Source organism: Ovis aries, chromosome 15 (genome assembly GCF_016772045.2).
Source record: "Ovis aries strain OAR_USU_Benz2616 breed Rambouillet chromosome 15, ARS-UI_Ramb_v3.0, whole genome shotgun sequence".
Classification (NCBI taxonomy): Eukaryota; Metazoa; Chordata; class Mammalia; order Artiodactyla; family Bovidae; genus Ovis; species Ovis aries.
The window spans coordinates 45853184-45913912 of NC_056068.1; the positions used below are offsets into that span (position 1 = coordinate 45853184).

General features: G+C 39.2%; 2 protein-coding genes across 2 annotated transcripts; both read left to right on the forward strand.

The window, feature by feature from the left end:
- Positions 1 to 10040: 10040 nt before the first annotated feature.
- LOC114118411 (interferon-induced very large GTPase 1-like) lies at positions 10041 to 59146 on the forward strand. Its single transcript, XM_060399975.1, is given in 5 exon segments — positions 10041 to 10161; positions 50989 to 51165; positions 51168 to 51341; positions 51344 to 54437; positions 54439 to 59146. Coding segments are annotated over 4 exon segments (6084 nt in total). The 5' UTR covers positions 10041 to 10161; positions 50989 to 50990; the 3' UTR covers positions 57080 to 59146.
- LOC132657899 (interferon-induced very large GTPase 1-like) lies at positions 57140 to 59146 on the forward strand (the record flags this gene model as incomplete). Its single annotated transcript, XM_060400197.1, is given in 3 exon segments — positions 57140 to 58013; positions 58016 to 58825; positions 58828 to 59146. Coding segments are annotated over 3 exon segments (1731 nt in total), but the record flags the coding sequence as incomplete, so codon positions are not given.
- Positions 59147 to 60729: the final 1583 nt, after the last annotated feature.

Sequence of the window (60729 nt, forward strand, 5' to 3'; positions counted from 1 at the left end):
TGATGGACAGGGAGGCCTGGCGTGCTGTGATTGATGGGGTCACAGAATTGGACACGACTGACCAACTGAACTGAATTGAATTATGGAAAAGCACTGTGCATAGAATCGTAAATAAAATCAAAATGTGAAAATCGTTTGATAGTCCATTATTTTGAAGATGGTAAGTAAAAAAACACTCTATCTCTTCAATAGGATTTAATGAGAAATTAAGAGAAATTAGACAACTCCTTGTACATCTACATAGAAAAATATGAACACACATTAAATAGACAATGCAAGGTACCAATAACTTTCTATAATATAATCCAATTTGGTAAAATAAAGAAATTATTACTATTACATATGTTCAACAATCTTTGAGCTACATTCTATGTTCTGGCTACTATTATAAAAATTAGTGACTCGAGTGTTAGAACAAAGAAAGAGATAAAGTCCTTATTTTTATAAACTTTCTAGTGGAAAGAGACAATAAATAAACACAGATATAAATAGGATGTTCAGTTCAGTTCAGCTGCCCAGTCATGTTCAACTCTTTGTGACCCCATGGACGGCAGCATGCCAGGCTTCCCAATCCATCCATCACCAACTCCCAGAACTTGCTCAAACTCATGTCCATCGAGTTGGTGATGCCATCCAACCATCTCAGCCTCTGTGGTCCCCTTCTCTTCCTGTCTTCAGTCTTTCCCAGCATCAAGGTCTTTTCAAATGAGTCAGTTCTTTGCATCAGGTGGCCAAATACTGGAGTTTCAGCTTCAGCATCACTACTTCCAATAAATATTCAGGACTGATTTCCTTTAGGATGGACTGGTTTGATCTCCCTGCAGTTCAAGGGACTCTCAAGAGTCTTCTCCAATACCACAGTTCAAAAGCATCAATTCTTTGGTGCTCAGCTTTCTTGAGCTGAGCTTGAGTCCAGCTCTCACATCCATGCATGACTACTGGACAAACCATAGCTTTGACTAGATGGACCTTTGTTGGCAAAGTAATGTCACTGCTTTTTAATGTGCTATCTGGGTTGGTCATAGGTTTTCTTCTAAGGAGCAAGCATCTTTTAATTTCATGGCTGCAGTCACCATCTGCAGTGATTTTGGAGCCCAAGAAAATAAAGTTTGTCACCGTTTTCATTTTTCCTCATCTATATCCATGAAGTGATGGGACCAGATGCTGTGATCTTAGTGTTTAGACTGTTGAGTTTTAAACCAGCTTTTTCACTCACCTCTTTCATTTTCATCAAGAGGCTCTTTAGTTCCTCTTTGTTTTCTACCATAAGGGTGGTGCGATCTGCATATCTGAGGCTATTGATATTTTCCCGACAATCTTGATTTCAGCTTGTGCTTCATCCAGCCCGTCTTTTCACATGATGTACTCTGCACATATGTTAAATAATCAGGATTACAACATACAGCCTTGACATACTCCTTTCCCAATTTGGAACCAGTTCGTTGTTTCACATCTGGTTATAACTGTTGCTTTTGACCTGCGTACAGATTTCTCAGGAGGCAGGTAAGGTGGTCTGGTATTCATATCTCTTAAAGAATTTTCCACAGTTTGTTGCCATCTACACAGTCAAATACCAGACCACCTGACCTGCTTCTTGAGAAATCTGTATGCAGGTCAGGAAGCAGCAGTTAGAACTGGACATGGAACAACAGACTGGTTCCAAATAGCAAAAGGAGTACGTCAAGGCTGTATATTCTCACCCTGCTTATTTAACTTATATGCAGAGTACATGAGAAATGCTAGGTTGGAAGAAACACTAGCTGGAATCAAGATTGCCGGGAGAAATATCAATCACCTCAGATATGCAGATGACGCCACCCTTATGGCAGAAAGTGAAGAGGAACTAAAAAGCCTCCTGATGAAAGTGAAAGAGGAGACTGAAAAAGTTGGCTTAAAGCTCAACATTCAGAAAACGAAGGTCATGGCATCTGGTCCCATCACTTCATGGGAAATAGATGGGGAAACAGTGGAAACAGCATCAGACTTTATTTTTGGGGGCTCCAAAATCACTGCAGATGGTGACTGCAGCCATAAAATTAAAAGATACTTACTTACTCCTTGGAAGAAAAGTTAGGACCAACCTAGATAGCATATTCAAAAGCAGAGACATTACTTTGCCGATTAAGGTCCGTCTAGTCAAGGCTATGGTTTTCCAGTAGTCATGTATGGATGTGAGAGTTTGGTCTGTGAAGAAGGCCTAGTGCCGAAGAATTGATGCATCTGAACTGTGGTGTTGGAGAAGACTCTTGAGAGTCCCTTGGACTGCAAGGAGATCCAACCAGTCCATTCTGAAGGAGATCAGCCCTGGGATTTCTTTGGAAGGAATGATGCTCAAGCTGAAACTCCAGTACTTTGGCCACCTCATGCAAAGAGTTGACTCATTGGAAAAGACTCTGATGCTGGGAGGGATTGGGGGGGGGGGCAGGAAGAGAAGGGGATGACCGAGGATAAGATGGCTGGATGGCATCACGGACTCGATGGACGTGAGTCTGAGTGAACTCCGGGAGTGGGTGATGGACAGGTAGACCTGGCGTGCTGCGATTCATGCGGTCGCAAAGAGTCGGACACGACTGAGCCACTGAACTGAACTGATCACAGTCAAAGGCTTTGGTGTAATCAATAAAGCAGAAGTAGATGTTTTTCTGGAATTCTCTTTCTTTTTCTTTGATTCAACCAATGTTGGCAATTTGATCTCTGGTTCCTCTGCCTTTAAATCCAGCTTGAACATCTGGAAGGTCTTGGTTCATATACTGTTGTAGCCTAGCTTGAAGAATTTTGCGCGTTACTTTGCTAGTGTGTCAGATGAGTGCAATTGTGCGGTAGCTTGAACATTCTTTGGCATTGCCTTTCTTTGGAATTGGAATGAAAACTGACCTTTTCCAGTCCTATGGGCACTGCTGAGTTTTCCAAATTTGCTGGCACATTGAGTGCAGCACTTCAATAGCACCATCTTTTAGGATTTGAAATGGCTCAATTGGAATTTCATCACATCCACTAGTTGTGTTCGTAGTGATGCTACCTAAGGCCTACTTGACTTCACACTCCAAGATGTCTAGCTCTAGGTGAGTGATCACAACATCACAGTTATCTGGGTAATGAAGATCTTTTTTGTATAGTTCTTCTGTGTATTCTTGTCACCTCTTCTCAATATCTTCAGCTTCTGTTAGGTCCATTCCATTTCTATCCTTTATTGTGCCTATCTTTGCATGACGTTTTCCCTTGGTATCTCTAATTTTCTTGAAGAGATCTCTAGTCTTTCCCATTCTATTGTTTTCCTCTATTTCTTTGCCCTGATCACTTAGGAAGGCTTTCTGATCTCTCCCTGCTATTCTTTGGAACTCTGCATTCAAATGGGTATATCTTTCCTTTTCTCCTCTACCTTTGGCTTCTCTTCTTTTCTCAGGTATTTGTATGGCCTCCTCGGGCAGCCATTTTGCCTTTTTGCATTTTTTTTCCTTTGGGATGGCCTTGATCACTGCCTTCTGTACAATGTCACAAACCTCTGTCCATAGTTCTCAGGCACCCTATCAGAGACAATCCCTTGAATCTATTTGTCACTTCCAGTGTATAATCATAAGGGATGTGATTTAGGTCATAAATGGTATGTCAGATGATGGCAAATGCTAAGAAGAAAAAATATAGAAAAATAAAGAAGATAATGAGTTCTGGGCATACAAGCCTGCTATTTAATATAGGGTCATCAGAAAATACTTTCCCAGGTACAGTGACATATGACCAGAATTCTGAAGAAAGGGATGGAAAGAAAAAAAAAATTTTTTATTTTTTTTTCAGACAGAGCAAGAGCAAAGACTCCAAAGATGGAAGAAGGTGAGGTCTAACAAAAAAGCCAGTATAGTTGTAGCACAAAAAAAACCCAGCATTTTTTGTGCTCGTCAGAGAGGAAACTGATATAAGGGCTTGTGGGACATTGTAGGACTTGGTACTTTTGCTAAGAGAGAGATGGGAAGCTCTTGGAGATTTCTAAGCGGAGGAATGACATCTTACTTTTGATTTAAAAGGTTAATTCTCCTATTAAAATGTTGATACTGTGTGAATAGACAGAAAAAATGAGGTAGAGTACAATGACAATGACAATTCAGGGGAATAAGTTAGAAGACTATTGCAACAATTCAGGAAAGAGATGATAGCAGCTTGTATTAGGATAGCGCTTAGTGCTACACATGGTCTGTGGCCTAATCCAGGATATATTTTAATAGTAGAACCAACAAGATTTGCTTGAATTGAATAAATATCCCAGATATCCCAACATGTCTGGGATAATTAGTTTGAGGGTTCAAAAATATTCCCCTAAAGTGGTATCCCAAATTATATCAACTCCAAGTCTGTATTTGACCAAATTAGCAAAAATCCTGGATCTGCTTCCCCCACATATCTGACCCCAAACCCGAGGGATACCTTTAGTAATTAGTAATCTCTTCTAAAGTTTTCAATATTCACGAGTAGTACCAGAATGCAACTGAATCCCTTTCAGAGCCAGCAAAAACCACGACTGCTCCCATATTACTGGGGGTTCTTCCCTAAATTCATTCTTACCACTTCCATGGTGGCCCCTCTGAATTAAGCTTCTGACTTAATTTCTCTTTGCATTCTTCCTGGTTATTCTTAAAATCCCTCAGATTCTTCTGAAAAGGGGGCCACCCTATGTCCCCGACCACTATAAATTTTCTACATATGCTCTTCTGGATTCACATTGATGAATATTTACCCTAGATTCTAAAGTACTCAATATCATCAATTATAAAATCTATCCAAATATCTAGAAAGGCATAGTAAGTTCCCCCCTTGGCTTGGGGGTGGAAGATTCCTTGAATTCCATCTTCTGTTTCACGGTGTGTGAAAGCGAAAGTTAGTTGCTCAGTCATGTCCAACTCTTTGCAACCCTATGGACTGTAGCCTGTCAGGCTCCTTTGTCCATGGAATTCTCCAGGTAGGATACCGGAGTAGGTAGCCTTTCCCTTCTCCAGGGATCTTCCTGACCTAGGAATCAAACCCAGGACTCTTGCCCTGCACGTGGATTCTTTACTGTCTGAGACACCTTCAGTTTTGCATAATCAGTTTCAGTATCTCCGTCTGAGACTGAGATGGAGTTTACACTGGAGATCCTTTAGGCAGAACTTGAATGGGAAGAAGAGATGGAAAGAATTAATATTCTGAGCCCCTACCTCAGGCTAAGCCCTGGAATTCTCATTTCATCAACACAATGAAAAGTAGCAAGAAGAAATGTTACTGAATGTTTATAAACTTGAGTCCACTAGCGCATGTAAAGCCAATCTACTGACAAAAGTTTTGATGAAGGAAAGTGAAAATGAAAGTCAATCAGTCCTATCCTACTCTTTGTGAATACACTCATGGACTATACAGTCCATAGAAATCTCTAGGCCAGAATACTGGAGTGGGTAGCTGTTCATTTCTCCAGGGGATCTTCCTGACCCATGAATCAAACCAGGGTCTCCCTACATTGCAGGCAGATTCCTCACCAGCTGAGCTACAGAATATGCTGCACTTATTACAGGGCCATACAAGGAGTCATATGGGCTCAAAAGGTCCAGATTTCCCAGTAGATTTCAGAAAGCATTTTTTTTTTAAGCCAAAGTGAGAGAATCACAGGTGTGTGATCAGCTTGTGCATAATTCTCTGATTGGTTGATGGTGGTATAACACGTTGATGTCATAGTGGTTAATACACTCAATCCTCAGACTACAATCAGTTTGGGGACCATGTTCTCGTAGTTCATGTGGTTAACTTTTTACATCTGGTGGAGGTTTTATAGTATTTGCAAAACTACTCAGGAAGTTGTATCAGACACCATTATCTATGTACTTAAGGAAGGAACTGAAGATCCTGTCGCTTTGTTATATCGCTGATCCATTGTTTAAATTGTTACCAGTTCTCCTGGGCCAGCTGCTATGTTTTGTTACTACAAATTCACAGTCTTTAAATCAAGCCTTGAGCCAGCCTTTTGTGACTCAGAGGTGACCTGGGAGATCAAAGCTTTTCTACAAAGAGGCAGATGGAGCACATGGGAGGGTGGGCAGTTTGGTTTTGGGAAAGCCCTATAGGATCCAACTCAGTTCAGTTCAGTCCAGTCACTTAGTTGTGTCTGACTCTTTGTGACCCCATGAATCGCAGCACGCCATGCCTCCCTGTCCATCACCAAGTCCCGGAGTTCACTCAGACTCACGGCCATCGAGTCCGTGATGCCATCCAGCCATCTCATCCTCTGTCGTCCCCTTCTCCTCCTGCCCCCAATCCCTCCCAGCATCAGAGTCTTTTCCAATGAGTCAACTCTTCGCATGAGGTGGCCAAAGTACCGGAGCTTCAGCTTTAGCATCATTCCTTCCAAAGAAATCCCAGGGTTGATCTCCTTCAGAATGGACTAAGTTACTGAAAAATGGAGAAAGATTAAATGAGTGACCAAAGATTGCATGATTAGAAAGTAACAACAATGGAGTTTGGGTCACACTTTCCATGTAAATACATCCCTTTGAGGAGACTAGTATTGATAGCCATTCCTAAACTTGACAAATCAGCCCCAATTTTTATATCCCTGTCATCTGCAAGGATAATGCCACCTAAATATTTGCTTAGAAATTCATGTTTTCTAAGATGCATAGTGTCAGAGTCAAGGTAAATTGTAGGACACCCCGATAGTGCTGCAGAATTGCTTGTTGTGGGGAAAGCCCCACACACATCTGGTATTGAAACAAAGGAAAACTGTTTTATTTTTTTCTAAAACGCCTAGGTTGTCTGATTTTTTTCTTCCTCTTCTTCCTCTCTTTTGATGGGATACAGTGCAGGTGACCCAACATGTGCCACTTGGGTGTGTAGATTATTTCAACCTGAAGGTAAGGAAGGTCCAAACTCAGAAAGAAACTTTAAACTTCTACCTAACTGCCTAAGAGAACAGATTATAGACCCTGTTCCAGGAGGGAGATACCACTAAAGATAACTATACAACACTATATATAACTATAGTATACAATGAACTAGGTGTGATAAACAGCAAGGATCTTAGCAAGGCCAGTTTGATCGAAGTCCTCTCTGTGTCCTATTCTCTCTAGACTGACCAGTGAACATTTGTTTAACAAACATTAAATCTCTATGTTTTCCTGTGAATTACTTTACTTCCCTTTGAAGTCCCAGACTCCTACCTCTTTCTCCTTAGTCCAGTATGATTTATAAATGTACATCACCTTGCCTTACTATCTTTCAAATTTCTCATGCCTATGTTAATTCTCCAGACATATATATTAAACTTGATTTTCTACTGTGAATGTCTTATGTCATTTTAATTATTTGACTAGCCAAAAGAAATAAAAGGGGAAAAAGAAAAATACCACCATCCCATTTTTGTTGACAAGTATCACCCACCTGATTTCAGAAGAGACCAACAGAGTCCTTTAATGGACATATTCTCTTAGTCAAAGAAGATCCAATTAGAAGGAAAGAATCAGGGGGAAATGTCAGACAAGAGAGACCCAGTGATCTCAGCTGCCCCTTTCTCTGTAATCAATGGGTTAGAGATGGATTGGTTCATGCCAGGATTTTTAGCAGAACCTGAAAGAAGGGCTGAAATTAGGGTGAAGCAAGTGAGGCACCCAGACTACAAAATTTAAATCTCTCTCAATCTCAAGTTCCCTTGTACCCTAAACTCTTCTCTTGCCTCACCCTAGTTCCAGCCCTGGATGCTTGGCTCTCTCTAGTATCACTGAGGAGGACTGGTTGACTTCCTTTTTCCTCAGTTTATTCAGAATAAGACTATTATTTTTCAAAGAGAAAACTGGCAATAAAAAACAAAAAAGCCCAGAGAAAACATCTTTCAAAAAACATTCACTAGTCATTTAACTGAAGTTCCTGTTAAAAACAAACATTTCCTGGAACTGAGAGAAAACTGAAAAAGAAAGCAAAAGTCTGTTTCCTGTATTGGGCGTTGACATGAAGTATTGGGAGTAAATATGTGGTGAAATAAACTTATTTCAAATCTGATATTATTTAAGGGAATGCTTTTACTCTTTCATTAATTAATACATTTACTGAAATCTTACCATACACAGAAAGTTTACTCACTCTGTGAGAGAATCTGAGGTGCCTCAGGCTCTGATCTCTAGACCCAAAGCATAGCAATAGAGAAGACACGGGCACTGACACAAAGCCCAGCACAAGAACGCAAAAACACGCACATACACAGAAACACTCAGAGGTGCAGGCTGAGCAGTGGAGGTGACTCTGCCGCTAAAGACGCCTCCATTGATATTTCTTGCTCTGACAGATTTGATCATCAAACAAATTGTGTGCTGGGGAAAAGAATTCATATGTGAACGTCTACTTCAGGCCAAGCACTGGGTGAGATTAACCTACCTCATTTTATCCTCATTAATATTCTGCGAGTGGATGGTGCTACTAACACAAATTCATTCCAGTCCTCGACTGCTCGTCATTACTTAGGTCCCCCTCTCCACACTCATAAGCAAATATAGCTAGGAACTGCTGGATCCTGGACTCAAACTGATGGCTGACATTTACACTCTGGCTTACTAGAAAACACCCATTCCTATTCTAAAAGCAGGAAAAGGGAAGTGTGATGGGAAGGGTACCGCTCCAGCCCTTCTTATACCTTCTGTGTGTTTCATGTCACTCACTGAAATGCCTGTTAATATTCTCACGAATTACTGAAGACACAGGCTCAAACAGACCAACCATTTTCTTATTCAATCATGATATTCTGTTCATATGGTTCATGCACTACGTTTGGGGTACAAAGATGAATAAGACAGATCCCCCACAACCGGGAGGAACAAAGGGAGGTGGGGTGTTTGAGGCTGGGGGATGGGAGAAATGAGGCAGACAGGCAGCAGCTACAGTGCACACACGGTGACGGGGCATCGCAGGTGGAGTCAGGGCTCTGAGAGCAGCACAGACAGCTCAGTCCAGGCCCGTGTAGGGGAGACAGACAGGGGCACTGGGAGTGGAAAGGGGAAATACGAGATGTCGTGGGTAGCATTTCTAGAGGTCCTGGGGAAAATGAGCATGAGGTTCTTCTCCAAGAAGACATGTACAGACATATACAGCTTGAAACAGAGGAACAATGGAGCAGGTGGTACTGTTTACAAGCAAAATTATAATGAATTAAATCATGGGGTAAGATAATAATCTATGAAACAAAATGCTTTACATGAGATGTGTAAGGGAAAACAGATTTTTAACATTACTCAAAAGCTCTGCTTCCCTTGTAGCTCAGTCAAAGAATCCATCTGCAATGCAGCAGACCTGGGTTCAATTCCAGGTTGGGAAGATCCCCTGGAGAAGGAAATGGCAACCCACTCCAGTATTCTTGCCTGGAGAATCCCACCGACAGAGGAGCCTGGCAGGCTATAGTCCATGGTGTTGCAAAAGTCAGACACAACTTAGTAACTAAACTACTACAAAAGCTCTAATATAAAATTCAGTTCAGTTCAGTTCAGTCACTCAGTCATTAGATAACAGTAAAATTCTCTTTCTCACTATAAACACACAATATGCTTTTAAGAATTTAGCTCATGTTAGTGTTGAAGCATCCACATCAGCTAATACAATTTTGAAACTTTGTTAATTTTCAAATCAATCACACAGCTAGAACAGTAAAGCAGTTAAAGCAAGTTCCCTGAGGAAGACATTCTAAGGTGCCCTTGTCTCTTTTCTGAAATTCTTTCCCTATCCTGCTTCTCCCATGTTCTTTATCTGGTGCTCATCCCAGGCCACCATAAATAAATGTGCACACACACCGCTCCCCTCCACATTAGTCTTCCATTTGCAATAACCTTAACACCCAGGAATCACCATGCAAACACAATTATAAATCACAATTATCTAATCGTAATTATATAAATAAATATAAATCACAATTATAAATGAATGAGTGAATGAATAAATAAATAAATGAGTAGGATTCCTTTAAATCAGCTGATTTTTAAAAAGAGATTAAAAAAAAATAAAACCCAAAGTAAAACCAATTTTTCACTTCCTGCTTGCCGTTTTACCACAGAAGGAGCTGAGGTCTAGGCTGGAGATACAACTGCCAGACTCAGGGAAGGAACCTGCTCTGCTTTCTCACTCATCTCTCTGGAGCAAACTGAAGACAGGAGCTTGGCCTCAAGGAGGCAGGTAAGTGAAGGAAAAGGAGGGAATTAGGTAGACAGAGAGATACAACAATATACTCAGAAACTAAAAAAAACAAACAAACAAAAATCGGGAATAGGGACAGTCAGAGATCAAGGCAGATTAAGGCACAATGAGAACACAAATATGAATCTAACATTCTCATTGTTCCAATAAACAGCTCCAAATCTGAGAGAAAGGGAGCACATTAATAAAAGAGACAAACAATTTGGTAACTTCTATTGTCAAATAAAAATAAATCTACACTGACATAAAAAGAGACTTCATTTGAAAGGATTATTGCAATCAAGGGAAAGAGACTATTGTAATTGAGAAAACAATTTAAACAGAACTGCAAGCATCTCAAAGGAAAGGTAGACAGCAATTTTCTTTTGTAGGGAAGGGTCAACAGGCTAGAATGAACACAGAATAGAGGGTGTGTATAAAAGGAAATATTTTTATTCTTACGAGGAATCATTAAGGAGGGGTTGTATGCTGGATCAGAACGAGGATGGGTCAACCTTAAGGGGGCTAAAAGGAAGAGAAGTTTAATTAATGTTTAGTTTCAAACACCAATTGATCAGGGGGACAAACAGCTCAGTGAAAGTTTCATGAGGCAAAGAATGGAATTTAAAGGGTCTTTGTCTAATTTCATATTTAAAACATGTAGCCAAGAAAGAACTGCTGTATAACAATAAAGAAAGAAAGAAAAGCAGTTAATTTTTAAAACTTGGGTTTGTGTCTGGCCTCCTTATAAGTAATAGGGGAACACACAAATGAGTCCTACCAAAGTCATATGCAAAACGGGGGCTCTTTGCAGTAAGTTAATTATCAGAACACAAAAGGTTGCATGGATTTCTTTTAACCATCACTGCTTTTCAAGAGCAAAGGACTCATGAAAAGTTTACTTTATTATGACTCATGTAAGTAAGAGGTGCTATAGCTAATACAGAGAAGAGGGGAACTAACTGGACCTGGAAGAATAAAGGAAGGTTTCACAAATAAGGCAAATTGGGTTAGCAGTATAGGATCCTGGGAAATGCTCATCTACTATAATATTTTGCTGATCTAATATTTGAATTGATATAAAACATTAACAGGACAACGTTAACTTTAATTACATACTTACAGAATCCCCACCAAGACTCAAAGATGGTCTGGCAATTGAGGCATATATACTATCTCAAGCTAAGGAGGAGGCAGTAGGGGTCTGGGGCTTCAAAGAGGAGGGGGGCAGTTAAGCAGATGGGAAGAGCAAATGATTGTTAAGCAAATGTTTACGATGCCATGCAAATATGTCTTTCTGATAAAAAAGCTGTCTCTGGTAATAGCTCTTTCTGGTACAGTGTTAGTCTCTCAGTCACTCTACTCTTTGCTACCCCACGGACTGTAGCCCACCAGGCTCCTCTGTCCATGGAGTTCTCCAGGCAAGAATACTGAAGTGGGTTGCCATTTCCTTCTCTAAGACTTTCTGGTACAAGCCCTCTATATAATTCTTTCAGGCAGTTCAAGGAGAGGTAAAAAATCTTTTCCTGAGTCTGCTGGGTCTTAAATGCCTTCTGTTCAGAACAATCCACATGTCAAAGTGGCAGATTTGGAGGTGGCATATTCTGCTGCACCTCAACATACAGGGTAAACAAAACTGTGAGATTGAGGCAAGATGACAGAGTACAGCTTTTATGGGAAGAAAGTGAACTAAAAGTTCAGAAAAGGAAAAAGAGTGGTTGTAAAAAGAATTAGGTTGGGACTTCCCTGGCAGTCCAGTGGTTAAGACTTCACTTTTTGAGGTTTGATCCCCAGTGGGGGAGCTAAGATGCCAACTGCTTTGCAGCCAGATAACCAAATCATAAGAGAGAAGTAATATTATAACAGAAGGCTCAGACGGTAAAGCGTCTGCCTACAATGCTGGAGACCGGGGTTCAATGCTTAGGTCGGGAAGATCCTTTGGAGAAGGAAATAGCAACCCACTCCAGTACTCTTGCCTGGATAATCCCATGGACAGAGGAGCCTGGAAGGCTACAGCCCCTGGAGTCACAAAGAGTCGGACACAATTGAGCAACTTCATTTCACATTTCAAAGAAGAAAAGGGGTGACTGGGTTGATTGTTGCCAGATTGTGAGGGGGATTGAATGCTAAGACCAACTAATTTGATCATATCATAAACCAATGAGGATTTTTGAGTTTTGTAAACAAGTTAATGACTTAGCTATGAGTTTCAGGATGCACTGTGAAAGGTGGACCATACAAGGAAAGATATACAGATTTGAGAGCTTCTTATACAGAACAGTCAAATAGCACAAACTAATGCCCAGCATTTAGTAGGTAACTAACAGGGACATAGTTTAGGTGAAGAAGTAGGAAACAATGGCTTGCAAGAAATAAAAGGTGCCCACATCACCATTTGCCCATCAAAATAGAAAAATACCCCCAAAAGGCCAGAGTTAGGAATTCAAAATAAGTTTCTAACTGGATAAGCCATTCAACACCATGAATCCAAGTCCATGGAGGAGCTACAGAAATAATAAAATCTACAGTAGGAGGTAGAGTTTAAGAGGCAAGCTAACATTTTGTTAGTTTTTTCTCTTTTATTGAGATATAATTCATATATAATATCAGTTAAGCTGTGCAACATGACTCCATATGTGTATATATTGCAAAATGATAACCCACAGCAAGCCTAGTAAAATCCATCACCACACAGTTATACTTTACTTTTCCTTATGATGAAAAAATGTTAAGGTCTTCTTAGAAACTTTCAAGTCACAATAGTGTACTATCAACTACAGTCATCATGCTGCACATAACATCCCCAGGACTCACTCCTTTATAACTGGAAATGTCAGCCTTTGTACCTCCTTCACCCGTTTTCCATTCTTCTCCCCCACCCTCTGGCAGCCACCCATCTGTTCTCTGTATCATTTAGTTCGTGTTTGGTTATGTTATGTTTTATCTTAGCTTCCATATGTAAGTGAGATCATATGGTATTTATCTTTGTCTGACATTTTACTTAACATAAAGCCCTCAAGGCAAACCATGTTGTCACAAATGGCAGGATTTATTTCTCTTTCTCTCTCTCTTTTTTTTTTTTTTTGCTGAATAATATTCCATTAGAAATGGACCAACTTTCTTTATCCATCCATCAATCAATGAACATTTATGTTGCTTTCCACTTTGGTTGTTGTAAATAATGCTGGAATGAACCTGGTCAGGGAAGGCGAGGATCTTTTCAAATTAGTATTTTCTTTTCCTTTAGATAAATACCCAGTGGTGTCATTGGTGGATCAAGATATTTGCTAGAAACTGGAAAAGGCTAGACACTGCATAAAGAGCCTAAAGCAGCTCACGATTAGCAGCAGACTCTAAACACATATTCTAACTACATGATCAAAAGCAGTCTCAGGTTACTCTCCATCCAATTATCTGATTGTTTCTTTGCTAACACTTAACCTGAAATTATTTTCCTTCTTCAAATATTTTGAAGTTTATGGTCTGCTTCCCTCAGGTAGAGGTAAACACTGCAGAGGCAGGGATCTAACCTGCCTTATTCATTAGTCAACACTAGTACCTAAAACATTTCCCAGCATGCTGAAAGCCCTCAATAAATATGTGTGAGATAAATGCTGACATTTAAAAAATATTTCCCAAAGTTCCAATCAGCAGTACTTGTATGATCTCATTCACTCAAAAGTACGTTATCATGATGGGTACAAGGGAGGAGAGATGGTCCACAAAGAGGAGCTCCCAGGTTTAACAGGATAGAAAGCTGGAAAGGCTCCCTGGACTGGATAACTAGAATGTGAATATCAGGCTTCTAGAGAACTTTTTCTAGAAAAAGGTGAGGGCAGAAGTGAAACTAAATAATAATAAATGGATAGGATGCATTCAGCTATTTATCTCATCAACAAACATTTACTGAGCCAGAAGTGCTAAATTTGAAATTCCTTTTAGAGACATCTGGCAATAAAGGAAATATAAAGAAAAGCTTATGGAGGAGGCAAGATCCACTCTATATTTAAACATAATGGGAAGATGCGGGTTTTCTTATCCAAAGTGAAGCAATCACAAAAGTAAAATATTCAAGATATTTGACACCCAAGAATAAGAAAAAGATAGAAAGAAAAAGCCCAAGGGAGGTGAGTAGCAGCAGGATTTAGAGGACAGAGTTAGTATTGCAAAGAGGTTAGGGATGCCTCTTCCTTAGGGACCAGAGGGAAGAACACAAGAATGGATAATAGAGTCTTAATTTGAAGGTGACAATATTTGAAGATGAGGAAGATCTGACCACATAGCTTCTACACTCTGTAAAAATGGAAAGGGACATCACCAAATGCGAAAAGAGCCTCAACTAATGCTCTCTTTGATGTAATCTTTCCTGCATTCATAGACCCCTCTCTATGGGGTCTCTTCTGGACTGTTGGTTCAAAGGACCTACTCAGCCTTTTTCATATTTATCTCTTTAGCCCCATTGTCTCAAAAAGTGCCTGGCACTTAGGAGTAGACCAGTAAGTGTAAATTATATGTAAACTTATGAAGATGAGTCATTTGATTGTGGGAAGTGAAGAAGAGAATGAAGAAGAATGAAACTAGACTCTTGGGGCCTGAGACACTGGGGAGATGGCAATAGAATGGATGCGCCGAGAAAACAAAAGGCAGAGAGAGGTTTAAACAAGTTACTGGGTGCAAGTGGGGATGCACTTATGTTCCACCTCAAGGGTCTCACTTGCTGGTAAGAAGTACAACTCTGCCCTAGGCTGTTCCCAAGCTGGTTTCACATTCCCTTGGGCCCCCAGGGATTCAACTTTTTTCTTCCGTCTCCTCAGTTATCTAAAAACATCCTCTACACACTTGGCTGCTCCTGGCTCAGGTCCCAGTTCAGTTTCTTTCTGTCCTCAAGACAATGCCTCAGGTTTCAACTGTAGCTAGGGCATTTGCTACTAATCGCTAGGTACATGAAGGCAAAAACGTAAAAACCAAGGAAAGGGAAAAGTTCTTCTCTTGTTTTGTGGTTTTACAATGCTCCCAGAAGCCTCACTAGTCTAAAAGCAAATTAGAATATAGGAATAAAATGGTCTCATGGAAGTCATGTCTAAGTGTAAGCATGTACTCCCACATAAATGAGCCTGTGTTCTTGCACTTGAAAGGTCTCACAGAAGATGGAAACATGTGGCTTCCTCTATCCTAGTTTAAAATTATATTCTTATTTTATGTCAATTTTATTGAGAAATGACCTATGCACAAACAAACGTATCCTTTTAAGGTAAATATTTTGATGAATTTTGCCAAGTTGAGACCACTAAACCCTTGAAACCATTCCCATGATCAAGACAGAAAATGTTTTCATGATCCCCCAAAATTTACAGTGCCCCTTTGCAGTCTATTCCTCCCTCTGCTCCAGGCCCGGGCAACCAGATATGCTTTGGCTTACTATAAATTAGTTTGCATTTTATACAAATGGAATAATACAATAAGTATTCTTTCATTGTTGCCTTCTTTCAGGCAGCATAATAAATTTTAAATTCAACCATGTTTTTGCTTGTATGAGTAGTTATCCATTTCTATTATTAAGCAGTATTTTATTGTATAGTGTATTTCGCTTAGCTATTAGATTGGCCAGGAAGTTCATTCAGGGCATGTTACACAAAACCCAAAAGATCTTTTTGGCCAACCCAGTATCTATCTATTTATGGACATTTTGAGTATTTTCAGTTTTTAACTATTATGCAAAAATCTACTAGGACATCTATACATGAATCATTGTGTGGACAAAAATTTTAATTCTCTTGGATAGATATCTAGAAGTGCAATGTCTGAGTCACATGGTGTGTGCATGTTCACAAGTGCCTAACAAGTTTCTGAAATGGTTACTACCAATAGTGAGGCTGTTCTAGCTGCTCTATATCCTCTCTGACACTTGATATTGTCAGTCTTCTTAATTGTAGCCTTTCTAATGAGTTTGTTCTGTTTTGTCATTGCAGTTTTAATTTGAATTTCCCTAATGACTAATGACATTGACCATCTTTTCATGCACCTACTGACCACTCAACATCTTCTTTAATGAAATCAGCTACTCAAACACTTCGCCCTATTCTTACTACATTCTCTTACATATTATTGAACTGTAAGAGTCTTTATATAATTTGGATACCAGTTTTTTGTCCGATATATTCATTGAAAATATCTCTTCCATTCTTTAGTTAGACCTTTAATTGACTTAATGTAATTTTCAGAGAGAGCCAAATTTTTCATTTTGATTCTCTAGTTGATCAGTTTTTTTATGGCTCATGATTTTAGTGTCCTAAGAAAGTTTTGCCTACTGCAAGGCCATGAATATTAATATTTTTCACTCTTCTTTCACTCAGAAGTTTAATAGGTTAATTTTCACATTTAAGTTTTGGTCTATTTTGAGTTATTTTGGGTGTGGTGTGATGAGCTATTTTGGGTGTGGTATAAAGCAGGGTCAATGATCAGATTTTTTCAACATGGATATCTAATTGTCCCAGCACCATTTGTTGAATAGATTTTCCACTCTTCTTTGCAAATCGCTGTAGTGTATACATATGAGTGTATTTCTAGATCCTCTGTACTCTTCCATTTCCATGGACTTATATCTGTCTTCATTAATACCATCTTGTTCTTGGTAGCTGTATGCAAGTCTTAAAATGGGACAATGTATTGACCTCTTTCTTTTTATATACACACCCAAACCACATATACATGTGCAATTTCCTTAGGACAAAAGAGTCAAAAAAATTCCTATTTCTGAGAGAAGACATCTTGAGTTTGAATAGCTTAAAGCTTCCTGACAATCTCAGCAAGTTGGAATTAATAGTATTCATGAACTTTAACAAGCTAGAGAGCAATATAGATTAGAAAAGTGAACAAATATCTGAACTTTTATAACATCTGTGTCATCAACTATATCCCTTCTACTGAATTTCTGCTAAATATGGCTAAGAGGCCTATTCTCCACAGTCTTCCTCTTTAGAATCTGAGGTGTAATAGAAAGGAACTTTGAGTTAGGGGGTGTCACAGATCTCTAAATACACGTTATCTGAATACAAGTTATTTTCCTATCACATAGATGTCCCCACAACTTTATCTGTGTTTTTCTTAGACAACAGGAAATTTTTTTTAAATTAAATTTTCATTTTTACTTTATTTTACTTTACAAGATTGTATTGGTTTTGCCATACATTGACATGAATCCACCACGGGTGTACATACAATCCCAAACATGAACCCCCCTCCCACCTCCCTCCCCATGACATCCCTCTGGATCATCCCCGTGCACCAGCCCCAAGCATACTGTATCCTGCATCGGACATAGACTGGCAATTCGATTCTTACATGATAGTATACATGTTTCAATGCCATTCTCCAGGAAATTAAACAAAGAATTATGCTCTCCTTTTTTACAGGGGCAAGTCATTTAATAATAAGCCTAAATTTACCTTCTAGTCTCTGAAAATCTCCATTTCCCAGTGGCCTGACTCTTATCCTAAAGAACTACAATTCTGCCTCTAATCCTGTCCAACTGTACCCTCAAATCTGTCTCAGACTGACCATGTTCAGGCTTTTTAGCTCAGGAAAACAAACAGGTTCTCAGGGGGTTTTCCATAGAAGGTCTGAGATTCTCTGCTTTCTGTTCATGTGACAATGAAGATTTGAGCCCAATAACCATAAAACATGTGCCTGTGACTTTACCCTAATTAGGAACAACACAGATTAACTTGACAGTCCTCCTGGCATGGAACAAAGACTGCTTTGGTCTTCTCACCTGGTCTCTTTGTTCCTTCTTCCACTGACCATGACTTCTCAAACCATATGGAAGATCATGAGATTAGAGTCTACCAGTATTTATAGTTTAATGAAGTATCCCAAATTGACCACATAACCATGCCCAGATGGAGTATTAGAACACTGTCCATATTCCAGAACAATCTCTCATACTCTTAGCTACTTCTTTTCATTAATCTCTCTACTTCCTAACAGTTTACACTAGTCATTACTCAGACTTGTGATATTACAAATTCGTTTGGCAGGTACTTATCTTTCTGTATATGAAACCATATTATATGTATTCTTTTGTATTTGGCTTGTTTCAAAACTTAAAATTGTGAGATTTACCCATATTGTTGCGTATCACCATGATATCATTTTTATTATTGTATCAATAAGTCACTTTTTATTTACCATGTGACTGTGAAAGGACATCAGGATGGTTTCCAGTTTTTTACTTTTATGAATAGTGGTGCTATGAACATTCTGGTGGATAAGTCTTGATGTGTGTTTACACACAGTTCTACTAGCATATACATAAGGGTGAAAATTTTGACTTATTCCTGTCACTTATTTACATGTACCCATAATTTCTTCTTTTGAAGCTTTTTTTGTCTACTTTTGTGATACCAATTGAGATTTCTTTATTTCATTTTATGATTTCATTAGTTAGGATGATGGACAGAAAAGCCTGCGGGACTACATTCCATGTGGTCACAAAAAGTTGGACATGACTGAGCATGCACACACAGAGAGAAAAAGTAATCACCCTGTAATGTCATTACTAACTTTCATTTTTATATGTCACATTCAAAAATAAATTTTTACCAGCTTGGTACATTTTTATTCTCATTACCATGAAACATAAACACACACAGAGTATCCTCACCTATACCACCTTGTGGTGTATTGAGCTAACTGGAATTTTTTAAGTTTTTATTAAGTATATTTGTTTCATAATATTGTGTTAGTTACTACTGTACAGCAAAGTGAATCAGCTATTCAAATACATATATCCTCTCTTTTTTTGGATTTCCTTCCCATTTAGGTTACCACAGAGCACTGCGTACAGTTTCCTGTGCTATACAGTAGGCTCTCATTTGTTATCTATTTTATACATAGTATGTATATGTCTGTCCCAACCTCCCAATTCATCCCGTCCTCCTTTCCCCCTTGATACCTATCTATGTATTTGTTCTCTACATCTGTGTCACTATTTCTGCTTTATAAATAAGATCATCTATGGCAATTCTTTCCAATTCCACAAATATGCATTAATATATGATATTTGTTTTTCTTTTTTTGACTTAATTCACTCTGTATAAAAGTCTCTAGGTCCATCCACATCTCTACAAATGACCCAATTTCATTCCTTTCTATGACTGAGTAATATTTCATTGTGTATATGTACCACTTCTTCTTTATCCATTTCTCTCTTGATGGACACTTAGGTTGTTTCCATATCCTGGTTATTGTAAATGGTGCTGCAATGAACATGTGTCTTTTTGAAATATGGTTTTCTTTGGGTAACTGCCCAGTAGTGGGATTGCTGGGTCACATTTTAGTTCTATTTTTAGTTTTTTAAGGATCATGGAAAAAGCAAGAGAGTTCCAGAAAAATATCTATTTCTGCTTTATTGACTATGCCAAAGCCTTTGACTGTGTGGATCACAATAAACTGTGGAAAATTCTGAGAGAGTTGGGAATACCAGACCACCTAACCTGCCTCTTGAGAAATCTGTATGCAGGTCAGGAAGCAACAGTTAGAACTAGACATGGAACAACAGACTAGTTCCAAATAGGAAAAGGATTGCGTCAAGGCTGTATATTGTCACCCTGCTTATTTAACTTCTATGCAGAGTACATCATGAGAAATGCTGGACTGGAAGAAATACAAGCTGGATTCAAGATTGCCGGGAGAAATATCAGTCACCTCAGATATGCAGATGACACCACCCTTATGGCAGAAAGTGAAGAGGAACTAAAAAGCCTCTTGATGAAAGTAAAAGAGGAGAGTGGAAAAGTTGGCTTAAAGCTCAACATTCAGAAAACAAAGATCATGGAATCCAGTCACATCACTTTGTGGGAAGTAGATGGGGAAACAGTGGAAACAGTGTCAGACTTCATTTTTGGGGGCTCCAAAATCACTGCAGATGGTGACTGCAGCCATGAAATTAAAAGATGCTTACTCCTTGGAAGAAAAGTTATGACCAACCTAGATAGCATATTCAAAAGCAGAGACATTACTTTGCCGACTAAGGTCCATCTAGTCAAGGCTATGGTTTTTCCAGTGGTCATGTATGGATGTGAGAGTTGGACTGAGAAGAAGGCTGAGCGCCGAAGAATTGATGCTTTTGAACTGTGGTGTTGGAGAAGACTGTCGAGAGTCCCTTGGACTGCAAGGAGATCCAACCAGTCTATTCTGAAGGAGATCGCCCTGGGATTTCTTTGGAAGGAATGATGCTAAAGCTGAAACTCCAGTACTTTGGCCACGTCATGCAAAGAGTTGACTCATTGGAAAAGACTCTGACGCTGGGAGGGATTGGGGGCAGGAGGAGAAGAGGACGACAGAGGATGAGATGGCTGGATGGCATCACGGACTCGATGGACATGAGTCTGAGTGAACTCCAGGAGATGGTGATGTACAGGGAGGCCTGGCGTGCTGCAATTCATGGGGTTGCAAAGAGTCGGACATGACTGAGCGACTGAACTGAAGGAATATTTATACTGTTCTCCTTAATGGCTATGTCAATTTACATCCCACCAACAGTGCATGGGTTTCCCTTTCTCCATACCCTCTCAAGCATTCATTGCTTGTATGAACTAGCTAGAATTTTCATTATAACTGTTTTCAATTTTTACCTTATACAATAAAAATCATTTACACTAGTAGCTTTACTTTTTCCTTTACTAATTTGGTTGACAGATAATCTTAGGATCCAAATCATATTCCTTAAGAATATTGAACATAGTGCTATAATATCATGTGTCAACACCATGCTACTACTGGGAACTCTGACATCTGTCTGCTTTTATTAATAATATATCTATAAATAACCAAGATTGTTCATTTGCTTAATATTCAAACTCCTTACTATGTATTCTATGAATAGGAGAGTATTTCCAGGATATAGTAAACAGAGTTGTTTCTGTTGTTAACTTCATATAACATTTGATCTAAATTTTCATTATGGCCAATCAGGCCTACTACAGCTCTGGGAAATAGTCTATTTTTTTTTCTTTGGTAATTTCTGAAATTATCAGAAATTTCAGGTAATTTTTCTGACCATATTAGACTCAGTCACATGTCAGCAGCATTTCTGGATCTAGCCTACCTCTCTCCTTAAAAAGCTTTATACCTCTGCACAGGCCTTTCCATTTCTTTATCCTTTGAAGTTAAACTCTTAAAAAATTTAACTCAGCTGAACATTCTTCTAGCACAATAGTTGAATTTTCATGTGTATTCATTCAAATACTGAGACAGAAAGAGTACCTCCACTGGAAACTAAGAAGTAAAGAGAGTCAAATGATACATCATCATGTTCAGGCCAACAGAAATGGCAAATTTATTTTTTACACTTCGAACTTTTCTCCACTAAAAAATGTTTTCCTAGAAGAGAGTTTTTTTTTTTCTTTTTAATGTGATTCACCACTTGGCAGCATTTGTAAAATGAAAGTTGAGGTGCTTATAAAAACCATAGTTCCTGAGCAATAAGCTAGACCCTCCATGTCAGATTCACTGTGAGTGGAGCTGGGAATCCACATTTTTAAGATGTCCTCAGGTAATCATTCCTCAATATAAAGTCTGAGGACAACTACTTTCAAAGATTAACTCATGTTTTTAACTTTAATTTGGTTTAAAACCAAGTCAAATTCAATCAGTCAGAAGAGTGAGGACATTACAATCCTTAACACCTGCATTAATTTGTTGCAATTTCTGCCTGTTTTGAATAGACTCTTGACTTCTTTAAATCCATCTCTATAATTTGGCACACAAATTGACCAAAATTATATACTTCCCTGGTGACTCAAACAGTAAAGAAACTGTCTGAAATGCAGGAAACATGGGTTTGATCCCTGGGTTTGGAAGACTCCCTGGAGAAGGGAACAGCAACCCACTCCAGTATTCTTGCCTGGAGAACTCCATGGACAGAGGAGCCTAGCAGGGTACATACAGCTCATAGCGTCACTAAGAGTTGGAGAAAACTAAGAGACTAACATTTCACTTCATATTCATATTATAAGAAAGGTAGAGAAACCATTGATAAAATCATTCCATCACCATGAAGAATGGCTAAATAATCTACCTCTAGTCCAAAAGTCCTTCCCTGTAGGCAAAAGCAAAGCAGACAAGAACTAAAAGAATCTTTTCTTCTCCTCATCCTTCTTCCTGCTACACATACCTCTACTTCTCTTTCATTGAACAGCGCCAGTATCAGCTGTGAGGCACACAAAGCTACAAAGAATGACTCATTGACATTGGAAACTATTAGAACAAGTGCCTTATACACACGTGCTCAAATATACACACTATTTTGTATGTATTTTTCTTTCAGAATAAGTCGATAAAAGACAAAAGAGAATCTTCAACAATGATATAGTTCTATGACTATTACTGTTACTAGATCCCTGCTGGAACTGACAAACGTGATTTTTATGTGACTTCAGAGGACTTCTTCCCAGACACTCTAGTTGGAGGTGGAAGGGAGGGATCCTCGTATACAATTTAAGTGTAAAATTGATTTACTCTTGAGGAAAATACTAGTGTCTTCTGGAACTACATACACCTAGTAAAGGCCTCTGCATTCATCTTCAGCAGAGATCATTTTTGTTAGGTTACAATAGATACCAAGGATTCAGTCTTTAGCAAGAATTAAATATATGGATTGATTTCCACATTACACTTTCTGTAGTCAATATAAAATCTTATTTTTACCATGCTGCTTGATGATCAAAGGTTGTGTCCATTGGGGTATAAACCAATGCTTTCAAATCACAGGCAGATCATCTCCTAATGTGGGGATATATCCATAGTGTGCCAGTTCCCTTCAGGGAAGGTAATCTTGAAAAATATCTTCTGACACATTCAACTCCTACCCATCACTCAGCACACTTACTCATGGAGAATGAAGAATGACAGGACCCTGACAGTGTAACAGGACAGACAGACTCCCTAGCTTTCCAGTGCCACAACAATATCTGTCCAAATCTGAACCAGACTATCCAGTGGAAACAATCTTTGAGAAGTCTACCCTTCCCTATATGTGTCTTTGTCTGTGCCCTCGAACTGGCAGCTCTGAGAATTCTAGGCCAGTAGTCTTAGTCTTAAAGTCTTGGAAGGAAAAAGCAGCTACAGCTACTGTTCTATACTTTTTGTTCTTTCCTAACCTATATGGAGGTCAATGACTATGGGATTTCAAATGCTGAAGAGGCCTTCTTTGGGTTACAGTTTCCCACATCTCCTAGGGAAAGCATCTCCGCCTTTTGAGACAACAAGAAAATAATAGAATTGCTAAAACATTAGCAGAAAAGACAAACAGCATCTCCATTAACTTTCAGTCTATACCAAAATTTTGAAAGTTATATTCCATGTGGCAACAATTTTCATATTGCTGTTTCCTATTCTTTCCTAATTGGAAATTTCCAATGCTATTTCCTAATATTGCCTATTATCTCATGGCAGAAGCTTCAGGAGATGGGAAGTCACTTCTGAAAGAAAACCTACAGGATCAGTGTTCCTGACTGCAGTTGTGGTATGTAGTTTCTAGTTAAAGTAAAAATCAAATGAACAAAAAACCTTGGCCTTAATTTAGACCCTTAAGTCTTGATCTTTCCTTTCATTCTCCAATGTATGTAAGCTTCCCAATCTTTATTGGACTTGACATATCATCATTAAGCCCTATATTTATTCTCCCTGGAGTGGTGTGGGTCTGACATTCTACTTTCAGTCTTCATGGTCTCCTGGAGATTGGAACCTGCTTCTACCTTGGGGAGCTTCTCTTTTTCCTACATTTCCATTCTTGGTCCCATAAGGATGCTCTAGTCCTTGGAATTTATTCATCCCATTCAAACAGCCTTTTCTCTTTTCATGATGTTTTCCCTTGCCACTTTTCAGGTTATTTTAGTTCATAGGGCAATCTTAACTGAATATCGTCTCTTAAAATTTGCCTCTACTGCCTGGAATAGCTTTAGGCACCAAATGAATTTCATGTACAGAATAGCTCAGTTATAATCCTAAACGACCTAAACTCCAAGTCCCTTTGGTCAACTGAAAGGATATCTTCAAGGTTATATGTATCTTCATATAACAGCCATCTTACTTGTTTGGATGGCATATACTCCCTGGGCTATGCTTCTCTCTTAATTCCTTTCTCTACTCTACCCTGATGCATTGAAAAATTCCCTGGAACCTGATCTGTATATGTATTCCTTCCAAGTTCCCTGGTTTAGGTCTTCAAGTCTCCATTAACAGTTCCCCTCTCCAGATTTTCCTAAACTGTGAAGCATACTCTTATAAGTAAGAGAATCTGATTCTCCTTTGGCTAGGTGGTGGCAAACTCCTTCATATCCACTTCCCCTTCAGTGGGATTTACCTCATTGAGTCCCACATCCCTCTGGGCACCGAGACTGTGGTTCCAACGGAGACTTTAGAAAAATCAAAAGACAGGAGGTGTTAACATTTATTGAGCTCTTCAGTTCAGTTCAGTAGCTCAGTTGTGTCCGACTCTTTGTGACCCCATGAGTCGCAGCACAACAGGCCTCCCTGTTCATCACCAACTCCTGGAGTTCACACAAACTCATGTCTATCGAGTCGGTGATGGAAGCCAGCCATCTCATCCTCTGTCGTCCCCTTCTCCTCATGCCCCCAATCCCTCCCAGCATCAGAGTCTTATAGTCAACTCTTCACATGAGGTGGCCAAAGTACTGGAGTTTCAGCTCTAGCATCATTCCTTCCAAAGAAATCCCAGGATTGATCTCCTTCAGAATGGACTGGTTGGATCTCCTTGCATCCAAGGGACTCTCAAGAGTCTTCTCCAACACCACAGTTCAAAAGCATCAATTCTTTGGCGCTCAGCCTTCTTCACAGTTCAACTCTCACATCCATACATGACCACAGGAAAAACCATAGCCTTGACTAGACAGACCTTAGTCGGCAAAGTAATGTCTCTGCTTTTGAATATACTATCTAGGTTGATCATAACTTTTCTTCCAAGGAGTAAGTGTCTTTTAATTTCATGGCTGCAATCATCATCTGCAGTGATTTTGGAGCCCCCCAAAATTAAGTCTGACACTGTTTCCACTGTTTCCCCATCTATTTATGTCAAATACTGGACTGAGGACTTCTCATATGCTTACCACTTGGCACGCAAATGAGTGTAGCTCCATGATTCAAGGCCTACCCAATGACCTCCCTTTGCTGCTAAACAATAGAATGTAGCAGAGATGAAGAAATTTTCAAATAAAATTAAGGACCCAAATCAATTGATTTTGCTTTAACCAAAAGGAAAATTATCCTGGATAGGCTCAACTTAATCAGACAAAAGGCCTTAAGAGAGACTCAGCCCTTCTTTAGAAATAATTTTCCCTCCTGCTGACTTGCAGAAGTAAGCTATCATGTTGAAGGAAGGCCTATGGAAAAGATAATGTGGCCAGGAACTGTGAACAGTCCTAAAAATCACAAGAAAATTAATTCTGTCAATATGTATAAGCTAAGAGCAGCTATTATAGTTGAAACTCTAGATGAAAATACAACTCAGTCAACACCTGGAGTGCTGCCTTATAAACGTTGAATACAGCACGCAGCTAAGTCTTGCCAGACTCCTGACAGTAACTGGGATATCTGTGTTTTGAGTTGTGGTAATCCATTTTCTAATCTTTAAGTATGCTGCAGTGAGAGCTCAGAAGTAATTGAGGAACATGTTATTAGAAACAGAAGGAGGAAGATTCTTGTTACAAAGTGATAAAAAAAAAACTTAGCAAAATTTAGCTGCCATCTGTGGGGTTGCACAGAGTTGGGCACGACTGAAGTGACTTAGCAGCAGCAGCAGCATAGATTGCTTTGGGTAGTATATTCATTTTCACTATATTGATTCTTCCAATCCATGAACACGGTATATTTCTCCATCGATTAGTGTCCTCTTTGATTTCTTTCACCAGTGTTTTATAGTTTTCTATATACAGGTCTTTTGTTTCTTTAGGTAGATATATTCCTATATATTGTTCTTTTCATTGCAATGGTGATTGGAATTGTTTCCTTAATTTCTCTTTCTATTTTCCCATTATTAGTGTATAGGAATGCAAGGGATTTCTGTGTGTTGATTTTATATCCTGCCACTTTACTATTTTCATTGATTAGCTCTAGTCATTTTCTGGTGGTCTTTAGGGTTTTCCATGTAGAGGATCACGTCATCTGCAAACAGTGAGAGTTTTACTTATTCTTTTCCAATTTGGATTCCTTTTATTTCTTTTTCTGCTCTGATTGCTGTGGCCCAACTTCCAAAACTATGTTGAATAGTAGTGGTGAGAGTGGGCACCCTTGTCTTGTTCCTGATTTTAGGGGAAATGCTTTCAGTTTTTCACCATTGAGGATAATGTTTGCTGTGGGTTTGTCATATATAGCTTTTATTATGTTGAGGTGTGTTCTTCTATTCCTGCTTTCTGGAGGGCTTCTTATCATAAATGGATGTTGAGTTTTGTCAGAGGTTTTATCTGCATCTATTGAGATAATCATATGGTTTTTATTTTTCAATTTGTTAATGTGGTGTATTACATTGATTGATTTGTGGATATTGCAGAATCCTTGCATCCCTGGGATAAAGCCCACTTGGTCATGATGTATGGTCTTTTTAATGTGTTGTTGGATTCTGATTGCTGGAATTTTGTTAAGGATTTTTGCATCTATGTTCATCAATGATATTGGCCTGTAGTTTTCTTTTTGTGTGGCATCTTTGTCAGATTTTAGCATTAGGGTGATGGTGGCCTCATAGAATGAGTTTGGAAGTTTACCTTGCTCTGCAATTTTCTGGAAGAGTTTGAGTAGGATAGGTGTTACTTATTCTTTAAATTTTTGGTAGAATTCAGCTGTGAAGCCGTCTGGACCTGGGCTTTGTTTTCTGGAAGGTTTCTGATTACAGTTTCAATTTCCGTGCTTATGATGGTCTGTTAAGATTTTCTATTTCTTAAAAGTTGTACTTTTCTAAGAATTTGTCCATTTCTTCCAGCTTGCCCATTTTATTGGCATATAATTGCTGATAGTAGTCTCTTATGATTCTTTGTATTTCAATGTTGTCTGTTGTGATCTCTCCATGTTCATTTCTAATTTTATTGATTTCTTTTTCTCCCTTTGTTGGTTTGTCAATTTTATTTATCCTCTCAATGGACCAGCTTTGGCTTTGTTGATTTTTGCTATGGTCTCTTTTGTTTCTTTTGCATTTATTTCTGCCCTAATTTTTAAGACTTCTTTCCTTCTACTAACCCTGGGATTCTTCATTTCTTCTTTTTCTAGTTGCTTTAGGTGTAGAGTTAGGTTATTTATTTGGCTTTTTTCTTGTTTCTTGAGATATGCCTGTATTGCTATGAACCTTTCCCTTAGCACTGCTTTTACAGTGTCCCACAGGTTTTGGGTTGTTGTGTTCTCATTTTCATTCATTTCTATGCATATTTTGATTTCTTTTTTGAGTTCTTCTGTGATTTGTTGGTTAGTCAGCAGTGTGTTGTTCAGCCTCCATATGTTGGAATTTTTAATAGTTTTTCTCCTGTAGTTGAGATCTAATCTTAATGCATTGTGGTCAGAAAAGATGCTTGGAATGATTTCAATTTTTTTGAATTTATGAAGTCTACATTTATGGCCCAGGATGTGATCTATCCTGGAGAAGATTCCATGAGTACTTGAGAAAAAGGTGAAATTCATTGTTTATGGGTGAAATGTCCTGATATCAATTAGATCTAACTGGTCTATTGTATCATTTAAAGTTTGTGTTTCCTTGTTAATTTTCTGTTTATTTGATCTATCCATAGGTGTGAGTGGGGTATTAAAGTCTCCCACTATTATTGTGTTGTTGTTAATTTCCCCTTTCATACTTGTTAGCATTTGTTTTACATATTGTGGTGCTCCTATGTTGGGTGTATATATATTTACAATTTTTATATCTTCTTGGATTGATCCTTTGATCATTCTGTAGTGTCTTTCTTTGTCTCTTTTCACAGCCTTTGTTTTAAAGTCTATTTTATCTGATATGAGTATTGCTACTCCTGCTTTCTTTTGGTCTCTATTTGCGTGGAATATCTTTTCCAGCCCTTCACTTTCAGTCTGTATGTGCCCGTTGTTTCGAGGTGGGTCTCTTGTAGACAACATATATAGGGGTCTTGTTTTTGTGTCCATGCAGCCAGTCTTTGTCTTTTGGTTGGGGCATTCAACCCATTTACCTTTAAGGTAACTATTGATAAGTATGATCCCGTTGCCATTTACTTTATTGTTTTGGGTTCGAGTTTATACACCCTTTCTGTGTTTCCTGTCTAGAGAAGATCCTTTAGCATTTGTTGGAGAGCTGGTTTGGTGGTGTTGAATTCTCTCAGCTTTTGCTTGTCTGTAAAGCTTTTGATTTCTCCTTCATATTTGAATGAGATTCTTGCTGGGTACAGTAATCTGGGCTGTAGGTTATTTTCTTTCATCACTTTAAATATGTCCTGCCATTCCCTTCTGGCCTGAAGAGTTTCTATTGAAAGATCAGCTGTTATCCTTATGGGAATCCCCATGTGTGTTACTTGTTGTTTTTCCCTTGCTGCTTTTAATATTTGTTCTTTGTGTTTGATCTTTGTTAATTTGATTAGTATGTGTCTTGGGGTGTTTTGCCTTGGGTTTATCCTGTTTGGGACTCTCTGGGTTTCTTGGACTTGAGTGATTATTTCCTTCCCCATTTTAGGGAAGTTTTCAACTATTATCTCCTCAAGTATTTTCTCATGGTCTTTCTTTTGTCTTCTTCTTCTGGGATTCCTATGATTCGAATGTTGGGGCATTTAACATTGTCCCAGAGGTCTCTGAGATTGTATTCATTTCTTTTAATTTGTTTTTCTTTTTTCCTCTCTGTTTCATTTATTTCTATCATTCTATCTTCCACCTCACTTATCCTATCTTCTGCCTCCATTATTCTACTGTTCGTTTCCTCCAGAGTGTTTTTGATCTCATTTATTGCATTATTCATTACATACTGACTGTTTTTTATTTCTTCTAGGTCCTTGTTAAACCTTTCTTGCATCTTCTCAATCCTTGTCTCCAGGCTATTTATCTGTAACTCCATTTTGTTTTCAAGATTTTGGATCATTTTCACTATCATTATTCAGAATTTTTTATCAGGTAGATTCCCTATCTCTTCCTCTTTTGTTTGGTTTGGTGGGCATTTATCCTGTTCCTTTACCTGCTGGGTATTCCTCTGTCTCTTCATCTTGTTTATATTGCTGTGTTTGGGGTGGCCTTTCCGTATTCTGGCAGTTTGTGGAGTTCTCTTTATTGTGGAGTTTCCTTGCTATGGGTGGGGTTGGACAGGTGGCTTGTCAAGGTTTCCTGGTTAGGGAAGCTTGTGTTGGTGTTCTGGTGGGTGGAGCTGGAACTCTTCTGTCACTTCCAAAGCTGTTCCTTCTGTTTTAGCTTCTTCTGTGTGCTGGCCTCTTCAGTGTCTAATTTCCACCCTGACACAAGGGAGCGGTGGTGGACGCGTTCTAAGGCTCACTTGTTCAGTTGTGCTGTGGGGAGGGAGGAACACTGCAAACAAATAACACTGGCGTGTGCTCGCAGTGTCTCGGCCACACTGGGTTTGCCCCTGCTGACGGCGTGTGTGCTTTCCCTGTCTACACTGCTTAGGCTCTAGGTTGCTCTGCCTGGAGCTGTCTGAGGCCAGCCCTGGGTTTTATGCACCTCCCAGGTCTAAGCCGCTCAGGTTCAGGTACTCGGGTAGTCCTCAGAGGAGCAGACTCGGTTGGGCCTGCGTTTTGTGCCCTTCCCAGGTCCGAGCAGCTCAGGTGACCAGGCGTTTGGTGAGCACAGTCGCTGCGACTTATCGCCTCCCCAATCCCTGCTGCTCAGTTTTCTGGGTATACAACCAGCGCACCTTCTCAGGTGGATGTTGACTGTCCAGAATCTGAAGAAATCTTGGTTAGCAATGAAGCCTGCTTGCAGTTAGGTAGATAATGCCTCTCTGGGGCTGCAATTGCCCCTTTCCAGCTCTGTCTGCCCTCGCCTGCCTGTCTCCAGCAGGGGATGGGCCGATCTGCAGCCGGCTAGCTCTGCTCAGTCTTTTGTTCTGTGAGCAGGCCTGGAGGTGTCTTAGGTTAGGGCTTTTTGCGTAGCTCTAGTCAGTCCTTTGGTCTGTGAGTGGGCCTGGCGGTGTCTTAGGTTAGGCCTTTTCACATGGTAGCTATCCCACAGTCTGGTTTGCTATCTCAAGTTAGTTCTCTCAGATTGCCCTCTCAGATTGGCTCTCTCAGGCCTGGTCCTTACTCTAAACAATGCAGCCCCCACCTCCCTTACAGCCCCCGCTTGCTAGTGGCAGATGCAGGCGTCTGAGCTGCTTCTCTGATGGGATTTACCTTTGGGCACGTACTCTGTGGGTTTTAATTATTTATTTATTTTTCCTCCCTGTTATGTTGCCCTCTGAGTTTCCAAGGCTCACAACAGACTCGCCAGTGAGAGTGTTTCCTGGTGTTTGGAAACTTCTCTCTTTTTTAAGACTACTTTCCTGGGATGGAGCTCCATCCCTACCTCTTTTGTCTCTCTTTTTATCTTTTCTATTTTTTTATCTTTTCTATTTTTTCCTACCTCATTTCAAAGACAATGGGCTGCTTTTCCGGGTGCCTGATGTCCTCTGCCAGCATTCAGAAGTTGTTTTGTGGAATTCACTCAGTGTTCAAATGTTCTTTTGATGAATCTGTGGGAGAGAAAGTGGTCTCCCGTCCTATTCCTCCACCATCTTAGGACCACCCCCAATTTTTGACGGAGTCTATTTTATCTGATCTTAGCACTGATATCTCAGTTCTCTTTTAGTAACTATTTGCCAGGAATGTCCTTTTCCATTCTTTTACTTTTGACCTATTTGTCTTGGATATAAAATGAGTCTTTTCTAGATAGCATATAATAGCATTTTGTTTTTTAATCTATTTTAAGAATATTTACCTTCTAGCAGAAGAGTTTAATCCATTTATAATTACTGATAATGAGACATTTATTTCTGCAATTTTGCCTTGTCTTTCATATGTTTCATATCTTGTTTGTTCCTCAATGTCACCATTAACTGCTTTCTTCTGTGTCTGGTATTTTTGTAGTGTATGATTTTTATTCTTTTCTAATCTATTTTTCTGTATATTTAAAAGTTATTTTAGCTTTGGTTGTGCTGGACCTACCTAACAATTAACCTCACAAACATGTAACAATTGTAAAAATTCTGATCCTTCATTTCTCCATACCTCCCCGTTATGTTATTGTGTCACAAATTACATCTTTCTACTTTGTGTGCCCATTTAACATAGGCTTATCATTATCACTTTATGATTTGTCTTTTTGATCAAAGTGGGAAAGAAAAAAGAGTCGCAAATGAAAAATACACTAATACTGGCTTATATATTTCTTTACCTGTGTTATTTCTTCACGTGGCTTCAAGTTTACTGTCTAGTATCCTTTCATTTCAACCTGAAGGACTCTTTAGGATTTCCTATAGGGCACATCTAGCATCACCAACTCAATGAACATGCATTTGAGCAAACTCCAAGAAATAGTGAAGGACAAGGAAGCCTGACATGCCACAGTCCACAGGGTCACAAAGAGTCGGACGAAACTCAGCGACTGAACAAAGAGGACACATCTACTAGTGATGAATTCCCTCAGCATTTGTTAATCTGGGAATGTCTAAACTTCTTTATTTTTGAATGATAGTTTTGCCAGGTATAGAGTTATGGGCTTTCTCTTTCTTTAGGTGTTTTAAATATGTCATCTCACTGCCTTCTGGCCTCCATGGTTTCTGCTAAGATGTCCAATCTTTTTCTTAATGAGTCTCCCTTATATAGGACAGTCATTTCTCTTTTGCTGCTTTCAACGTTCTTCTTTTGTCTCTGTCTGTAAATGTTTTATTATAACATGTCTTAGTGTGGATCTCTTTTGTTTTTCCTTTGTAAAGTTCATTGAGCTTACTGAATGTGTAGATTCATATATTTAAGCAAAATATGACTTATTGCTCATAGTTTCTTCAAAATTCTTTTACATTCCTTTCTCTCTATTCTCTCCTTATGAAACTTGCATTATTTGATGTTCTGTTATTGCCGGTGTCTCACAGATCTCATAGGCTCTCTTCATTTTTGTTCACTCCCTTGTCTTTATGTTCCTCAGACTGGATAATTTTAAATGACTTGTTTTCAACTTCTATGATTTTCAACGCTGACAGCTCAAATCTGATGTTAAAATTCTTAGGGAATTCATCTCCGGTGTTATAATTTTTAACCTAGAAGTAGTTTGGTCCCTTTTTATAACCTGCATCTCTTTAGAGGTGTACACTGTTTGAGGAATATCATTCCCCTGGAGTTCACAATTTTTGTCCATGATTTCCCTTAGTATTTTGAGCATATTTAAGCTAGTTGAATTAAAGGCCTAGCTGAATAACTTCTATGACTTGATTCCTCATTGATAGTTTCTATTAATTTTTCTGTGAGTGGGTCATATTTTCTTGTTTCTTTGAAAGTTTTTTAATTTTTTGTGGAAAACTGGACATTTTGAATTTTATAATAAGATAACTCTTGAAATCATAAACTTTCTCATGCTCAGGGCTTGTTTTGGTTGGTTCCTGTGAGTTTTGGTTATATGTCTAGCATTTTTCTACCTTTTCATGTAAAAATATTAGTGGTATGTGCTCTCAGAAATGTGTCCTTTATCTTATGGTAAGTTTATGCGTTGTTTGAGGTTTTTTTGCCTGGAGACAAAACAAAAACATACCCAAACAAACAACAGCAAGAAAAAAAACACCTCTCTTTGTATACTGGCTCAGTGTTTAGCATGCCTTGAATACTTTGTTGTTCAGTCACTCAGTCATATACAACTCTTAAGGACCTAATGGACTTCAGGACACCAGACTTTCCTGTCCATCACCATCTCTCAGAGCTTGCTCAAACTCATGTCCATTGAGTTGGTGATGCCATCCGACCATCTCTTCCTCTGTCATCCCCTTCCCCTCCTACCTTCAATCCTTCCCAGAAACAGGGTCTTTTCTAATGAGCCAGCTCTTCACGTCAGGTGGCCCAAGTATTGGAGCTGCAGCTTCAGCATCAGCCCTTCTAATGAATATTCAGGACTGTTTTCCTTTAGGATTGTCTGGTTTGATCTCCTGGCAGTCCGAAGGACTCTCAAGAGTCTTCTCCAACACCACAGTTCAAAATCATTAATTCTTTGGAGTTCATCCTTCTTTGTGGTCCAACTCTCACATCCATTCTTTGACATTGCCTTTCTTTGGGATTGGAATGAAAACTGAACTTTCCAGTCCTGTGGCCACAGCTGAGTTTTCCAAATTTGCTGGCATATTGAGTGCAGTACTTTAACAGCGTCATCTTGTGGGATTTGAAATAGTTCAACTGGAATTCCATCACCTCCACTAGCTTTGTTCGTACTGATGCTTTCTAAGGCCCACTTGACTTCACATTCCAAGATGTCTGGCTCTAGATGAGTGATCACACCATAGTGATTATCCAGGTCGTGAAGATCTTTTCTGTACAGTTCTCCTGGGTATTCTTGCCACCTCTTCTTAATATCTGCTGCTTCTGTTAGGTCCATACCATTTCTGTCCTTTATCAAGCCCATCTTTGCATGAAATTTTCCCTTGGTATCTCTAGTTTTCTTGAAGAGATCTCTAGTCTTTCCCATTCTGTTGTTTTACTATATTTCTTTGCATTGATCACTGAAGAAGGCTTTCTTATCTTTTCTTGCTATTCTTTGGAACTCTGCATTCAGATGCTTATATCTTTCCTTTTCTCCTTCGCTTTTTGCTTCTCTTCTTTTCATAGCTATTTGTAAGGCCTCCCCGGACAGCCATTTTGCTGTTTTGCACTTCTTTTCCATGGAGCCAAAACAAAAACAATACCGAGCTGTGGATGTGACTGGTGATAGAAGCAAGGTCTGATGTTGTAAAGAGCAATACTGCATAGGAACCTGGAATGTCAGGTCCATGAATCAAGGCAAATTGGAAGTGGTCAAACAAGAGATGGCAAGAGTGAACGTCGACATTCTAGGAATCAGCGTGCTAAAATGGATGGAATGGGTGAATTTAACTCAGACGATCATTGTATCTACTACTGCAGGCAGGAATCCCTCAGAAGAAATGGAGTAGCCATCATGGTCAACAAAAGAGTCCAATATGCAGTACTTGGATGCAATCTGAGAAACGACAGAATGATCTCTGTTCGTTTCCCAGGGAAACCATTCAATATCACAGTAATCCAAGTCTATGCCCCAACGAGTAACACTGAAGAAGCTGAAGTTGAATGAGTCTATGAAGACCTACAAGACCTTTTAGAACTAACACCCCAAAAAGATGTCCTTTTCATTATAGGGGACTGGAATGCAAAAGTAGGAAGTCAAGAAACACCTGGAGTAACAGGCAAATTTGGCCTTGAAATGCGGAATGAAGCAGGGCTAAGCTAATAGAGTTTTGCCAAGAGAATGCACTGGTCATAGCAAACACCCTCTTCCAACAACACAAGAGAAGACTCTACACATGTACATCACCAGATGGTCAACACTAAAATCAGATTGATTATATTCTTTGCAGCCAAAGATGGAGAAGCTCTATACAGTCAGCAAAAACAAGACGAGGAGCTGAGTGTGGCTCAGATCATGAACTCCTTATTACCAAATTCAGACTTCAATTGAAGAAAGTAGGGAAAACTGCGAGGCCATTCAGGTATGACCTCAATCAAATCCCTTATGATTATACAGTGGAAGTGAGATATAGATTTAAGGGCCTAGATCTGATAGATAGAGTGCCTGATGAACTATGGAATGAGGTTCATGACATTGTCCAGGAGACAGGGATCAAGATAATCCCCATGGAAAAGTTAACCCCCTGAGGGCTCCAAATAGACAAAAAGAATTGGTGAGATCAGGGTCTGCTCCTTTCCCTTTGAAAGCAGGGACAAAGGACTCACAATGGGAATGTGGCCTATATCATCACAACTCTCTCAATCAGGAGAGGAAGGTGGCTCAAAGGCAAGTAAAAGTGTCACAACATTCCCCTGCCATTTGTAAGTTGCCTTTTGTTGATCAGCACACATAAACCTTTAATTGTTTCCCAGGTTTTCAACAATGTAGATTCTGATGGGTTTTTTCCTCATTTATTGTTTCAGTAGAATATGGACCCCTGGAGTTACTTATCCCTTCATATTTGCAGATGTGCTCCCATGTAATTTACTTTTCATAATGGTTGTGCTTAATAACTCTCTTACAAAACCCTGAACATTTAACAATTTTCTCATGAGACAGTATATGCTGCTTCCAGGATACCATGCAATATGGTCACTGAAGGCATAACAGATATTTACAGAGGTTTCTGAGAAGGCACTAAGAAGGAATCTATAAGAAAAGTTTCCCAAATCAGTCAAGAATTGAAGGCCTATGACTGAGATTTTATTCCTCCCTGAAAATGCTCTTGTATGGATTTCTAACCATTTTATCACTTATTCTTGTCCCCTACACATACCCCACTTCTAATCTCAATGAGAGTTTCTCACAACATAGACCCTTACCCACTCTAGCTCTCAGTTATCAGAACTGCTGAAGATTTTAGGCTCCTTTCAGCAGGCAACATAATAAAATACTGCAGTATCATAAGATAAATATCAGACAATATTCTACCTCAAGACTTTGTAGAAGAAAATGTATGAACCAAAATTTCATAGGCTGTGTTATTATTTTAAACAATATATTTATAACTAGGGTCACAGGATATGAAAACAGTACTGAAATGTTTATTTGTAAACTAAACCTCTATTTAAGAATGAATTGAGACAGAATCTATAGTACATGACAACATTTCCTTATGTGGAAAAGTTTTCTATCCTTGCCAAGGCACTGCTAAATTTTAAAAAAAAAGAAAAGAAAAACTATTCTTTCTGGAAAATGAGAGAAAGAGAAATAAAACTGAAAGCATTTCCACAGCAATGAGTAGAAGCAAAGGAGGGGCTCACCTTGACAGCTAGGTGATGAATAAGGCTTATATGTGTGATGTTCCACCCAGGGGCACTCACACACGTACACATACAAGGTAACCCATCTTATAATCAGTAGTCCTCTTCTTATAGTACATTTATTATAACATTGTAATAGTATTATACTTAATATCATATTGTTATTATTTATTATATTATATCAATTTATGTATGAATTATCTGTTTCCTCACCCTGGGTGAGCAAGGACATCTCTGTCTTCTTCAGCAAGCAATCCATAGAACCTAGGACATTACTGGCAAAAGACCAGTATTGGTAAACACTGAAATAAATGTGGGGCATCTTTGGTTGGGCTTCCCTGGTGACTCAGATGGTAATCTGCCTGCAATGTGGGAGACCTGGGTTCAGTCCCTGAGTTGGACGGATCCCCTGGAGGAGGGCATGGCAACCCATTCCAGTATTCTTTGTCTGGAGAATCCCCATGGACAGAGGAGCCTGACAGGCTATAGTCTACAGTCCATGGGGTTACAAAGAGTTGGACACGACTGCACAGCACAGCACAGACTTGGTTTATTTTTGCTCACTCGGATCTATAATATTTTCTGGATTAAACTAGCTTAGATAAACACAGGAAAGAAGAAAAGGGTTTCATTGATCTTAACAATCAGTAAGATGAATGTAGAGAACAAAAATATTATTTAACTTAGCAACCACAGGTTGAAGGACAGGATTGTGTTTTTAAAAGTCATATGGAACAACCTAAACTTATGAAAAAATAGTAAACTGAATGTTCATTAGTTTATTTAGCCATCATATATGCATATTTGAGGGGTTCCCTGGTGGCTCAGATGGTAAAGAATCTGCCTGCAGTTTGGGAGACTTGGATTCAATCCCTGGGTTGGGAAGATCCTCTGGAGGATGGCATGGCTACCCTCCTCCATTATTCTTGCCTAGAGAATCCCCATGGACAAAGGAGCCTGGTGGGCTACAGGCCATGGGGTTGCAAAGAGTCAGGAGTAACTAAAACCATTCATATTTGATGACTCAAAGAGTAAAGAATCCACCTGCAGTGTAGGAAACCCAGATTTCATCCCTGGGTTGGGAATATCCCCTGGAGAAGGAAATGACTACCCACTGGATAACTGCCTAGAGAATTCCATGGACAGAGAACCCTGAAGGACTATAGTCCATGGGGTCAAAAAGAGTCAGACACGACTGAGCAACTACACACAGCACAGCACACATAGTAACGCTTACTAAGATAATGTTTCAAGTTTTTGGAAGTATTACAATGAAAGAAATAAAGAGACTGAGAGCTTAAGGAGACAAACTCCAACCTGTATTTATTTTGAATAGGAATGCCTGAGCATGTTTGGGTGCTAATATGAAACAATCAGGGGAACAAGACAGATGTAAAGTATGAAATAAAGAATAAGTAAGAGAGCAAAGCTCAAAGAAGGTGGATGAACCTTATGCATTCTCTGGAGAAGGGAATGGCAAACCACTTCAGTATTCTTGCTTAGAGAACCCCATGAGCAATATGAAAAGGCAAAAGATATGACACTAAAAGATGAACTCCTCAGGCTGGTAGGTGCCCCATAGGCTACTGTAGAAGAATGAAGAAATAACTACAGAAAGAATGAAGAGACGGAGCCAAAGCGAAAATAACTCCTAGTCGTGGATGTAACAGGTGATGGAAGTAAACTCCGATGCTGTAAAGAGCAAAATTACATAGGAACCTGGAATGTTAGGCCCATGAATCAAGGTAAATTAGAAGTGGTCAAGCAGGAGATGGTAAGAGTGAACATCAACTTTTTAGGAATCAGAGAACTAAAATGGACTGGAATGCACGAATTTAATTCAGATGACCATTCTATCCACAACTGTGGGCAAGAATCCCATAGAAGAAATGGAGTAGCCCTCATAGTCAAGAAGAATCTGAAATGCGGTACTTAGGGGAAATCTCAGAAATGACAGAATGATCTCTGTTCGATTCCTAGGCAAACCATTCAGTATCACAGTAATCCAAGTCTATGCCCCAACCAGTAGTACTAAAGAAGCTGAAATTGAACAGTTCTTGAAGACCTACAAGACCTTCTAGAACTAACACCCCAAAACAGATGTTCTTTTCATCTTAGGGGACTGGAATTCAGAAGTAGAAAGTCAAGAGATACCTGGAGTAACAGGCAAATTTGGCCTTGGAGTACAAAATAAAGCAGGCCAAAGGCTGACAGTTTTTCTAAGAATAAGCCCCAGTCAGAGTAAACACCCACTTCCAACAATACAAGAGAAGACTCTACACATGGACATCACCAGATGGTCAATACCAAAATCAGGTTGGTTATATTCATTGCAACCAAAGATGGAGAAGCTCTATACAGTCAGCAAAAACAAGACCGGGAGCTGACTGTGGCTCAGATCATGAACTCTTTATTGCCAAATTCAGACTTAAATTGAAGAAAGTAGGGAAAACCACTAGACCATTCACGTATGACCTAAATCCAATCCCTTATGATTATACAGTGGAAGGGACAAATAGATTCAAGGGATTAGAATTGATAGACAGTGTCTGAAGAACTATGGATGGAGGTTCATTACACTGTACAGGAGACAGTGATCAAGACCATCCACAAGAAAAAGAAATGCAAAAAGGCAATATGGCTTTCTTAGGAGGCCTTACAAATAGCTGAGGAAAGAAAAGAAGCTAAGGCAAAGGAGAAAAGGAAAGATAAACCCATTTGAATGCAGAGTTCCAAATAGCAAGGAGACATAAGAAAACCTTCCTCAGTGATCAATACAAAAAATAGAGGAAAACAATACAATGGGAAAGACTAGATCTCTTCAAGAAAATTAAAGATACCAAGGGAACATTTCATGAAAAATGGGCAAAATAAAGGACAGAAATGGTATGGACCTAACAGAAACAGAAGATATTAAGAAGAGGTGGTAAGAATACACAGAAGAATTATACCAAAAAAATATTCATGACCCAGATAACCATGATGGTGTGATCACTAACCTAGAGCCAGACATCTTGCAATACAAAGTCAAGTGGGCCTTAGGAAGGATCACTAGGAACAAAGCTAGAGGAGGTGATGGAATTCCAGTTGAGCTATTTAAAGCCTAAAAGAAGATGCTGTTAAAGTGTGGCACTCAATATGCCAGCAAATTTGGAAAATACAGCAGTGGCCACAGGACTGGAAAAGTTCAGTATTCATTCCAATCCCAAAGAAGGACAATGGCAAAGAATGTTCAAACTACCGCACAATTGCACTCATCTTACATGCTAGTAAAGTAATACTCAAAACTCTCCACGCTTTCTACAGTACATGAACCATTAATTTTCAGATGTTCAAGTTAGATTCAGAAAAGACAGAGGAACCGGAGATCAAATTGCCAACATCCATTGGATCATAGGAAAAGCAGAATTCCAGAAAAAATAGCTACTTCTGCTTCATTGACCACAGTAAAGCCTTTGTGTGAATTGAAACAAACTTTGGAAAATTCTTCAAGAGATGGGAATACCAGACCACCTTCCCTGCCTCCTGAGAAATCTGTATGCAGGTCAAGAAGCAACAGTTAGAACCGGACATGGAACAACACACTGGTTCCAAGTTGGGAAAGGAGTACATCAAGACTGCATATTGTCACCCTGCTTATTTAACTTGTATGCAGAATACATCATACATAATGCCAGGCTGGATGAAGCACAAGCTGGAATCAAGACTGCTGGAAGAAATATCAATAATGTCAGACACGCAGATGACACCACTCTTATGGCAGAAAGTGACGAGGAACTGAAGAGTCCCTTGATGAAAGTGAAATAGGAGAGTGAAACAGCTGGTTAAAACTCAACATTCAACAAATGAAGATCATCACATCCAGTCCCATCATTTCATGGCAAGAAGATTGGGAAACAATGGAAACAGTGAGAGACTACTTTCTTGGGCTCTAAAATCACTGCAGATGGTGACTGCATCCATGAAATTAAAAGATATTTATTTCTTGGAAGAAAAGTTATGACCAACCTAGACAGCAGATTAAAAACCAGAGACATTACTTTGCCAACAAACGTCCATCTAGTCAGAGCTATGGTTTTTCCAGTAGTCATGTATGGACATGAAAGTTGGACTATAAAGAAAGCTGAGAGCCAAAATATTTATGCTTTTGAACTGTGGTTGTGGAGAAGACTGTTAAGAATCCTTTGGACTGCAAGGAGATCCAACTAGTCAATCTTAAATGAAATCAGTCCTGAATATTCATTGGAAGGACTGATGCTGAAGCTGAAACTCCAATACTTTGGCCACCTGATGTGAAGAACTGACTCATTGGAAAAGACCCTGATACTGGGAAAGATTGAAGGCAGAAGGAGAAGGGGACAACAGAGGATGAGATGGTTGGTTGGCATCACCAACTCAATTAACATGAGTTTGAGCAAGCTCCAGGAGATGGTGATGGGCAGGGAAGCCTGGCATGCTGCAGTCCATGGGGTCACAAAGAGTTGGAGACGACTGAGTGACTGAACACAACTGAACTGAGAGAACAGGGCTTTAAGAAGGTGGATGAACCTTATGCATTCTCTAGAGAATCAAGAACTAAAATTAGTCTAGTGAGGATTAGAGGAGCTCCCATTAAAGCTCTGTTTCTCCCTTCTTCTAGACTACTCATGATTTTCTTTCCTCTTAGACTGATGGAGAACCGTCTCTGACCATGACTTATTCATACCTATAACCCCATTTTCAGTCAGAACACCTGATACATAGTCTATGATATGTATGACATCATACGAACCTGTATGGGTTTGTATAACAAACCTGTTCATGGGTTTGAACAGGATGGAAAAATTTGAGAATATGATGTCTGATTGTAGTGAGCTAAAGAGACACAGAAGTCAGAGAGAACTATGTGGAACCTGAGACACTGGAAAAATTAGAGTGGGATGAATGTGATGGGAAAACAAAAGGAGGAAGAGGTCTGGAAATCTGGTGATAAGTGCAAATTGGGACATCCTTTTTTGATTCAGCTTCATGGGGAGTCCTGTCTGCTGAAGACCACATCTCTGTCTTAGGCAGAGCTCTAGATTGGCTCTCCAAATACATATCTTCATGCCCTTACCCCAGGTATTCAACTTTCTTCTCTCATTTCAACTGTCCACAAACAATACGCAAATACATGGCTGTCCTCTGCCCAGATGAACGGTTTGTTTGTGCCGAGCCTAGAGGTTTCCCACAAGTCATTAGAGACACAATGCAAACATGTTGTGACCAGTTTTAAATGAGGACATTAGGTTGAGTTGTTAATCATATTGTTTGAGTGCTCTTTGTATTTACTGATTTTTTCTTGGTTTGTTTTATCAGGTACAAAATATACGGTAATACTAAATCTTTCCCAAAGTGGTTGTAGATTCAATTTCACCAAGTCTGTAAACTTTGCTTTATTTTTATTGAATTAATGTTTTAGAGCAGTTTCAGGTTTACACAAAAATGAGTAGAAGTTACAGAGATTTCCCATCTACCTCTCGGCCCCACAAATGTGTAATCTTCTGCATTATCAATATCCCCCAACAAAGTGGCACATTTGTTGTGGTGATGAACCCACACTGAAATGTCAGAATCACCCAGAGCATATAGTTTATGTATGTCTTGCATATTCTATGGGTTTTGAAAAATGTCTAATGAAGTGTAACAAACTTTTAAATATACAGAATAGGTTCATTGCCCTAAAAATCCTCTGTGCTCCTCCTTCTAATCCTTTCCTTGTAACCACTCATCTTCGTGCTTTCACTATAATTTTGTTTATTCCAGAATACATTACAATTGGAATCACAGTAGATAGCCCTTTGATCTGGCTTTATGCGTTTAGCAATACACATTTGCATTTCCTCCATGACTTCTCCTTTCGTTTCATTTAATTCTTTGCTTTTTTTTTTTTATAGAACTGAATAATATTCCATTGTCTAGAAGTATCACAGTTGATTTAGCCACTTACCTACTGAAGAATGTCTTGGTTGTCTCCAGGTTTTTAAAATTATAAATAAGGTTGCTGTAGACATCTTTGTGTTAGTTTTTGTGAGTATCATTTAGGTATAAATACCAAGGAGCATGATTGCTAGTCATATGGAATAAGAACATCTAAGCTTTGTAAGAATGAAACAAACTATCTTTCAAAGTAGCTATTCCATTTGCATTCCCAGAAGCAATGAATAAGAGTTGTTTTCACACCACATCCTTGCCAGCAACTGTGTTGCTAGTGATCTGAATTTTAGCCTTTCTAATAGGTATACCAATGCCAAAGAATGCTCAAACTACTGCACAATTGCACTCATCTCACACACTAGTAAAGTAATGCTCAAAATTCTGCAAGCCAGGCTTCAGCAATACATGAACCATGAAATTCCAGATGTTCAAGCTGGATTTAGAAAAGGCAGAGGAACCAGAGATCAATTTGCCAACATCCGCTGGATCATCGAAAAAGCAAGAGAGTTCCAGAAAAACATCTATTTCTGCTTTATTGACTATGCCAAAGCCTTTGACTGTGTGGATCACAATAAACTGTGGAAAATTCTAAAAAGAGATGGGAATAACAGACCACCTCACTTGCCTCTTGAGGAATCTGTATGCAGGTCAGGAAACAACAGTTAGAACTGGACATAGAACAACAGAATGGTTCCAAACAGGAAAAGGAGTATGTGAAGGCTGTATATTGTCACCCTGCTCATTTAACTTATATGCTGAGTATGGCATCACTGACTCAATGGACATGAGTTTGGGTAAACTCTGGGAGTTGGTGGTGGACAGGGAGGCCTGGTGTGCTGCAGTCCATGGGATCACAAAGTTGGACACAACTGAGCCACTGAACTGAGCTGAATAGGTATACAGCCATATCTCATTTTATTGTGCTTTGTGCATATTGTGTTTTTTACAAACTGAAAATTTGTGGCAACCCTGCATTAAGCAAGTCTGCTGCTACTGCTGCCTAGTCGCTCCAGTCATGTCTGACTCTGTGCGACCCCAGAGAAGGCAACCCACCAGGCTCCCCCGTCCCTGGGATTCTCCAGGCAAGAACACTGGAGTGGGTTGCCATTTCCTTCTCCAATGCATGAAAGTGAAAAGTGAAAGTGAAGTCGCTCAGTCGTGTCCGACTCTTACCGACCCCATGGACTGCAACCCACCAGGAGCCTCCGTCCGTGGGATTTTCCAGGCAAGAGTACTGGAGTGGGGTGCCATTGCCTTCTCCCTAAGCAAGTCTATTGGCCCCAATTTTTTTTCTCTCCACAAACCCTAGCAGCCTCTGATCTTTTTTTACAGTCTCTATAGTTTTGACTTCAACTGTTTCATATACTTGGAATCATAAAGTATGTAGCATTATCAGACTGGTCTCTTTCACACAGCACTGTGATTTAAGATTCTTCTGTGTCTTTCATAGCTTTATAGCTCAATTCTTCTTTTTTTTTTTTTGTTTTCACTAAACAGTAATAATAACCTAGACAGCACATTAAAAAGCAGAGACATCACTTTATCAACACAGATTCATATAGTCAAAGCTATAGGTTTTCTAGCAGTTACGTACAGATGTGAGAGTTGGACCATAAAGAAAGCAGAATGCTGAAGAACTGATGCTTTCAAATTGTGCTGCTGAAGAAGACACTGTCTCTATAAATTAAGTTGGGAAGAACTGATGCCTTAACAATATTAAACATAAACATCTCTCCATTTATATATGTATATATTCCTTGATTTCTTTCATCAGTTTTGTAGTTTTCCTTATTCAGATCTTGCATATATTTTATTGTTTATATCTAAGTATTTATTTTGTGAGGGTGCTAGTTTAAATGGTATTGTGTTTTTAATCTCAAATTCCAATTGCTTATTGCTAGCATATTAAAAAAAATAATAGTTTATGTATTCTAACCTTTATAGTCTACAACTTTGTTGTATTCACTTATCAGTTTCAGGAGATTTTTTTCTTGATTCTTTGGCATTTTTTGCATAGTGTCATCTACAAATAAAGACATGTTTTATTCATTGCTTCCCAATCAGCATATTTTATTTCCTTATTTTATTAACTAACTCTTCCAATAGAATGTGTGATAGGAGTGATGAGAGGGGATATCTTTAACCTATTTTTCTTTAAGAAGAAAGCTTCTAGGTTCTTACCATTAAGTGTAATGTTAATAGTAGGGCTTTTGTTAATGTTTTTATCAGGTTCAGTAAGTTCCCCTCTATTCTTAGCTTGCTGGAAGTTTTAATAATGAGTAAGTATTGGATTTTGTCAAATGGGTTCTCTCCATGTGGTTTTTCTTCTTAGTTCATTGTAGTATATTACATGAATTGATTCTGAACTTTGAATCTACTTTTGCTTACCTGAGGTAAATCCTACATGGTTGTGGTATATAACTCCTTTCTACATTATTAGATTTAATTGGTTAATTTTTTTCATAAGAGATATAGGTTTTCAGTTTTCTTTCTTGTAATATCCTTAACTAGTTTTGGTATTAGGGTAACTCTGACCTCATGAACAAAATTAGGAAGTATTTCTTCTGCTTCTGTCCTCTGAAAGAGACTGTAGATATTTGGTACAGTTTCTTCCTTAACTATTTGGTAGAATTCACTAGTGAATCCCACTGGGACTGGTGCTTTCTGTTTTGGATGGTTGTTAAATATTGATTCAGTTTTTTTAACAGACATAGGCATATTCAGATTATTTATTTCCTCTCATGTAAGCTTAATAGTTTATTTTCTCCAAGGAATTGATACATTTTATCTAGGCTATCAACTGTGAGAGCAAACAGTTTCTCATAGTACTCTTTTATTCTATAGAATATATCTATATTCATTTTTCAATATCATATATTTATATGTCTATAGAATTCATATCCATAACCCCTATTTTATTTCTGATATTAGTAATTTGTATCTTCCCTCTTTTCATAGTCTGAGTTATTAGTGTTGTTGGTATTTCCAAAGAGTCACGTTATACTTTTATTACTGATTTTTTTTTCCTATTGATTTCCTGTTTTCAATTTTTTTTGGTTTTTTAGTTCTTATTTCTTTTCTCTTGCTTAAATGGATTTAATTTTCTCTTCATTTCCTCAGATGGAAACTTAGATTATTGTTTTCATATCATTATTCTTTTGTTATGTAGGCATTCAATGTAAATTTCCCTCTAAGCACAGTAGCCCACAAAGTTTAATAAGTTGTATAATCAAATGTTTCTTATTATATTTTCCTGTGTTAGTTTGACAATGATTTATTCTTGACTCTTATATTTGAGATTGTACTAGAAATTGCAAAATATATTCAAAACTAACAGAATCTTTGACCTTCCTCTCAAATACCTCAAAGAACTGAGGGTCCTTTAAGTCCATTTGGCTGCACACTCCAGCCTAAATGCAATTGCCATTATGTATTTTAAGCCCCACTGTTTTGTGCATTTACTTAGATTTTTCCATATATTTATTCCCTTGTTGCTCACCATCTTTTCCTGCATCTCTGACTATTCAGTGGTGATATTTTCCTTCTCCTGAAAAAACATGCCTTAGTAGTTCCTTCAATGTGCATTTCTAGGTAACAAATTCTGTTACTGTGCTGTTTTCAATGTTTTTCTGCCACCATAATTCTTTAAGGATATTTTTAACTCTGTATAGAATCCGACTTTATCTGCTATTTTCTTTCAGTAGCTTTAACCCTCCATCCTACTGCCTTCTGGCTTCCATCAGCACTGTTGAGGTCATCATTCTCTCCAATTATTATTTGAAGATGAACTCTGCTTTTCTCAGACAGTCCTCAGAATGGGAGAAAGTAATAGCAAATGAAAAACTGACAAAGACTTAATCTCCACAATATATAAGCAGCTCATGTAGCTCAATACCAGAAAAATGAACAATCCAGTCAAAACGTGGGCAAAAGATATAAAAAGACATTTCTCCAAAGAAGACATGCATATGGCTAATAAACAAATGAAAAGATGCTCAACATCACCATTATTAGATAAATGCAAATTAAAACCACAGTGAGGTATCATCTCACATTGGTCAGAATGGCCATCATCAAAATCTAAAACCAATAAATGCTGGAGAGGTTGTGAAGAAAAGAGAATGCTCTTACACTGTTGGTAGGAATGCAAACTGGTACAGCCACTATGGAGAACAGTGTGGAGATTCCTTTCAAAACTGGGAATAGAACTGCCATGCTGCTGCTGCTGCTAAGTTGCTTCAGTCGTGTCCGACTCTGTGCGACCCCATGGACGGCAGCCCACCAGGCTCCCCCGTCCCTGGGATTCTCCAGGCAAGAACACTGGAGTGGGTATAGAACTGCCATACCACCCAGTAATCCCACTGCTTGGCATACACTCCAAGGAAACCAGAATTAAAAGAGACACATGTACCCCAGTGTTCAGTGCAGCACTATTTACAATAGCTGGGACATGGAAGCAACCTAGACATCCACTGACAGATTAATGGATAAGGAGGTTGTAGTACATATACACAATGAAATACTACTCAGCTATTAAAAAGAATGCATTTGGGTCAGTTCTAATGAGATGGATGAGCCTGGAGCCTATTATACAGAATGAAATAAGTCAGAAAGAGAAAGACAAGTACTGTATAATAACACATATATATGGAATTTAGAAAGACAGTACCAACGATCCTACATGCAGGCCAGCAAGTGAGACATAGATGTAAAAAAACAGACTTTTGAACTCAGTAGGAGAAGTTGAGGGTGAGATGGTTTGAGAGAATACCACTGAAACATGTACATTACCATATGCAAAATAGATGACCAGTGCAAGTTTGATGCATGAAGCAGAGCATCCCAAGTAGGTGCTTCGGACAACCCAGGATAGGGTGGGGAGGAAGGTGGGAAGAGGGGTTCAGAATTGTGGGGGACACCTGTATACCTGTGGCTGATTCATGTTGATGTATGGCAAACCATCACAATATTGTAAAGTAATTATTCTCCAATTAAAATACATTGATTTTTAAAAATCTGCTTTTCCCTAAATGCTTTGCTTTTCCTAATGTATTTTCTGCAGGTTCACTATGATATGTCCGATTGTGAATTTCTTTTGTCTTCCGAGGTGTATGCCATGGTATTCTAAGTGTTGTCTTTAATTTGTAATGGAAGTGTTTCACTTGCTTCAAATTTATTTACCTCTTCCATCAGATATTATTTCACTATCTATTAAATTCCTTGAGAATGCAAAAATTTTGTCTTCAATTTTTATCTAGATATTTTAGATAACTCAGATGGAAAAGTTGTTCTCTTTTCTAATTAATTTATGTTTTGCCTGCACTGGGTCCTTACTGCTGTGCGCAGGCTTTCTCTAGTTGCAGTAAGTGGGGGCTACCCTAGGTGCAGTGCGCATATGCACACTGCATATATCTCATCCATATCCTGTCTTCACTTCCTTTGCATATATACCCAGGGCTTCTCACTGTGGTGGCTTCTATTATTGTGGAGCACAGCCCCTAGAGCACACGGGTTTTAGTAACTGCAGCACATGAGCTCCGTAGTTGTGCCTTGTGGGCTCTAAGCACAGGCGCAGATGTGGTACACAGGCTTAGTTTCTCCATGGCATGTGGGATCTTCCTGGACCAGGGATCTAACCAGTGTTCCCTGTATTGCTAGGCAGATTCCTAACCACTGTCCACCCGAAAAGCCCAGAAAGCTGTTTTTTGAATTACTGAGTCTGCCATTAAATTTAGATTCAAATTTTAGTGACACTGGGGAAGATGGAAAGCACAAAATCAAAATGACTGTAAGATGAGATGACAATTATATGATTCAATAAATACAAAATGAAAGGAAAATCTGAGGGAGAGCTGGTAGGGGATTAAAAAGAATTGAGATCTGGGAGAAATTGAAAAGGATAATTTGAAAGGACATGAAACTACATTCACATTAGGAGGAAGGATGCGTAGGATTATAATAGTGACATTCAGTAGGACAGGAAATACAAGGAGAGAGGAAACCTGAACTATGTGTGAAGTTGAAACATGTGAAATCTCATCTCATATAATATGTCTCAAAGATAGTGGGGTTAAAAACATAACATTGAGAAAACACTGAATATAAGAGTATTTGGTTCTACATAAACACATTAAGATGGCATCAGTAGATAAAGAGAATTTGATTATACATATATAGTTTATAATTTAAAATAGATATATATAATATAATGATATTAACTAGTGTCAGTGGAAGAGTGAGAAGTGGGTGACAAGTATAAATCAGCTAAGAAGTGCATTTTATTTACTGAGATAAACTAACATATAACCTTGCATAAGTCTAAGGTATACAAGGTGCTGCTATGATACATTTTTATATTGCCATATGATCAAGATAGAGTTAGCTAACACTTCTATCACATCACAGTACCATTTTTTTTATTGTGGTGAGGACAATTAAGATAAAATCTCTCAGCAACTTTGAGGTTTATAATACCATGTATTGTTTATAATCACTATTTGTACTATGTGCTATGCTTAGTCGCTCAGTGTGTCCAACCCTTTGTGACCCCATGAACTGTAGCCCTCCAGGCTCCTGTGTCCATGAGGAGGCAAAAATACTGGAGTGGGTTGCCATGCCCTTTTCCAGGGGATCTTCCCAACCTAGGGATCAAATCCAGGTCTCCTGCATTGCAGGCAGATTCTTTGCCGTCTGAGCCACCAGGGAAGCCTAGATGTCTAGGATTTATTCATCTACTGATGGCACATTTGTACCTTTAAACAGTATCTCTCTAATTCCTACACCTTCCAACCCCTGGTAACCACCACACTGCTCTGGTTTTACAAGTTTGGCTTTTTTAGATTCCACATGTAAGTGATGTTATACAGAATTTTTCTTTCTTGGTCTGACCTATCGCACTTAGCATAGTGCAGTCAAGGTCCATCTATGTTGTCACACACAAATGGCAGGACTTCCCTTTTTCTTGTGACTGTATAATATTCAACTGTGTGTGTGTCTGTGTCCACACGTGTGCATGGTGTATTACATATCCTTTATCCATTAAGCCATGGGCTGACACTTAGGGTGTTTCCATATCTTATCTACTGTGAATAATGATGCAGTATATATGAAGGTGCATGTATCTCTTCAATATCCTGTCTTCACTTCCTTTGCATATATGCACAGGAGTGGAATTGCTGGGTAATATTGTGATCCTATTTTTCATTTTTGCGGAAACTCTACAATCCTTTCCATAGTGGTTCAGTTCAGTTCAGTTCCATTCAGTCACTCAGTCGTGTCCACCTCTTTGCACCCCATGAATCGCAGCACGCCAGGCATCCCTGTCCATCACCAACTCCCGGAGTTCACTCAGACTCACATCCTACAAGTCAGTGATGCCATCCAGCCATCTCATCCTCTGTCATCTCCTTCTCCTCCTGCCCCCAATCCCTCCCAGCATCAGAGTCTTTTCCAATGAGTCAACTCTTTGCATGAGGTGTCCAAAGTACTGGAGTTTCAGCTTTATCATCATTCCTTCCAAAGAAATCCAAGAGCTGATCTCCTTCAGAATGGACTGGTTGGATCTCCTTGGTTAAACCAACTTAAATTCTCAGCAACAGTACACAAGGGTTCCCTTTTTTCTACACCCTCTCTAGCATTTATTATTTGTAGAATATCTGATGATGGCCATTATGATTGGCTTGAGGTGATACCTCATTATGGTTTTGATCTGCATTTCCCTAACAATTAACTACTTTTGAACTGTGGTGTTGGAGAAGACTCTTGAAAGTCCCTTGGGCTGCAAGGAGATCCAACCAGTCCATCCTAAAGGAGATCATTCCTGGGTGTTCATTGAAAGAACTGATGCTAAAGCTGAAACTCTAATACTTTGGCCACCTCATGCAAAGAGTTGACTCATTGGAAAAGACCCTGATGCTGGGAGGGATTGGGGGCAGGAGGAGAAGGGGATGATAGAGGATGAGATGGTTGAATAGCATCACTGACTCAATGGACATGAGTTTGAGTGAACTCTGGGAACTGGTGATGGACAGGGAGGCCTGGCATGCTGCGATTCATGGGGTCGCAAAGAGTTGGACACGACTGAGCGACTGAACTGAACTGAACTGAAAAATTAACAATCTTGAGTGACTTTTCATGTGCCTGTTGGTCATCTTTATGTCTTCTTTGGAGAAACATCTATTTATTCTTTGCCTATTTTTTCCTAATATTCCTTTAATGTAGCTATCCAATTTTCCCGTCACCACTTATTTGAATTATCTTTTCTCCCATTGTTTTCTCATCTCTTTTGTCATAGATTATTGACCATAAGTGTTCAGGTTTATTTTTGGCCTCTCTACACTTTTCCGCTGATCTATGTGTTTGCTTTTATGCCAATATCATGCTCTTTTGATTAATGTAGCTTTAGAGTATAGTCTAAATAGGGAATGTGATACGTACAGCTACTTTTTCTCTCCAGTCAGCTGTGGCAATTGAGTCTTGTGGTTCCAAAAAATTTTTTAGAATCATTTTCTTACATTTGTGAAAGTGTCCTGGGTATTTTGATAGTCATTGCATTAAATCTATAGATTGCTTTGGATAATATGGCCATTTTTAACAACATTAACCCCTCTAATCAAGGAACACAGGATATCTTTCCATTCCTTTTTATCACTTTCAAATTCCCTCATCAGTGTTTATACTTTTAAGAATATAGGTCTTGCACCTTCTTGGTTAAGTTTATTCCATGGTATTTCATTCTTTTTAGTCTGATCATAAATGGGATTGTTCCCTGAATTTTTTTTCTGATAGTTCATTATTAGTGTATACAAAAGCAACAGATTTATGCAAATTAATCACAGAATTCTGCCTATTAACATGCCACAGGCTAACTGAGTGTCTTTTCTTCCAACAGCCATGGACACAGCAGTGTCTATGCCCAAAGAATCCCTTCTCAGAGGCAAAAATAGGCAAGATCTCCAAGAGATGCTCAGAGAAGTAGCACTGGTAGTTGAGTACTAGTTGTCAAAGCTGCAGGAACACCTGGGTGAGATTTCTGCTCATGCCTTACAACACCTAGAAGAAAAAGACCTCCAAAACTGAAATGCCAGGTGCAACATTCCTGGGAGAAAAGGGCCCTGGAGAAACTGCTTAACCTGTCACACTCAAATACTCTTTCAGAGTTACAGGAGTCTTGGGTGGAATCATTTAAGAAAAGGCATAAGGAGGCAGAACAGGCACTGCAGGAGCAAAGAGAAATGCTGTCAGACAAAGGCAACAACAGGAAGAGGCAGTGAGGAAAAAGGAAGCAGCGCTGAGGCAAACAATGGAGATCCCCAAAGAGTTCTGGCCATCTCCTGAAAACCCCCTAGGAGAAGTCATGGAAGATATGCAGAGACAAATCAACCTTATGGAAGGGGCATTTTCTCACAGGAAAATTCTTTCAGATAGAGAACTGGTGAGACATGCATCTGGAGGAAGAGCCCTACAGGGAATTTACAAAACCAGTGACCAAAGGTGTCTCCTAGAGAAGAAAGAGGAGCTACTCTGTGTCCCCAAGGAGTTTGTACTCCGTGGCCCTAACCAGTGTATACGGAGGGAAATGAAGGTATTTGCATCTTCTCAAGAAGAATCCATGTTCACTCAGACTGTAGAGAAGCTGGGCTTCAGCATAACTGCCTTAGCAAAGGGTGGAGGCTGGGGAATTAACCTGGAAGCTGGTATGGATAAGACCACACATACAGAATCCAAGGAAATACAACAGTCACATTCTACACACTCTTATTTCTGCTCAACCAAGTTCATCTATATCCCACTGGCCTCCTGCATCTTTCCCATTGACCAGCTCCAACTTTCCAATGCTGCTCTCCAGGATTTAAAAGACATTGAAGACCTTTTGGGTCAGTCAGAAGACCCAGACAAACTGCTCTTGCTGAGGCATAGGACTAAAGCCTTCTTCCAGAGGTTTGGGTCTCATGCTGATCAGGGTCCTCTGCACCTGGGGGGAATCTACTGGTGGAAAGCCATTTCAGAGGGTTTCCAAAAAGAGCAGCTGGCTGAAGTGAAACAGCAAGCAGCAGAGGCCCTGGATATTTACGTAAGTGAGAGTTACAGTGGCTTTGGAGTGAACATTGGTACAGGTGTGGATATGTCAGACTCTCATTCGAGAAAAGCCTCTCAGAGAACAACCTTCCAAAATCTCCAAAACGAAGTCAAATTATCTGTGGCCCAGACAGGTGGCCCACCAGAAGCAAATGGCTTTTTTGCCTGGAAAGCTGGTCTAGATGCCAATAACCAAACCTGGTATGTCATTGACCATGGACTTCAGCTGGTACCTGTTTGGGACATTGTCCGCTATGGCCACAGAGACGATTTTAAGGATCCTCTTAAAGTAGCTAACTGCCTGAAAGACAACTATGCTGTTCTGACTGAACTCACTGCCCAGATCCAGGAGGGAGAAGAATTCTTGAGTATTGAGAAGGAGGCTAGGATTTTCCTAGAGGATGTGAAATCCTGGACAGTTTTTGATCCTGAAGAACAGCTTAAAAGGCTGATAAATTTCATGCAAAGACTGAGTCAAAAAACTGAAAGCTATACCATTTGGACTAATATATGCCTCAAAGACTGGGGTCTGCAGAGTTTTCTGGTAAACACTGTAAACTGTTGCAAAAACATTTCCATTCGTGAAACTAAGCGTATTAAATCTCAGTTGTGTAGTCTTTTGGATCCTCACATTTATACAGTAAGAAACTTTCCTCAGGCTCAATCCATTATGGAGTGGATATTTCAGTCAGAACCAAAGGAAGACAATGTCCTTATCACCCAATTTCCTGAATTAATTGAAATACTTAAAAAAGCACAGAATGATCTTAGGGAAGTAAAGGCCAACTCTGAATCCACAGAGTTGGTGGAGGAGGCTCAAAGAAAGCTGACTTATGAGGTCAGCTTGTCTCTTGGTTGCTTCTTGAAATACCTCCAAGAAACAGGGAAGCCAGACACACATGTCTTGCTACTTTTGATAGCATCTGGTGCAGGATATCATGTGGTTGATTATATATTTCAGTATTTCCTGGGGCATGATGAGTTACACTTCCTATTGGACAAAATGCAAACTGTGCAAAATAAATACCAAGAGCTCAAAAATATTTGCAACTACAGGGCTCAGGCATTCCTGGTGCTCACAGGTCTGACGGCGACAGCAGGCATCAAAGCTGTTTCTCTGGAGGAGAAAACACAACGCTTGGCATTGATCAAACATCACATGGGATGATCTTTGACTAAAGAAGTTGTATATGTCCTCACCAAAGAAGGAGATCATGATTGGGAAAACCTAGAAAAAGACTTGAGACTGCTCATTGATGGGAGTTATGAGGCTGCTGTCTCTTCATTGCAAGTGGAGGAGGTGATAAAAGAATTGCAAAGTGTCTTCCCTGAAAAGAAAGAGCTCCAAGAACCACATGATAATGAAAAGAAAAAGGAGGAAGTCATAGAAAATGGAGCCTTCCAAGACTTACTCCAGCGTCTAGGCCTAGAACATTACTACCCAAAAAAAATGAGCAGAGCTAATTTCCATCTGATCCACAAGACTTCTGTGTACAACACCCAGCCCTGCTCTGAAAGAGAACTTCCCTTCTATTTCCTACAGAAGCTATTGATGCTGGATTATGGGCTGAGATACCTGATCATCAAACATAAAGAATACACAGAGAACCAAGTCTATTCAAGCACCTCAAATCAAGAAAAGGAGGCTTTTGATCCATATGAAGGTCTACCTGAAGAAAGTGTTAGCCCTACTAATCCTTCAGCAGCCACTAATGTCAGACCCTATGTTCACCCTATGGATATTCAGATGGCAATTCTTCACTGTGCAGATGATTTTGCCAGACAGTATATTTTGGACAAACTTTCCATTTGTCAGTTTGCCCTCCCCCTTCTCATACCTAATCCTTGCAATGCTCAAATTGAATTCTCTCTCTGGACTCTCAGGCAAATTCGAAGGAGCTGGCAGCAAGTAGGGAAATCAATAAATGAGGAGAAAGACAATTACACGAATCACCAGATGTGTCATGTCTCTGCCCCCATTGTGTCCTTTATTAGAGTTGGAACGGGCTTCTCTGCCTCCAAATCGCAGATCATGAACTGTCTTCTCAGTGAACGCAAACATGATGTCTTTTTTCACCGACATTGCAAAGGCAGCAGCAGAGACTGTCTCTTGATGGGAGGAGTGGTGGAAGTCGCCTGGTTCTGTCCTGGGGGGGAAGAGCAGGACAGATTTGACAACTGCTTGACCTTTACCAATCTTTATGGAGATGCAAAGGAACATGAGAACCAACTTGCCTTTTTGAAGGAAGTTTCTTCCATAATTCCTCATGTCAATTTCTGATGACAATAAAGGAAACCGAAAAATAGTCAGTGACATGTGCCAGTCAACAAAACCTTTAATCTTTTTGCTTGATGATAAAGGAAAAATCACAGTCGATAGTTCTGGCCCAAGAGTGAGAATTGGGATCCGGAACAGAAATGAGGCAGAATTAATAGGGGAGCTCACAACCACAATCAAACGTTTGCTGGAGCTCTCTAACACTGCACTCAGCTTGGAGAACTGTGCCCACATTGCTCGCAAGCAAGGAATGCTTATTGATGAAGACCAGAGAGATTGCAAGGAAGCCAAAGAAAAGGCAGAGAATCTAATGACCCTACTGGGAGAAATGGAAATACCTCAGGTCAAGGAATACTTACTACCTCTTCACGGAAAACTGTGGCAGCTTTGGTGTACAAAGGACAAAGAACTCTATCATCTGAGAGAAAAGGGGAATCGCAGCATTGAACAACACAAAAGTGAGACTGAGACAGCAAAACAAATGATAAGACAGAAACAGTTCAGAAAAGCCTTTCCTCTCAATGCTTTAATGCGTTCTGTCCTTGAAATTCTCCAAACTCATTCAGAAACTCACACCAAACTCTACTTCCTCCAATGGCTGAATGTAGCTTTGGACAACCTGAATGCAGGACACTTGGAAAATCTAAAGGAGAAGAAAAAGGCATTGGTTCAAAATAAAAAGCAACAGGCCCCAAAGAGTAGCTCTCTGAAAGACTGGCAAAAAGAGATAGAAGCTATTTCCAGAGAGATTAATGACTGTACCTTGGGAATTGAGCACATTCTCAGAGAAGCTGGCCAGATCTATGAAGCTCTGGAAGAAGCTTCACCCATGAAAGATACCCTCTTTCTCTCCCTTCCCCACATTGCTGCAGATCTGATGATATCTGGTGTTCCCATTGAGCTGATGGATGGGGATGTTTCATATGTGCCCCTGAGGTGGGTGGCAGCTGTTTTTGACAAGCTCTCTGAGAAACTTGGAAACAAGCGGCTCTTTGTTCTCTCTGTCCTTGGCCTGCAGAGTTCAGGGAAGTCCACCCTGCTGAATGCCCTTTTTGGGCTGCAGTTCACTGTCAGTGCTGGGAGGTGTACCCGGGGGGCCTACATGCCGCTTCTGAAAGTGGAGGACACATTCACAGCTGAACTAGGCTTTGACTTTGTGCTTGTTGTGGACACAGAGGGACTTCGAGCCCCAGAACTCAGCAACAAGTCCCAGAATCATGACAATGAGTTGGCAACCTTTGTCATCGGACTTGGAAACTTGACTCTGATCAATATTTTTGGCGAAAATCCATCAGAAATGCAAGATATTCTACAAATAGTTGTCCAAGCTTTTCTGAGGATGAAACAAGTAAAAATCTCTCCCAGTTGCCTCTTTGTCCATCAAAATGTGGGGGAAGTTACAGCTAAAGACCAAAATATGGAAGGAAGAAGGAGGTTTGAGGAGAAATTGGATAAAACGGCAGCAATAGCAGCTGAAGAAGAGCAGTGCTCCGATGTAACCTGCTTTAGTGATGTCATTAAGTTTAACGCCAACACCCACGTCTACTACTTTGCTCACCTCTGGGATGGCAATCCCCCAATGGCCCCTCCCAATCCTCGCTACAGTCACAATGTTCAGGAACTCAAAAGCCGAATTCTTGTGACTGCCCAACAGGAATCTAGGGGAAGCATCATGAAGATATCAGATGTAAAATTCCGAGTTCAAGATTTGTGGAGAGCCCTGCTGAATGAGAACTTTATCTTCAGCTTCAGGAACACTCAAGAAGTCATGGCCATGAGCAAACTGGAAACCATGTATAACTCCTGGACGTGGGAGCTGAGGAGTCATGTGCAGAGATTACAGGACCAGCTGATCAACCAGATTCAGAATGGAAAAATCCAGCCACTTGAAACTTATAGCCTGGAGGCTCCAGTTGCAGAGATATATGAAGCCATCAAGCAAAATCTTGAAAAATATTTTAATGAAGACCCAGAAAGTGAAGTGCTGGTTCAGTGGAAAGGAAATTTTAACAATAAACTCATAATCCTTAAGGAGGAACTAATTTTAGATTGCCAAAGAAAAGCCAACGAACTTATTCATTTAAAAACAAATCAAGAAAAACTGGAAAACAAAAAGTCAGGTTATGAAAAGGAATTATTGGATAAAAGCCAGAAATTGGCTTTATCGCTAAATGGCACCGAATTGAGTGAGGAAGAGCTCCATGAGAAATTCAACCCACTTTGGGAAAAATGGGTCTGTGATGTGTCCTCAAGTCTCCCCCCAGCTGTAGAGCCTAAAATTGAAGTGGATTCTGAAAGCATCCTTTTTGATTATTTCAAGAAGGAAAAAGACATGGCAAGCATACTGGAGAACTATTCTGGAGAAATGTTTGAAATCAACTATGACAAACATATTAAGATGAACAGAAAATCTTGGAGTTTCTCTACAATGACAATAGAGCCCCTGGATATATACTCAACCAGATTCAGAATGGAAAAATCCAGACACTTGAAACATATACCCTGGAGGCTCCAGTTACAGAGATATATGAAGCCATCAAGCAAAACCTGGGAAAATATTTTAATGAAGACCCAGATAGTGAGGTGCTGGTTCAGTGGAAAAAAATTTTTGAAAATAAACTCATAACCCTTAAAGAGGCACTAATTTTAGATGGCCAAAGAAAAGCCAATGAATTTATTAGTTTAAAAAAAAAGTCAAGAAAAACTGGATAACAAAAAGTCAGGTTATGAAAAGGAATTATTGCAAAAAAGCCAGAATTTGGCTTTATTGCTAAATGGCACCAAATTGAGCGAGGAAGAGCTCCATGAGAAATTCAACCCACTTTGGGAAAAATGGGTCTATGATGTGTCCTCAAGTCTTCCTCCAGCTGTAGAGCCTAAAATTAAAGTAGATTCTGAGAACATCCTTTTGGAGTATTTCAAAAAGGAAAAAGGCATCACAAGCATAGTGGAGAACTATTCTGGACAAAAGTTTGAAGAGTTTGAAATCAACTATGACAAACATGTTACGATGAACAGGAAATATTGGAGATTCTCTACAATGACAATAGATCCCCTGGATATATACTCCATAAATATGACTACTGACAACATTATTTCAAAAGTTAATGAAACTGTTAACAAAATATGTCAGCAAAAGCATGATTACAATCGAAATTATTTCTATGAAATCCTGAAAATAATAGAAGAGGAGGTGAAGTCACCCACTCAGAAAAGATACACATTTACAAGAAAATATGAAATAGACTTATCATTGTGTTTATTCCAAAGAGCATCAGTGACATTTGAGGAGATGCACGAGGCATTCAAGAGGGCAAATGATCCTGTAAACTATCTGCAAAGCAAGAAAGATGATTTCTTCATGAGCTTTAAGATCTCTTGTCAAGGAGCAACTTCAGTTAAAACATTTGTTGATTTTCTGTGGAAGAAACTCACACCTGCTGTCTCCAGCACCATAAGGAAAAACATGGCCCTCAAAATTGCTGGGGACATTCGAACCACCTGCCGGGCATTCAATGAAAACAGAGCTAACCTGGAGAAACACATTCTCATCTCTCTGGCAGAGAGGAAAATTTTGATAACTACTGGCAGTACCTTCATAATTCAAAATCATTTTTTAATAATTACATTGAAAACCATGTTAAAATATATTTTTCTGACACAGGAAGTGAAAAAATAAAGACTTTTCTACAAATGAGTTTAGATGACATCAAGAATGCCATCCTCTCAGCTGTACATGCATCCACAGCAAGAGCTAAAGATAAAAGCAGCACAGTGTCTGGGTGGTTAGATTTGTTCTGTGATCACCTGGGGAGTACCTTGGTCTTTCCACGAAAAGACTTGATAAGCATTGAACACCAGGAGATAAAAGATATCGAGTTTATCAAAGAGGCCATGAGTAAAGCTTTGGATCCAGAAATGAAGAAGGTAGAACAGAACTGTTTGTCTAAACTTGTAGAAGAAATTATTCCTGAAATCCAGAAAATGCTCTCTGAACATCTCTGTGGCTGCTGGAAACAGTGCCCCTTCTGTAAAGCAATTTGTACGAACACAATCCTTACCCATGAAGGAGACCACAGTGTTCCCTTCCATCGTCCACAGGCTCTCACTGGATGGGGGTGGTATCAAACAGACTATTTTGCCCTTAATTACTGTACTAGTTCAGTAGCAAGTGATCTTTTTTTCATTTTGAAAGATAGGAGAATCCCATATAAGACCTATCGAGAAGCAGGGGGGGAATATGCCACATGGAGCATCACCCCAGACACATCCACCCAGCCATGCTGGAAGTGGTTTGTCTGTCACTTCAGATCAAAGCTAGAAGAAAAATATCACAAAAAATTTATCAATAAAGGTGAAATTCCTGATGCCTGGGAAAAATCACAAAGCAGGATGTGCTTGATGACTTGAAAAAATATTAATACTCAATGACCAGATAAGAGTTCCAGTATCTAAACAGAGAATGCACATTACTAGAACAAGCCTAGAATACCACCCACTCAGAATGAAAACTTCCTCGTATCAATTTTTTTTCAAATGAAACGTCTAATACTAAATCAATCATAGCAAGAGTTGAAGATTTCTTGAGGAAGATCCTTATTTTTCTTTTCCCCAATTCCTTCTTCTTTAAAAACAGATAACTGATATATACAAGTACATGATAAAATCGAATAAAGTCCATTTGATAAACCAACTACATATTTTATATTATTATTCTGAATGTTATTTTTAAATATGTAATGTTATATAAAGCTTCAAGAAAGTCATTTTCATAGAGGGAAATTAAAATCATTGTAGACTGCTACAAAATCTGAGAATAACTATATGACTATTTTTATCAATATACAGTTATTCACTGGAAGTTACAAATTCTTTTCACTTCTAATTTTTTTTCACTCTCTGAAATTGTGAGGAAGAGTTATTAATGCTTGAATGCAAAAACGCTCATAGGAAATTCAAGATTCCCAATTCTCAAATATAATGCCATTTAGAGCCATTGTATTATAGGAATAAAAAAAAAAAAAAGAAAAGAAACTTGGCCAGGATAGATTCTGCATCAATTTGGGAAATGGCATTAAACAAATATGAAAATAGAAGTTAAATAATTTTTTGTAACTTGACCATTTTTCTCTTCTTCCTGGGTACTTTGGCACTTGCCTATGCATGTTTTCTAAAAAAGGTAAAGAAAAAATTCACAGGAGTTTCGGTATCAAAGCCTAGATTTCTGTACAAGTCTGAGAAGGACCCATTTTTGGAACAAGATTTATGACCAGGGAAAAAAGGCCATTTTAATTAAGGCCAGGTCATGGCTTCCCTCATAGCTCAATTGGTAAAGAGTGTGCCTGCAATGCAGAGGAGACCCAGGTTCCATTCCAGGGTCGGGAGATCCCCTTGAGAAGGAACTATCAACCCACTCCAGTATTCTTGCCTGGAAAGTCCCAGGGGTAGAGCCTGGCTAGCTACAGTACATGGGGTCAAAAGAGTTGGACATGTCTTAGTGTCCATAAGTGATAATTCAAAACCATAGTGATAATTCAATAAGAAATGTTTCTGTATATTAAAATGTAAGAAAATGCCTATCTCCAATCAAGCACCTTTGTGACTTTTCACACTATTTGAGCCATAGAGTCATGATCAGAAATAAAAAAGAACATGCTGAAGCCAACCAAGGACCTGAGAGGGGAGGAAATCTCCACTCTGCAAACCTATACTTTCTGGAACAGTGACTTATGCTAGGTTCTCAAAGCTGATGATCTGAAGGAATCCTGATGCAAAGAAAAAAGTCACTCATGTCTGACACAGGGCCCTTCATTGGCTTTCCTTTAAGGATACACTCTCTAGCCCTCCACAGCCTGTATGAAAACATACAGTACAAAGAAGAACAATCAAAGGACTTGGATCTTCAGAGCTGGAAGACAAGAGAGCTCACTCTGCTATCTTCGTGCCAAGTTCAAAAGAGCAAATTTAATCAGAAAAGTGAGAAAATACAGAAACAAAGGGAAACCGTTAAGTAAGACAAATAATAATAGTTTAGTCATACAACCAAGTCAAGGACTTCAGTTCCTGTCAAAGGCTATATTGAATATTCTCAAATGTATCTTTGAGCTGTCTTGCAGATATTGAAAGTCCCATCAAATAGAAGTTAACTGCATGCTGATCACAAGCACATAGACCCCAGAACTGTTGGTACTAAGATTGATAATATTGACTCTCAATTATATACCTCACCACCAACTAATCAGAATGCCCATAAGTTGATCAGGCACCCTATAACCC